We start from the raw sequence: 60853 nt of genomic DNA, 5'->3' as shown, positions 1-60853 counted from the left end.
CAAATTCTACTGGCATCACATTTGTTCTAAAAAGGAAACTGTTTTGAAAGAAATTCTCTGCCCTGACAAATGCGGGACTCTTCCATATCCAGAGGAATAACTTACTGTCTCCCAGATACTAATTTTGTCTTGTCTGGGTTTTTCTAGCTTCTGCAGAAATTCAGATCATTGTAAGCTCATGTTCTTTTTCAGCTATCACATTTTTCCACCCACCTTTGCCAGCTGCAGGCAAAGGCCTCTCCAGGCTCCTGTGGGTCACTGCCCTGTGACAGATGGACAGACAGACAGACACACACACACGTGTGACCTAGATGTGATACACCTGTCATGCCACTTTCTTATGAGAAGAAGTCAACACTTGTGCTATGCCATTAGGATTCAGAAATCCCAGCACCCTCTAACATGGGCTCCTCTCCTGGTCCTGGTCACTTCTCAGAGCATTTCCTTCTCTGCCTCTGATTTTGGGGCAGCCAATCTGAACTACTCCTTTTGAAACTGCAGATTTAAGAACTTAGTGACAGAATTTGTGAAGAACTACAGCCAGTTGCTATTTTTATTGATAATATTCAGTATTCAGGCGTGAGAAGAGTAAGGTGATAGTGAGGCACATCAAGAGAAAGATGTGTTGGTACCTTGGTGTTATTCACATTAAATACAGTGCTCAGGACATTGGGATTCATTTCTGCTGCAGTGGTTATCTTTCCAGGTGGGAGACAATCAGTTCCCTGGACCTGCTGGCCACTCCTCTTTGGTACAGCCCAGGACACCATTTGTTTTCTGGGCTACAAGTGCCCATGGCTGGCTCAGGGCCAGCCTCTGGTCCAGCAGCTCTCCCAAGTCCTTTCCTGCAGCTCTTCCCCCAGCCTGTGCTGCTGCCTGGGATTGCCCAGCCCTTGGTCCTGTTAAACTGCGTGAGATTCCCATGGTCCCACTTCTCAAGCTTGTCCAGGTCCCTCTGGATGCTCTCCTGTCCCTCAGGTTTGTCACCTGCATCACTCAGCTTGGTGTCATTTACAAACAGGCTGGGAGGAACACTTGATCACCAAGTTTGCCATTATTGTCACTGTGCCCTTGTTGCCCTCTTCTCAAAAGCCATGAAAAAGGGTCAGATAAAATAGAAATGGTACTTTCAATATAATTTTGTAATAAGTAAATGGCAATTAAACAGCCTAATTATCTCTCTGATTTCCTCTTTCCTACTCAAGGGGGTGCACAGCACAATGCAGCTCATTAGCTCAGGGATGATTCTCAGGAGTGCACCAACCTAAACACTCTACCAAGTAGTATATTCAGCTTGCCACCATTTCAAATGTCAGGAATGAGAAGTCTGCAGCAGATAAAGCCCCTTCATGTGCTGTAGGGAGAGATATAATCTAGATCAAGGCCCTAAATGTCACACCTGCACTGAAAACTATTACTTCTTTTCTTTTTCCTTATTTTTTATTTTCTTAAGGTAAGGCTGCCAGATGTGCAGCACTAATTCTGAAAGGTGCTAGTAGATTAAATCTAGTAGATTAAATCTATATGATTTAAACTAGTAGATTAAATCTATATGATTTGGTTTTGCTCATCAGCTTTGACAGGAGAAAATGCTGCCTAATCTAAAACTCCTTCAAGACAAAGTTTTTAGTCTTCAGGTCACATTTATTCCCACACTGCAACAGTTTGGGATTTCTGACAGGTTAATCCCAAAGCCCTTTTCTAAGGTTTCAGACATTCCCTACAAAGAACAACAGTATTACTTGAGCACTGAAACAGTGCCCTGTTCCTCCCAGGAGGAGAAATAGGAAGAGTAGGAGGCAAAATCTCCATCTCTGTGGCCATGGGAGAAGTTAAACCTGCTCTGCATCCATCAGTTTTATCATCCCTAACAGATTTTGAAAGCAAAACCAATATGAATTAGTCTCAATTTACATTGGTGTCATGCATGGGCCCCTCCAAGATAATTTGTTCTTTTGTTTCTCACTTTCCAATATACAGAGTTTTGCAATTGCTGTGGTTCATTCCACTGCTGTTGAATTACTGAATTTTACAAAGAAAAGTTCCTTGCAAAGGGAATATCCATGACATGAACCACAAGATGGGTACTCTTATATGTTTTGGGGTTTTTCTACATCTGATAAAAAGATATTGATAATTTTACCTGATCTTTACCTGCCCTGCTAGCAGGATGTTTGGGAGGGTAGATGTGTGTGTACACAAATATAAAATAATCCAGTTTACTGGAGCTGGTCCCAGAGGGGCTGATCACTGTCATACACTGAATTGACCACCTCAGAGCTGAGCAGGTTAAAGCACATTGTTCTGGGCATTGTCCAAAGCCTGTGGAGCAATGATAGCCCCAGGGCACCCATCACTTCTCCGGGAAGTCTGGTCCAGGTTTTGACCACCTTTTCAGTTAAAAACAAGCTTCCTAATACCCAGTGTAAATCTCTCCTAGTGCAGTTTTGAACCACTTCCACTGACATGTCAGTGTCCACAGTGAGCTGCAGGACCTAAAAACTGTCAGTGAAAGATTTCTTACATTGCAAGAGTCCAGAGATTTACCTGGACAAAGTAATTTAAAGGAATTGAAGCCCTAGAGATGAACTCATACAATCTGCTCTGCAGCATCCCTCGGTTTCTGAAGGTGTCTAAAACCAATCAGCACTTCTACTTGTGCCCAAACACTTGATCCTACATCCAAATAAACCTGAATGGCCTGGAAAAAAGGTAAAGGGTGGTGTGAGTGCCTAGAGAAACCTGATCTTTACAATGTTTGTGTAAGAGCCTAAAAGCCAGGGAAAGGAGGATACAGCAACTGCACTTCTTAACTTCTTGTTCAGTTCTAACTGCAGAGAAACAACTTTTGCCTTCTGGGAATTGATTTCTGGTGCTTATATTGTGTATATTGTTTGTGTTCTCAGCATCTAATGCAGTGGGCATTAATCTGTGAGCCATGCCAGGCCACTGCCAAGGCAGTCACCAATTTTTGCTTGTAACACCAAGGCTGCCACTCAGTTAAAGCTTTCCCTTCCAAATCCTGGCAAAACCACACAATACAAAGGTAAATTTCTGCAATATGACAAAGTGCACCTTGAGCATGTCATGGAATAAATTCAGATTCAGAGACAGGCATTGTATCTGTAGGCATGGGGCTCTCAGGGTGATGTCTTGTCTTTCTAGGGGCTCAGTGGTCAGTTTTACTGACTTTCATGAAGATCCACATGCACAGCCCTGTGCAGAGCAAACCTGCTGATATCATCAGCCCTTTGCTAGAGACAGTAAAATTACCAAGCACAAACCTCCTGAGCACCCTTCTCTGGAGGTCAGCCCTGCTGCTGTGTCACTTGGTAAAGCTGAGATAAGCCATAAGCCAGAGGAATGCCTGGAAAGCTTCTCTTTCCCTCTCTCCCAAGCAGACTCATCAAACAGTTCCATTAATCCTGAGCTGGGATAATGAAGTACTCTCCTGACAAAACAAGGGAAGGAAGCTATTTTTGAGCAGTTCAGCAGCTGACCTTCAAGAGGACAGCACTGGAGCCAGCACATTGCCACAATATCCTCTGCCCCATGAAGGGGTGAGCCACGGGAACAAACACTGCCCTGGCCCAGTGTCACCCACCAGGAGCTGAGCCCAAACCTGTCACACGCCAGTGTGACCCCAGCCCTGGCACTGGGCACCCTGCCAGAAAGCACCAGCTCTGCTGTCCTGATCAGCCCTAGGCACCAAAATTAATTCTGTACAGCGTTCATCTCAGTGCAAGACACTGGGCAGCTGCTGGAGGGAATCATTGGGAACAAGTCATGGTTCATGGTTAAAAACCCCTACATCAGCTTCTAGGTGCTGTCAGAAAAATCTGCTCTAATAAATGCCAATATAATGTGAATTAACTACTTTATAAAATTACAGAATCATAGAATATCCCGAGTTGGAAGGGACATACAAGGGTCATGCAAGTCCAGTTCCTTATGATTTACATATATTAACTGGTTGAAGAAAAGGCCCAGTATACATAATACAAACCTTGAAAATAAAGGAAGTCAGCCTTTCCTACATCCAAACTAGAAACAAACAAATTACCATCATTAATGTACTGAGGTAGAAGAAACCATGACCCCCTCTGTGGACAGATAAAATATGCCTAGCTGGTCATTGCCATTATTCATTAAATTAAAATAGGTAAATGGAAAGTCTTAATAAATACAGAAGAGCAAGGTAAAAGATGTTTGCCTTCAGTCCATTCAGACTGAATTATATCCCACAATGGATATGCATCAACTCAGCCAAAACCAGCTGAGAAATTGCTGGGACTGAGCCTGTGTAGAGAGCTCCAAATGAACTATTACTTCATTAGTGCATGAGTTTATGCTCACAAGGAATCATGTCTTCAGTGTCAAGCCTGCAGTGGCATTTTTCACACTGAAACAGAGCCTCCAGCACAAAACTGATTTCATTAAAATTCTTGGGGTAAGGTACAAGAAGAAGGTTTCAAAACCAAGCTAGAAAGGGAAATTAAAAATCTGCCTCCCTCCAAAACTTCTGCAAGAATCCAGTTTGGCACAGATATGCCCTCAGTATTACTGCCCCAAATTAGAGCCTTGGGGTAAATAAAACAGCAATCTCACATGTTTTAATAGTATTCTATTAAAAATAGATATTAGAAAAAATAAAAATAAAATTCTTTGTTTGTCTCATACTATCTGAAGATATCTGAAATTAGGATATTCATGTAATTCTGCCTGACACAATATAGAACACAAGCAAAACATTTACTGAGAGCTGCCTAGTGCTGATTTGGATGTGTGACAACTCCTGAGATGCTTTACAGGAATATTTATGGGAATGCAAGGAGCAGGGTGGCCAGCAGTCAGGGTTCCATGTGCATTCCTGGAATATCTGAACTGCAGCACTCACAGAGATTACAATACAGAGTAAAAGGGTATTAGCCTAGAACAGGCAGGTCAATTTATTTATAGAAGCCAATTTTATTTAGCAGGAAAATATGGAATAAATCAGCTCTAATATTAATGCAAGTTCTGATTTTCAGCACTAAAGCACCTTTTCAATAATGGAAATTCAGGGAAGAGTATTAATGGAAAAAGTCTCTTTGGCTCATGTGCTCAGTTCTCTTTTCAATAAGAAAAAGAGTTTTTGTCCATGTCTTCTATGCATTTCAGTGCTTCCTTTTCATTCTATTTGTTACTTGTTTTGACAGCTTGCACTGTGAGCATTAAGAAAGGCAGCAAAATTCGGTGCCAAAACACAGAGGTTAGTTTATCTTGTAAACACAATGACAAGACATTTAGAGCAAGGCTGAATGTCATCAATGTAAACAGCAAATACCTACAAGTCCATTTATTCCCCCTTTCATCCTGACAGGAATAATTACTGTTTAAAGCTCTCTACCTGAAGACCTATAATCTTCAGAAAAAAAAAAAAATCAACAGAAATAATCACACCTTTCAAAACGGAGAAGAAATGGAACTGTACAACCTAAATTTCCCCCACTTTGTCTGGCAAAACCTGTCAATAATACAAGAGGAAGCAGTTGTCTGATTAAAAGAGCAAAAGAAGCAATTTTTCCACAAAGAGAAAAAAATCTTCAGAGCAGATTCTATGTAAATTGCAGACATTAGACACTGGAAGAATATAAAATATGCTGGGGTTGAGTTTCAGGTTCACTGTAACTCTCTTGTACTGCAGCTCACAGAATTATTAAAGCAGACTCTCATCAAAAAGCCCTTGTCAAATAATCCCTCTCTGCAGGGAAAGTTTGAAATTATTTTTTTCAAAGAAAACCTGAATACCAACTCTATTAACTGGGGCACCAAAACCTGAAATAAAAACAACTGAATAAATTAGAGACACCATGTTATTTTTAACATCCCCATCATCTTTTACCTGCAAAAAAGAAAACCAAGTTGGCAGGGGTTTGGGGGCATTGGGGTTTTATTTATTTTCCTTTTTTCTGATCTTCACAAACTCCTCAGAGTAACACAGAATGAATTTACCCGGTTCAGTCCTGCTTTACTCACAGGATCCAGCCAAGCAGAGCTGGGGTCTGACCCATCGTGGTGCTGCTCAGCCCTTCACAGCACGTTCTCCTTAACCTCATCCACAGAGTCAGCTTTCCCAGGAAATTTATTATCAACTGTCATGGTGTTCATTTATCACTCCCTAAACAATTCCTGGTTTTTACCCCAACACAATCATTTGGTCTCTGCTGAGAGGAAAGGTTTATCTGGAGCAGTTCGTCATGATCTTGGTAGGCTAAAAGAGGAAAAACTGAAATGAAGTTGAAAAGCATAACGAGATAGAAGGCTTAACTTGTGGATTTCCTTGTTCTTTATGGCCTACTGTATGTTCAATATTCAAAGAAAATGTTTTCTTCCTCATGAAGCAATAGAAGGAAAAAAAAGGGGCTAAGAAAAAGTACTCATAAAGCAGAGAGGGCACAGAAATGAGATACTGAAAAAGGGAGAGAGTTGTTTGGTTTTATCCAAGCACTTAAGTTTAAACTGTAATTAAACAGAAGGCTGGCTGGCAGGCTAATAAAGAGAAGTTGTAAAATAAACATTGCACAAGGGGCATTTTGGCTGCTGCTGCTGCTGCAACAGGGCTGCACATTGTCCTTGGGCAGGAGGATCCATGTGGGAAAACCAGGAGGGAACAGTCCAAGCCCTGAAAACCTCACACAAATGCAGAGCTTGGCAGGTGTCCTCAGGGGAGGGGGGAAATTTTTAGCCATGGGGACAGTATTTGTTTTCTTTTACAGAGCCTCTGGTTAGTGCAGAGTTTATTTATACAAAGTCCAACAAGTAAATGCCATGGGTTGTACATAAAATTGTAATAAAGAGGGTCACAAACCTGCTGTGGTGCAATGCTGGGTAATGATTAACTGAAAAGCCAAAGTAAATTAATAAATTATTTGTTAGGCTGGAAAAATAATCCTCTTTACAAACAGAAAGGATGATGCATGAACCCTCACAGACACAGAAGCATCAGGCTTGTTGTCTGACAGCCAGGACTGCTCTCCCTTGCATACTACGAGGAACTAATGGTTTTCCAAAAATAAATGTTCACTGTGATCTTGAGTGACAAATATGTAGCTTTTGAGGGTGATAAAAGTCCTCAGCTTCTCAGGGCTCTTCTCTTTGATTCAGTAATGACCTCCTTGTGCCTTTCAAAGGATAAATATAGCATTAAAATCAATACCGAGATACAGAAATTTTTGGTACCCTTCCCACTATTGATTAAACTCTTTTCAGAATTTAAGGGAATGAAGCATTTATTACTTTTCCAAACTTCTTTTTCTTTTTTTCCCCTGAAAAATTCTTACTCCAGTTTTGCCATCCTGTCCTTACATTTACTGGTTTCACTTTGCTTCAGGCCCCTCTGTATTTCACAGAGCAGTGATGTGAGATGCACACTGAGATTTTCCCTGCCTCTGTTTGATCTATTTTTCCCAGGTCTCCTGAAAGGACTGGAGAGATGCTGCACTGATCTGAAAATTCACTGTTCTCGTTCATCAAGGAGCTCAGAGCTCCTGCCCCTCCTGGGGAGAAGGACTGAGCATGCAAATCGTTCAAAGCTCATTTTCATTCTGTAAACACACACCCACTTCTTTCTCACTGAAGCTGATGATAATGTTAAAATACAGTTAAAATCCTTCTCTGAATGAAGACATTTCCCTGGATCAGAGCTATTGCATCCAGCACTTTGTCCTGGGTATTATTTTTTTTTCCATTTGCCTGTCCTTAAAGAAAAAAATGCACTGTCAGGGAAAACTGAAATCCTTTAGTGTCCTTCAGCTAAAAGATGGGGAAAGCACATGATGAAATACAACAAAAGTAATGACTAGGAGTCTTTTGATAAATATCTTGCAGATATTTATCTTGAATAATGGTTAAATTATAAATAAAATAAACTATTCATTTATAGGCTTTTAATGAGGTTCTTAAGCTATCAAATGGCATCAATAGTTTTTTTAGCTGCAATATCAAATTTCAGATGGAGATGCAGTAGCAGATAGCAACAAACAGATCCCTTTGATTTAAACTCCAGCTTCATTCCATAGAAAAGATGCATCAATGTTTCAGTGCTGGAGGAAAGAAGTTCATAAATTGTCAGGAAATCTTTGATGCATCTTGTAGAGTTAAAAATCATGGAATCTTCGAGTGGTTTAGGTTGGAAGGGGCCTTAAAGGTCACCCATTTCCAGCTCCCTGCCCTGGGCAGAGATGCCAATCTCCATCCTGGGCTGGGCAGGGCCCCACCAGCCTGGCCTTGGGCACTCCCAGGGATGGGGCACCCACAGCTCCTCTGGGCAGCTGTGCCAGGGCCTCACCACCCTCACAGTGGAGAATTTCTTCCTCACCCCTACTCTAAACCTGCCTTTTTTCACTTTAAAACCATTGCACTTTGTCCTGTTGCTCTGTCCCCATATAAAAAGTTCCTCCCCCTCCTTTTGAAAAGCCCATTTTAGATACTGGAATGCCACTCTGAAATCTCCCTGATCCTTGTCTTCTCCAGGCTGAAAAGCTAATAACTTTCTTCCTCTTAAAATCAAAGTAAAACTCTTCCTGAGTTGCATTTTATGTGACAGTGTTCACAGAGGCCTTAGGATGAGGGAAGAGATGAGGATTTGACTCCATGTTTCAGAAGGCTTGATTTATTATTTTATGATATATATTACATTAAAACTATACTAAAAGAATAGAAGAAAGGATTTCATCAGAAGGCCAGCTAAGAATAGAAAAGGAAAGAATGATAACAAAAGTTTTGTGGCTTGGGCTCTGTGTCCGAGCCAGCTGACTGTGATTGGCCTTTAATTAGAAACAGCCAACATGGGCCAATCCCAGATGCACCTGTTGCATTCCACAGCAGCAGATAACCATTGTTTACATTTTATTCCTGAAGGTTCTCAGCTTCTCAGAAAGAAAAATCCTAAGAAAAAGATTTTTCATATAAGATGTCTGCGACATGTTTACCAAAAACACAACAAGAAAAGATTTTCCCTGAGCAAGTTAATACAAGAGCAGAACTATTGTCCAGCAAATGCAGAATTTGCAGCATTGTTTGAGGCTCGTGCTTGGGCAGGAGCAGGGTGAATCCTGTGTGCATCATAGTCCAGGTCAGGCAGAAAGGGTGACTGGGGTGAGGGACTGACAGCTTCTTCTTCACTTCAGGCACCAGACCATCATCATCGTCCTGCCAGCAGCCCTCACCAGAAGCAAAGGTGCAATGGGGTCACACAGCCTCACCAGGGACACCCCCAGCCTGCTGAAACCTGCAGGATGTTTGGTGATGCCAGGCAGTGGGAAATGCCACCAGGGTCAGCCCTGCAAGCAGCTCCCCAGCCCCACCAGCCAGGAGTCACCCCAGGTTTCACATAACCCACACAGCAATTCTTGTGCCCGTGGCCACTGAACAGGATTTTCTGGAAGCAGAGTTACTGAAACCTCCAGTGGATTAATCTCATCACTTCTACTTCCACTCTCTGCACTTCATGTATTGTTTCTTGTTCTGGGTTACAGCTGGGGTGTAACCAAACTACAGCTCTTAACCCCACTGCATTATCCCTGATGATTCCCAATGGCATTTCCAGGAGCTGCCCAGGGCTGCAAGCACGGTGTCAGGTAAGGGAATGGGCCAAACCCTGTGGCAGGGCAGTGTTTCTCTGCCTGCACAAATTTATCCAGCTGTGACAGCTCCCCCCAGCCTGAGGGGTTCATCTCTGCCAATGGCCCCAGTGGGTGGCTGCAACCACTGAGGGCATCAGGGAGCCCCCAAAATATCCTGTGATCCATAGGATTACATCATCCCACTGTGAAATTCCCTGTCCTGGGGAAGATACTGAACCTTCCTGACTGAGTTTGGCCATCTATAATCTGGGCACTTTGGGGACTTGGAACAGCCACCGCTGGGCAGATCCAGAGCAGGACCAGACCTTCCTCAAGAGCATCTCTGCTTTTGGAAAGGTTTTTGTGTGGGGTCCATTTCTCCCGCTGGTTTACTTTCAAACCAGCACATTTAGTTATGGGAAGGAGGAAAAAAAGTGTTCTTGGGCACTGCCAAACTGCTCTTGCTGGTGAGGAAAATAAGGAGAAAATATCCTGTCTTGATCCCAATTCACAGTGTTGATAACTGCTGGGGCAAACATTTCATTGGATCTGAACCCAGCCAGAACCCAGGCATGGGCCCACAACCCCAAAACTTATTCCCACTTATCCCTCATTCCCCAAAACTTATCCCCATTTTCTCTAATGAAGCTTCAGCATTTGAAAAATGAGCAAAGAAGTTATCCAGGTGTAAATTCGTTTGCTCATGAGCAAAGAAGACCTGAGCAAACCCCAAAGACATTTAGGGACCCAATCAAGAGCCCACAATAAAATATTTATCCCAAAGGAGTTTCACAAACATCACTTGGGTGATTTTTAAATGACTCTTCAGGGCTTGGAATAGAAATGTTCTCAGCAGAAGTTTTTTCTAACCAGCAATTAAATTCTGGGGTTTTACCTGCATTTGGGGTATTTTAGACAAGATTTGCTCATTAGCCCCACCAGGAGCAGCAGGAAGAGAATGAGGATTTTTTTGAAATAAAAGTGATCATGTAAGGAAAATCACACTGGCTCAAAAGTTAATCTGGAGCTGATGGCTCATCACAGTCAGCAGGTAATAGATCTGTGACAGAATATAAATAATACAAGTCCCACCATGCAGTCTACAAAGCACAATAATTGCCAGGAGTTTGTGTATTCATCCACCTACTCACATTTTGATTTTAGAATAATTTGCGAACTTCTTGCATTCTAACAAGGAACTGCTGTATTCACTTTCCTGTGCGCCCACCAGAGAAATAAAAACATCAAACTAAAATTTTCCAATGATTCATCATGTTACAGATAAAATCCTAAAAAGCAGAAGGTACCATTTAATTTTAAAAGGGAGTCAAAAATAAAAATCACCTGTTTGATGTATTACAACTGTATGAAACACTATAACTAAGATTTTCTTTCAACACATCACAAAGAGAGGCAATGGAAAAATAATAAACTTCAATCCTAACATACTCACACTACATCACAGAGAAAAAGAAAAGTTCTGTAAAGAGAAGACAATCCCTTGATAACCAACAGAACTTCTGTCTGAGAGTTGTCTTCCAAAGTCCAATTAGAGGACATAAACATGCTGCCAAGTCCAACAATACAAACACTACATGATCTGAAAAATAGAATTATATTTATCTTCTCCTTGAAGCTTGAAAAGAGGTGAAAAGTAGAAACTATAAAATACATACATATACACATAACTGTACCTGCAACTGATACCTTTAATCCAGGACTCTAAGCACTGAGAAACTAGTATTAAAATAATTAAAGTTAACAAGGGTAATCCCCTTAAGTGGAAAGTGATCCCCAGGGAAGGAGAAAGTAGAACAGCAAAGGCTCAGTGGGTGAGAAACCAGTTGTAGTCCCCTGGAGGAAGGGAATGAACCCTTTTTATCCTGCCTGTGTTCCTTGGGATGTGCACCTGCCTCATTTGGTAAATGCTCCATCCCTGGGGCAGTGGTGAGACCTCCTGGCTTTCCTCGCCAATCCAAGGCTGGCAGTAACAGAGGAGCTGGTGCCAGTGAGGAACATCCACCCCCATCCCTCTGGGATGAGCCATTTATTAATTGAGAGCTTTACCTTCCACCACAGCCATTTATTAATTGAGAGCTTTACCTTCCACCACAGCCATTTATTAACTGAGAGCTTTACCTTCCACCACAGCCATTTATTAATTGAGAGCTTTACCTTCCACCACAGCCATTTATTAACTGAGAGCTTTACCTTCCACCACAGCTGCACCCCTGAAACCTGTTGGGGCACAGCTGGAAATGATTGAGTGCCTCGGGCTGTGACTCATTTATTGACCATCCAGGAGTGCCCCCAGGGCTTTTCCTAATGCACAAAACAAAGGGCAGCAGGGGCTCCTATTGCCAAAGGAATCAGGAGAAAAGCACATACCAGGTGGAGGAATATGGAAGGGAACAGGGAAGTTCATCTTTAATATAAGACTGAACAGTAATATCCAGGTAACTTTGGATCATGGCCATGGGAGGGCACAAATAGACACAGGCTGGCAATTCTTCTGTTTTGTGACCTTTTCCAGACTTATCCTTAATGATGGCATTTTGTCTCTGACTGGAGCTAACCCTGCACAATCTGGTGTTCAGCTATTGGACTGCCCCAAAGAAATTCCTCTTTGCTTGACAACAACTCCTGCTGCAGAAGGCAGAACCTTTCCCTTTCTCATTTCTCAGAAAACATCAAAATTTCTTTATCTGCAACGACAAGCACAAAAAATTAGTAGAGAGAAAGACTAGGCCACATAAAAAAAAATCTATTTGTCCTTCCTCCTGCCAATGGATCACAGAAAGGAAGATTAACAGATTTTGGATAAGAGGAGGAGAATGTCCCCTTGGATGTGCAGCTCACAGCTCCAGCTGTGGCTTTGGGGCAGGGCAGGGGAGAGCCAGGGCTCTGCAGAGCAGAATTCACAGGGGATGCAGCCACCATTGTGGGGGCAGAGTCACTGATGGAACAAGAGGGAACATAACAAATGTCCTTCCTTTTGACATCAAAGTTACAGCTCCACTTGTGGAGGAGTCAGGAGTGAGGGGGTTTGAGCATAGGTGATGTAGAAATCTTCTCTCATGTTTTTTGTGCGATGCTTCAGACAACAAAAGAAACAGAACCCAGAGGAAAAGCAAATCTGTTGAACATTATGCACCAGTGCCTTGCTTGACAAGATATAGAAGGAAACCTCCAAAAATCCAGCTTCATTTTGCCAGAAAGCTGTAATGGGGAGTCAGTTAAGCGAGAGCAGGGAAAATAAAGCTATGGCTTTGAAAAGGAGGCAGAAGGGAGGTGGAAGTGAAATGGAAGTGCTGAAAGCACCACCCCCACTTTCAAGCCATTAATGATACCCAGCTGTTTTTCACCACTGAGAACATTACTTTCCTCCCTCTGAAAGTTAAGCTAATGCCTTCTATTAAACAGGAAAGAATTTGAAGTGACTAATATCCACTCCTGTGCAGAGAGGCTTTGGCATGATGTTTTCATCCTTCTTCCTACTCTATCAGCAAAGCAGCAGAGAAAGCCATATTGAGTAGCTTTACACAATTAATGCAATTTGTGCACTGGCATTTTCATTAAAATCCTTTTGCCAAGATTTAATTATACAAGTTGGTGGTTTCCTTTTACGCACTGAAATAAATTTTAATTAAAACCTTTGTAGTGCTTTCAGTCCACTTCCTTCACACAATTTATTTGATAAATTTGATCAACCTGAGCAATTGCAGTACTCTGGATTTTTAAACGGGCTTTATTTTTGTCAAAGACCCTGGCAGGTTCCTGAATGACACCTGGGCAAAGCTGACATGGTATGAATGGCTGAGTGGAATCTGCCTGTGGCTGCTGGACTGAGGACTTGCTCTGATCAGACTACACCCATCTGCTTAGATCCTTCTCTTTGAGAGTGACAGCCCTGAGCAAAAGAACCCTGGTGAATTATTCAGTCCGACTGCAAACCCAGGGCCTTGCTGTCTCTGAAGGCCCAAAATCATTTCTCAAAGATCCTGAAGTCCTCCCAAAGCAGCAGCTTGTGGTGCACATGGGGCACAAGTTTAGGGCCCGCTGCTGATCCCACTGCTGTCAGTGTCACTTTGAGTCATTCAAAAAGGGTGTGCCCCATACAAAAACAGGGAGAGGGAAGGGAAGGGAAGGGAAGGGAAGGGAAGGGAAGAGAAGAGAAGAGAAGAGAAGAGAAGAGAAGAGAAGAGAAGAGAAGAGAAGAGAAGAGAAGAGAAGAGAAGAGAAGAGAAGAGAAGAGAAGAGAAGAGAAGAGAAGAGAAGAGAAGAGAAGAGAAGAGAAGAGAAGAGAAGAGAAGAGAAGAGAAGGAAGATGAGTGGATGGTATCCAGGATGATGCCAGGCTGCTGCCTGACAGATCCAGCCACAGGTACTGACACAGAGCCAGAGGTATTTGCCCACTCACTGATGGTGGTGTTAAACACTCCTCCATATCCATCCAAAAGGATTTACACAGGGACAAGCTGTAATCTCACCACACATCCTCTGCCCAAAAAGATGGCCCAGATTTAATTGGCAGCAAGAATCTGCTTGGGTAAGTGATGCACGAGGGTAAGAGAGCAAGACTTAATGTGCTGCCTGCACATGGCTGGCTTTGTGAATAAACAAAGGACTTCTGTTCACCAAACTGCCAAGTGAGCACCCTTAATTATAAGTGAATGGAGCTTTCTTGAGAAATTAACACAATCAACAAGTGTCTTTTCTTAAATCATAAACAGATGGTACTTTTCAGCAAAGGCAAAATGTGATTAAGAAAGCTCCTATGTTCAGAGAATACAATTTGTGCTTTAAACTTTTAATCAATCAAAAGCTTCAGATTCAAAGCAGAACTTACCATAACCATGTCAACATATTTTGTTTTGTTTTGTTTATATTGCAGTTTGTAAATTGCACAACTATTTACTGTTTCAAGTCAGTTGTGTCATTAACTAAATGTTAACCCAGGTGGCACCAGCAAATGACGAAAATGTCAAAGAAGCTACACGAATATTGGCTTGTTGAAAATGAACATAGTAACATAATAAATATCTATGCTAATGACTTCTGTGTAAGAAATATGCATTGCTAAATGATAAGCCCTACACATGGGGCCAGGAACGCAGTTATCTGAGTGATCAAACAGTATTTTCATATTTCAGTCAGGACCACATTTCCTTACATCTGCTCTGGTAAGAAAATGACAGTGGCGACAAATCTATTTTTTGTTCTTTGGTGTTGTTAGCACCATGTGAGATGCTACTCAAGCTGAATGTTAGGACAAAGGGAAATGAGGAGTTGATTGATCTTACCTGTGCACACACCCCAAAATGAAGGGATTCTGTCACTGAGGGCTTTTGTAAACTCTCACCATTAATTATTTTCTCGCACGATTTGTAAGTTTGTCTTCACTGAACAAACATTGGTTTTGAATAGACTTTGTTTGTTCTTATTTGTTTAAATTAGAAGCATTATGTGACTTGCCCTGAAAAGTCAGCTGTTGAAATTGCTCTGAGAAGAGCCTGGTTTAGTTCAGGCCCAAGATGCCAAGGGCAGCTCTGCAAGAGCCTTTCTAAGTGCAGAGAAACAGCAGCAGAGCAATTTTGTGGCGCTGATATAGAGGTTTATCAGTGCCCACCCCAAAGCCAGTGAGAGCACAGCTGGGCCATCCTGTGTGGGGTGTGCAGGCACCAGGACAGCAACCCAGCAGAGCATCCTCCTGGCCATGGGCAGCACAGCTCTGCTGTGTGGGCCTGGCTTCAGCATGAGCCTGGCAAAGAGAGGGAGCGTTTGAATTTATGCAAATGCAGTGCAGCAAACACTTATATTTTCAGTCCCCAATGCTGTTTTCCAGAAGCAGTACTCTGTTCTTGGCATGATGTAAGCCAGACCGCCAGACCTGTCAAAAAATCCTTAAGAAACCACCCTGAACCCCAGTGAACACTCAGTGTGTGGACTTTGGCAGAATTCTTGTTTAGCTCATCCCTCTTTCTATTGGGCTGGAGCTACAGGGATGTCCAGCAAGAGAAGGGATACATGATAGAGGTGTGTGACTGTGTTCACAGGGATCTGAGGATGAGGGAAGAGGCAAGGATCTGACTCCATGTTTCAGAAGGGCTTGATTTATTATTTTATTATATATATTATATTAAAACTATACTAAAAGAATAGAGGAAAGGATTTCATCAGAAGGCTAGCTAAGAATAGAAAAAGAAGGAATGATAACAAAGGCTTGTGTCTTGGACAGAGAGTCTGAGCCAGCTGACTGGGAATGGCCATTAATCAAAAACAACCAACATGGGCCAATCAAAGATCCACCTGTTGTATTCCACAGCAGCAGATAACCATTGTTTATATTTTGTTCCTGAGGCCCCTCAGTTTCTCAGGAGGAAAAATCCTAAGGAAAGGATTTTTCTTAAAAGATGTCTGTGACAAAGGTGGAAATAGGAGTAAATGGTCTAAAAATGTACTTTGGAAGTAGGATGTTACCTGGCATCTGTGTGTGATTCCATGTGCCCTAAGATTGCCACACATTATATCAGTATAGCACCAGGGTGAGGGGACAGATGGAGAAACCCCAGCTCCTTGTTCCTGCTCTGAAACAGGAATGTTTTTAGTGACACCAAGTCCAGACAGAGTGATGGAGCAGACAAGCAAACCCAAAATAACCAACCACAGCTGCCAGCAGCCCTCTGAACATGTCAGTGTTGGTTACAGTGCCAGAGCAGAGGGAGAGGTCCCTTGCAGGTGTGTCTGCAAAGGTCGTGGCTCAGCGTCATTTCAGTCCCGTGTCTTATGCTCTATACAACCTCTGACTTCAAAATAAAACAGAAGCAAGAGATCCATGCATCTCACATCCATTTCCTTCATTATGGAACGCCAGCCATTTCAAAGTCTAGGCAGTGTCCAAAATGAAATATCCATTGAGAGAAAGAAATTACTAATTATACTTCAATGGATATGGACAGCTAGGTCTGTGTGTAACCTTGGTGCTGGAACTTCCTGACCTTTAGGTGGAAATCCATAACATGAACAATCTTAAGGGAATATCTGTAAACAAGAATTACCACACCACTTATTTTTTTAAATTTTATTATGAAAGACCTCACTGTCTTTCCTCATAAGTGTTTAGTGCCACATGTTTAGTGCAAACATGTCTGACAGTGCTGATCTGCAGTGTGTAAGTGAGCTGCCTGCATGCTGATGTTATCTCTGTTTCTATTGTAAGGTACTGCAGCTGTGACTCATGTTTCTGCATAAATATTTAAATCATGATTTCAACATTTTCATTTTGACAATAATGTGCCAAATGCTGCTGTGATAGTTTCAACAGATTTTGAAAAGCAAGTGGGAATAACTGATTGGCTTTCTTTAATGAAGCTTTAATGAACTCTTCCAACAATTTCAGATATATCAAGGATATTCTGTAAACCAGTGTCATCCTACTGCAATGACCTTTAACCATCCTGTTGATTGTTATATTGATCTACTATTGTGTTACACTGTGTTCTGAACTGCTAAAATCCAGGTGTTTTTTTCCTACCTTTCCCAAGTGCTTACCTCACACACTGAATAATAAAACCCTACCTGCATATTCCGATGTACAGCATAGCTCATCTGCACATCAGCTGTGACTCAGTATTTCACATCCTCATGAATAAGCAAATGACCTATTTCAAGATTAGCAAATAAAATCTTTCAGCACAATTATGTTTCATTTAATTTAATCATTAATTATATTAACATGAATTGTGCTTAGCATTGCTGAATGTTGCTTAACATTTCCAAGTTTGACAAACCCTGCCTTGTGTGCAGTTCTTTGATGATGTGATATCAGAAGTCAAACAAAAAAGTCTGGTAAGAGTCAAAGTAATGATGGCATGGTCCAAAATGTGTCACTGGGTATGGCAGCTCCTGACTTGAGCTGAAATCCAAAGAAAGACAAGGTGTAATTTGTTTTCTTTAAGGTTTATGCATTAGAGTCACAGGATAGAGGCACCATGCTGCACTTGAAGTGGTCTGGACCTTTTAGAGGACTAGAGTCCGCATAAAAACAGCTTGTGTTGGTGATATATACCTATTTCCTCGTGGGGGGACTTAAAAATACATGTCTTGAAGTTTAGCTGAGAACAAAATTATAGTTACCATCTTGTATTTTCACAGTGACATGATTCTTGATTCTCCCCTTTTCTTCTTTTTCCTTAAAAACCTCCCAAAAATGGAAAATACCTGATGCCTCCAGTATCTCTACTGTGAGATCTCTAAAAGCATTTCATTTTGCTAAAGCACTTTCTTCTGCTGAAGAGTCAGTTCTTCAGAATTGTACAACAGAAGAATCAATTGCCCTTGAGAAATCAAGGTTGACAAGCTGCAGTGGTACATTCATTTCCCAAAAATGCTGTCCACAGAAGACTTGGAGTTAGAGTCTAGTTATAAGCTGATAGAGTTTGAAGCAGTTTACACAGTTTTTCAAGTAACCTTCCTTCATATTGAAGCAGCACCCGACTTTAGTGTTTGTGGAAGAAAGTATTTTAATACTGAAACATCATGCAGGGAAGGATATTAATATTTGTGTTATGTACCCTCTCAACTGACTCCTGGTGTTCCAGAGTGAGAAGTAATAACAAAGGGATTTCTGTGCTCATAAAAGCTAATGAGTTCATGAATCTGTATCAAACAATAAGCTCTGTGGCAACATTTTTAGCAGTGGCTCCACCTGCAAGACAACCTATGCAAGAAGGAGGGATAGCACTGAAAGCTTAGCAAAAATAAATAGCTGAAGCGACATAGCCCCCACTCCTGAAGGTGTTTATGAGTATCAAAGGAACTGTGGGGGCTGCTGAGCACATTAACTCATCCTCTTGCCAAAACAAACAGAATACAACTGCAACTGGCTGTACTGGTGGGAGGGAAAATGCTTGTTCTAGATAGTGACAACTGATGGCCAGAGCCATCCTGTCTGTTTTCTAGTTGCACAAGACCTAGGGAGTGTGTCAGGAGATCAGGAAGCTGGAGCTGCTGCAGCCTCAGTTCTCAGCATGCTCCTGAAGAACTGAAAAGGAACAGTGTGGGAGATCCCTCCAGCTGAAGTGGATGTACTTTGAAGGATATTCAGAGAAGGAACTCCTGGAGCAGCAGCCCATAGATCTGAAGGAAAAAAACACTACAGAAAAAAAATTATTACTCCCATACTGATGTCTTCCTGTTACAAAAAATTAAAGAACCCATCCTTTTAGGTTTTGCTAACACCAATTTAACTGTGATGTCTTTGGAAACACATTATCCCATGCTTGCCTTCTAGGCTCCTTTGAACCACCTAGTGGTGTAATTCCCTATGAAAAATAGGGTGTTAGATTAAAGCAAGCAGAAATCTGAAAAAGAATAATTTTAATTAAACTCCCACTGCAACTGCTGAAGAGAATGTCTCTCAGGAGTAAACCAAGCAAGATAAGCAGCCCACACAGTCGGGCTGACTCTTCCAAAGCAAATACATACACAGGGTAACACAGTGACACTGCCAGCTGAAGAATGTTGAAATACAACAGTGGGTGACAGCTGGTTCATGCAAACTGAACTGGTTTTGTCCAAATAAACCAGCATGGACTTTCCCCTAGCCTTTGTTCTGAACTGGCTCAAGGCTCCAGCCTGTGCTGGGTTCAGCTGTGGCTGATCTAACCAGTCCCACAGAGGGACCAAGGCAGGAGGGCACCTCTGTCTGGGCCAACCCTCTGCTCAGAGCACGGTCAGAGAGATCAGGGCTGTGTCCCATCAGGTTCTGCATATCTTGGATGAGATCCTACCTTTCTGAGCAACCTGCTCCCTTGTGTGATCATCCTCAGAGTAAAACATTGTTTCCTTTTGTTTGAATGAGATTTCCTGTGCTCACTTGTGTCCTTTATCTCTTGTTCCATCACTGGGCATCACTGAGAAGGGCCTGGCTTTCAGTCCCTGTGCCAGGAATTTATATCTGGGCTCTCTCCAAGTTGAATATGCCCAGGCATCTCACTTCTCACCCATGACAAATGCTCTAACACCTCATCCATCTCTGTGGCCTGGCACAGGTCTCCCTCTGTTATGTCTGTGTCTCTCTCATCCTGGCAGTCCCAGAGCAGGATGCAGCATTCCAGGTACCACAGAATCATGGAATGCTTTGGGCTGGAAGGGATCCTAAAGACGACATAGTTCTGGCTGCTCTGCCATGGCCAGGGACATTTTCCACTAGACCAGGTTGCTCAAAGCCCCATCCAACATGGCACTGAACATTTCTGGGGTGGGGCACCCACGGGTTCTGTGGGCAGCAGCTGTGTCTGAGCAGGGCTGAGTGAAGGATCCCTCCCCTGCCTGCTGCTGGTGCTCTGCCTGACCCAGCCCGAGGTGCTCTTTGCCTTCTTTGTCTGCTTGCTGGAAACAAGGGTTCAACTTAGTGTCCACCAGGAGCCCCCAGGCCCTGTCCTGCAGAGCTGCTTGCCAGGGTTTGCCCCTCCTGGGGTAGGGCCTGGCACTTCCCCTTGCAGAGCTCCCTGAGGTCCCTTCCAGCCCACTTCTCCACCCTGCAGAGATCCCCCAGGACAAATAATTCCAGCAGTGCTCCTGTGCCACTTCCCTGCTTTAAAGGGCTGCCATTCATTTGCCCATCTTTATCTCCATGATTGATGAGTACTGCTTCCATAAATTCCAGTAATTTATATAAAAAAATATATATATAGCAATTAAAAAACCATACATGTACATGCAGCAATCACAGTGGGCCCAGCTACAGCTGATAAAGGCACAGCATTCCAAGAGCTGATAGAGATCTAGGGCTCTTTAGATGGAAAGATTAGAGCTTGGATGCTGACATGGATATTAAGAAGCTTGCTTATACTGCACAGAGTCCCAGTAACAGACATTGTATTAGCTTTTGTTGAAAAAAACTATTTATAAGCTTCTGAAACTAATTAAATTAATAAAATTGCAATTCTCACAGTAGTCCAGCTTGATGAGTCATGAAATATGAGTACACTCCTGTGAAAGGCAGCTAAGGGCAAGGCTGCAATTCTGCTGTGTGAAAGGAAGACACTGGAGTCTCAGGGGCAGAGGGAGAAGCCTGATATTGAGTGATAAGTGTTTGTGTGCTGATGTGAAACTTAAATTTTTGTTTCCAGGCTGTGTGTTGGTGTGTGTTTTGTTTCTGACACACACAACTGATTTCCATAGAGGAGACTAAAGATTTGTAAAGACTAAGGATTTGTAAAGGCAACGGATGAAGGCCATAGCCTTGGATAATCATGGAGCACTGGATGTGTAGAAGGCAGCTGGAAGCCACAAAGAGACAGAGTAAGAAGAGTAAGAATCAAGAATCCAGCAGGTGCACTCTTTAAATGCAGTTAAAGAACACTTTAAAACCCCATCAGATATCCCCCATGTTCCTTTTGTAAAATAACAGAAGCATCTTCTGCTCCCAGCTACCACCCAGCAAGGTTTGCTATTTCATGAACATTTCTCCCCACAGCTCACAAAGGCTTTTGAATCTGTAGCAATTGCCAGACCATGGCATAAGACCAAAACCTGTTTGGTGCATTGGCCCCACCCCACCTCTGCATCAAACCTGTACTACAACCATGTTCCTTTCTGTTGTTTTACTTGTGTTTTCCTGCTTTTTCCTGAACGGGGAGGGACTTGAGGAAATGTGATTTCTAATCCAGTCCTTGAGTCCTTGCATCACTGGAGCAGAATGCACAATTGCATGTATTTCACCTGCATATTTGAGCAACTTAAAGCATGCCTCAGAGTGGCTGCTTTACATAAAATCAGTGTATACTCGTGCCTCTTGTTTTATATTATTTTTATAATCATTGTCACTAATATAAATATTTTAATATTAGTGACAATGTGTCTGAAAGATGATGTGCAAGAATAAACTGACACCTTCCATCAATTAATTTAAGGTACTTTAATACCAAGTTAATGCATTTCTCAATTAAGAATTTATAAACTGGTAATTCATAAAAAAAAAAAAATAAATCACAGCTTCAGAAAAAGCTAACTTTAACAGTTTGTCCCCTCCCTGCCAACAAGCAGTTTACAATAAATTTCAACTATGTTGGTAGAAAGTTAACAGTGGTGAAACTCTTAAAAAACATTTGCAACAGCAATTGAAAATAAAATAACGATTTTTACTCAGTGAAAAATTAATAGGAATTGTGTTTCCCAGTAAAAGGTAAGTCAGAAAAGCAGCAAAAATTCCCTCTCCTACTTGTTAGGTACAAGCTTTGCCCTGCCACATTTGTCAAAGGCAAAGGCCACACTTCAGCATTATTCGTTCCCAGGTCCAGCACTTCAGTGGTTTTGGCAAGACTCAGAGGTCATATTCCAAAGTCCAGAGGTTGAGGTGTGTGCTGCCCCTGCTCCCTGTGCTCCACAGCTGCTCCATTCCTCTTCCTCAGGGTACAGTGGGATCAGAAACAGCTCAGAGTAAAGGTAAGGAATATGAGATTTTTTCCTATGGGATCACATTCTTTTTTTACTCTTCACCTCTCCAATACAAACTGGAAACGCCAGAAATTTTGGCTGTCACGCTTCACATGTGAGTATTTACAGGAGAGACAGGATTTGAAGGATGCTGTTATATTTTCACTTGTATACAAAATCCCTTCTCTCTGCTGAAGTTATACATGCAACCACAGGACAAAAAAGTGTTCCATCTCTATCTTCTAAGTTAAAAGTCACATTTTCAAAAGTCATTGCACTTGACAATAAAAAGGCAATTAATATGCATTTGATATTAACTATATTGTACAGACCTGAACTTCTGTGCAATTCATTGCTTCAGACATATAACATCCTTTTAAAAACTAAGCCTCTAATCAAAGAAAAACTTCGTTAAAGACAAAAATCTTTAAGAACAAATGCACACAAAAAACCTCTCCCTTTAACTCCTAGTGCATTTAAACACATCTTTGAAATTCTCTGTGTTGTTCCCACATTTAACCTTGCTGCCATTCCATACTGGTCTAACATCACCACACAAGAACACCTTGTCCTTGACCTAACCAATAAGGCTGGCATTTAGGATGCTGTTGGTACAAACAGGAAAGCTGAAGATAAGATTATTACCTCACTCCTTTCATGTGGAAAACAAAGGATTTCAAAGTGGATGGGATTCAGCTGTCACCATTGTCTGTAAATTCCAGTAGCCCATTTCAGGTGCCAGTAGTCTACTGAGTCAGAGTTTTGGATTGTCCCAGCATATTTTGCAACAACTTGCAGTTAAAACTATGGACAAGGAAACTGAAAGGGAGATTTTGGTCCCTGAGATATACTAAATGAAATCAAGAACTAAAGCACTGATATTTAGTTTGGAGTGGACCCTCTTTAATGAAAACTAAGTTAGCTTCAACTTTCTAAAGTTTAACAAATAGTCACTTAAGCAGGATGACAGGATATATGCAGTATTGGTCAAGGAAAGTGCACTGTCCAGAGTAGTTTGAAAAGTTATCAGTTGCTGAGTTATCAAGCAGCTGTCCTGTCAATAGCATGCTGTACCAAACTTGTCTTTCCAAGCTAACCCAAAACCACAGGATGAAACATGGCCTTAACCAAAACACTATTTTCTCTTATCTCTTTAAAGGTACAGATACAGAATTTAGTGTCATATAAATACTTACGATGGGCCAAGTGACTTCATGTGCCAGAACCAAACCCAACTTTTTAACCTTGCAACTGTGTGTTTCAGCAATACTCTGTGGACCATAGCAGCAAACTTCTCATGGCCAAAACAGAGGCAATGTGTGCTATGGTGATCCGTCTTGAGCTAGTGTTCAAAAGGTTTGTACCATGGAAGATGTTTCACACCAGTGGCAACTACAATAAAACATCTTTGGCAACCATTGGCATATGAAAAGTAATTCACAGCAGCTGGAAGAATTGTAGGATGTTTATAAAGTTCCATAGTGCATCATTAACTTTCTGAAGTATGTTGCATGAAGTACCAAACTCCTGAAAAGGACAGCTAAACATCTGCCATCGTTACCTCAGAGACTGCAGGGTTTTGTCATACCACTTTCTCAGCCAAAGCTAGGGCTTGTGAGATTTTAGAGGATGATGTGAGATCATCCACACAAAGGCTTCCAGTGCAGTTGGAGCTGATTTGGGTAAGGGAACAGAGTAATGAAGGGCTGAAGACTGAATTTTCAGTGCAACACAGGGAAGTTATGCAGAGACTGGTGACAGATGGATTCGTGAATATATTTAACCACAAAAGCAGCATAATCACGTTGGCGGTGGAATCTCTTCAGACAACAAAACAAACCGAAACAAAAAATCAGCTGCCTCCGGTGAGTCCACGAAGTAGCCTCATTTACCTTAAATAAAAAATGTGTGTATTAGGAATACAGAATTTATTTTAAAACATTAGTAACACTCTATAAAACAACTGAGCTATAAGAGGAATTCAGTAAAACCAACTTTTGTTTTCAACTACTGCAATTATAAATTAGATTTGTCTTGTGACACCAGATAAGCCAGCTCTTGTGTGTGGGATGTGTACAGTAGGGGGAGCAGAGACCACACTACTAAGATGGGTAAATTTTTAACAAGTAGAAGGAATGAAGGAAGGTAATTTAAGCTTATTTTCTTCTAAATATGAGTTCAACTTTCAGAAATTTGGAAAATATTATTGCAACTATCTTGCAGAATTGCACAGTGATCCCTATATATAAATTAGTATGCAATTTGGCAGTAACAATCACAACAAAAGAAACTAAAAAGGAAAACCAGAATCTTACAAAAAAAAAAAACAAAAAAAAAAAAACCAAAAAACCACAGGGTATTTAAGCAGGGACAACATAGTTTTGCTGATCAGCACTGATGTCTCATTTTGTGAGAATAAAGTCAACTTTATACCCCAGATGCCTCTTAAGACCCCATATACAGCCAATCCCAACTATGCCTCACTTGAGAGATGCCAATTTAAGCAATAAATGCCAGAAAAGCACTTATTTAAATTTGAATCTAATAAAATATAGGATCATTTTCAGTTAACTCCTACCCAACCCCTGCAAAAACAAAACAAAAAAAAACCAAAAAAAACCCCCCAAAAATCACAAAACCAAAAATCTACAGCTATGGAATACATTGAAATCTCTCTGATGTCCACTTCCAAAACAAGTGTGAAAAACTTAAAAAAAAATCTTAGCATAAGGACTCCAATTGTTATATGCACCTTGCTTCAATAGTGAAAAATACCATCCATTTCTCTCCAGCAGAAAAGAATTAAGTTTATAAAATAAGGTACAAGATTATGATTTTGATGACATTATGATATTATACCATTAATAGAGTATTGTTCAGTCATCAGGTGCCACATGAAAAGGCAGCTTAGCAGTTCTGTAAATGGGGTTTTGCTATGCTAGTGTTCTCTATTCTGGCACAGCAGATTTTTCCTTCACATTTCAGTAGCTGTAAAATCATGGCCCTGCCCTAGAGAGACATGTTCAACATCAGCACTGCTGCCATGTGAGACTTACTGCTGTTTCAGCACATGAAGGATGAATTCAATCCTCCCTAAATTCAATCCTCAAACCTACTACTCTGACGACTGCATTGGAGTTACAGTGTTTCACTAAAATATAAAATGTAACAAACTAATTAAATGGAATTTCTGCACTGAATTAGAAGGAACGCCTGGTCAATAAGCCTTTTAAAAGCAAAAGGATATTTACCAGAGCAGTGTCTAAGTTGCTTATTTGTTCATTTATCATTGATTTTCCATATTATTTTAAGTACTATCTATGTGGTGAAGCACCTGACCTGGAATTTATATTCATTTATATTCATATTACTTTGTTCAGCTTGTTAAAAATTTACCCACTTATTCACAGCTGGCTTTATTTTATTCTTCATAATATAGATATTTCTCACTCACAGATACATTCCAGAGTTAGTAAATAACTGAAAATCCATTTGTTCATTTTGATTTTTGCCTAGCACTTGTTTAGCTTGATTTTAGTTCTCCTACAAGCTGCAACCATCTCTTCCATGCAAGGAAAATTGAATAGTTAATTCAGGCTGAATGAGTAGAAACAAAATACAAACACATCACCACAGGAACATGCTAGAGTCCTCAACTGTCTGTTTAATTAACACCTCCTTGCTTATCCCTCCAAAACCAAAATAAAAAAAGAAAACTAAACAATCCCCAAGTTTACTGAGCAGCAGCAATGCCTATACTGTAAAACAGTATCTCTGCAATGAAATTCTGAGATAAGGAATAAATGACATCATCAAACAAACTTCCTTTTCTTCCTGTAAGAATATCTTTATGAAATGTCTTACTTCTGGCATAAGTAACTGTCATCTACATTAAGAGATTTCTTTTAGAATAACTTGCACATTAACAGGTTGAAGATGCATCTTCATTGCATATGCACACAGTCCCTTCCTGGTTTTGCAGTTAAGCCTTTAAGGGTCTCTTCTTTTTAGACTAAACTAATTAACTTATCCATCAAGAGCAAAATACAAGAAGAACATTTTATAGATTCAGTAGATGAAGATTTCTATCAATACAATAGTTTCAAGGGGTCCAGAAAAATCAAATGGGTGCATGAAGCCTTTCAGGGACAGAAGAAATAGTTTTCACTTAATTTAAACAAGGTCCTCAAAATAATTAAGAACAGTGCAAGAAGAAACGCAGGATAAAGGATGGAACCTTATTCTATCTGCCATGAACACTGTAAAGCAGGCAATGCATAACTCTGCTAGGCTGCTCCAACCTGTATCCCTTTTATAAACTGTGCAATCTGTACAGACAGACAGAGTCCAAGGTTTCATGTGCATCCAACAAGTACAAATTAAATGGCACATGAGGATGGATTTGAGATGGCATTCCCTTGGCTCCCTTAGGCACACTATGTCTGATTCACACCCTCAAACGTTTGTGTGCATGAACAACAAAAAGCATCAGTCATTTTTGCTAGAAACAGACAGATGGAATACAAAAAACCCCAAAACTTAAAATAGTGTAGACAGATTTTAAAGTGATCTAATTCAAATAATAACTAACCTGAGAGGTACTTTGCTCCGATTAACATTAGCATGCTACTCATAACAAAAACACTGAAAGGCAGACTAGAGAAGATACTACTGTCACCTGATGGCATCCAGGGATGGTGTTTCCAGTCAAGGAAATCAAAAGAGAAATATATATATATAAATTGCAGCATATGTGTTAAATATATATGAAAAGCAAAAAGTAACAAATGTAGTGACATTGGCAGAAGAACTAAAAAAATATTTTGCATAAATCCCATAATAATTAAAAATAGGTTCTCTCTGTAAGAGTTCAAGTCCAAATTTCACTATCAGCACAATCCAGGTTCAGCCCATCTCTAGTATTCTCCAATCCCAACCTAGCCCTAAAGTATCAAAGAACTAAGGAAAATAACATTTGCCCCCCAGGTGTTAGACCAGAAAAATCACTAAATTAAGTTTTGATAAACATATCTCTTCACATAAACCAAAGAAAAACCATCTAGATTTATTTAGTGAAAGGCAGAATTTTTTATCCTAGTAAGATAAGCATCAGGTTAGATGTAAGGGTACTAAATCATAAAGGTCAATACTGAAGGAAATCATATTGTTCATGTTAATTCACCTGTTTCCCTTCCCAATAGCCTTGGCAGAATTGTTTGTAAACCACAGTGTTAAGTAAAATATTTAAACCAACATATAGGATGGCAAAAGGAAAATTTTAGCTTTCAAGAAGAAAGTGGCCACATGCTTGAGGAGCTTGAGGGCTCCAACTGTGGATTATGGATTGTGAAGGGAGTTTAAATTTTGAGGATTCTTTACTTAATACTTCTCATTTTAATAGTTTTTCCAATAAAAGGGAAATTAAATATAATTGATAAAGCCCATAAATTATGTGTTATATTATTACTCAGGACTAAAAACTTATCCCAAAATAGTACTAAAATAAACATTCAAATTATAGATTACAGAAGACTGCAGGTTTAATTAATTCAAACATGACAGATGAGAAAGCCCTGTACTACAGAAGAAAATTCTTGTTCAGTCCCTCAGAAGTGTTTTCATACTTTCTGTATGTAAACAATGGGTCTGTGTAATTCTTTACTTTATGATAACTCCTTGCTCTTACCCTCTATGGGTCAAATAGATTTTAATATGGATAGGAATCCCTCCTTCCTACACAGCAAATAATGAAGGCAGATACAGCAAGCAGAACCACAGGATGGAACTTTTCTCCTTTGCAGCATGAGGTTATGGTATACGAAGGTTTACAAAGTCCCTGTGCTCTAAGCATTGTGCTGTATCTCGTCTTGCAGGTGAGATTTTTTTCCTTTGCAAACCAGTGCCATCCTGCAAAACCTGCAGCTATTCGGGAGGAAGACCCAGATTTTCCTGCTTTGTTTCCACTGTGGATTTAAGTAATGACCTTTAAATCACTATAATAGTCCAGAGATGGCATGAACAGAAAAGGTCAACAAAAGCAAGATGAGCTCCCTAGGTTAAGTGGCTAATTAATAACACTTGACCCGCATTAATTTTTGGTTTACCATCTGTACTGTCAGATGACTCCCATCCCATAGACTTCATCACAGCTTTTTTCCACCTGGCATAGCGATATTCACTTTCTGAAATTAAGAAATCAGAAAACAGAAAAGCTTCTCAATGCATAGGAATACAACCACAAATATTTAAGAACCAGATCTGGCAATATGAGTTTTGCACAGTATCATTTGTTTGCACAGAGAAAGTAATATAAAATCCTTTTCTGAATACAAAAACACTCCACCCCAAACCCCACAGTTATGCATAGTAAGAAGAAATAAATAATTTTATTTAAAGAAATTTTCTTTATTATTATTTATTTATTATAAGTTATTTATTTAAAGAAATTTTCTTCATGTTCACCAATAAGAAGATTTACAAGCAGGACAAAATTAAACAATTGATATTTATGTAGAAACACTTCAAATGCTGTCTTGAAGTAAGGGATTTTAGAATTAATTATAATCAAAATGGTAAGACAAAAATATATACCAAAAATAAAGAAATAATTGAAAAGATGAAAAAAATTTATCTTGCACAGGGATTAATTATGTCAAGTGCACACTTTCCACTTCTACAAGCACTTAAGAACTGATGAGAAAGATAGCTAGATAAAAAGCAATAATTAATATAGGCTTTTTAAAGCCAAAATTAGAGTACCCAAAACCAGTCCTATCAACATCTGTAAAAATAATAAGTTTGCAACTCAGATAACACAAAAAGGTTTTACCCTCTGGGTTTATCTGTGGTTCAAATCGTTCCCATGTCACTGCTGTCAAATCTTCAGGATTCAGACTCCAAACTTCAACACCTTCTGCAGCTCCTGCTGCCATAGCAGCTCCTAAAGCTGTTGTTTCAGCCATTGATGGCTTTACTGGAGCAAAACACAGGGAAGACCATAATGATTTGTAATGGAAGTCCCCTTGATGACATCAGAACTAAAGACTGACATATCTATCAAGATACAACAACAAAGCAAGCTACCCAATTTGCTCTCAACAGCCATTACAAACTAATGTTTTCAGCATTAAAAAGAAAGCAGGAGCTGTAAATTCATCTTACCTACTGGAATACAGAGAATGTCTGATTGAAGTTGCATGAGGATTTTGTTACTGGTCATTCCTCCATCTACTTGTAACTGATTTAGTGGAATCCCACAGTCCTTGTTCATAGCATCTAGAATCTTAAATAAGAGTAATATATGTTACAATTTAATTGCACAGAAATGCTCTGATACCCTCTGAGGGTAAAACACTGATACTACAGCATTTGCTGAAGAGGGTTAAGTAGATCAATCCTCTCTCCTATATATTAAAAGGCAAAACAGATATAATGACAACACAGTTTTGTTTAACACACAGCACGTGCATTCTCTTCATTACAGAAATCCTAGTGTAGGACACCTCTCTCCTCAGGTGCTCTGGATGTATGTTATGTGCTGCTTGTGTGGCCTGAGAGGAATTTTAAGGAAAGTTGATGAGAACATTTATCAGAGCTAACAAAGGAAGCAGCAATAATAAATGGAGTCCTTCAGTTGATCATCCTTTGTCTAGATATTTTCTCTAATTTTATGGATTAAAGAAGTGAAGAATTAAAACATTTGAACTGGCAATCTGGAAGACTCTTCAATAAGAACTGAGGAATGTTGAAATGTTTTGAAAGAGCAGCCTCTTCAAATGTTTTCAATTAGTTGTTGAAAACTGAGAATTTTATATCAAACAAGACAGAGCAAAAATAAACTGTTAGTGCAATTTTTAATAAAATTATGTTTCCTTCGTTTGGGCACAGTCTCTAGCTAAAAAATGTTGAAGTGTTTGCACAGGATAATTATCTAAGCTGGAGTATTTAATTCACTGATACCTTTCAATATGGTTTTTAGAAGCTTTCCTAAAAACTTAAGACTTGCCTCAAACCATAGTTACTGGTAACACCATGGCACTGCCTCATAATCACCAATAAATCAGAACAGTGGTTTCTGTGGGGTTTTGTAAAAGCAGTCGGTTAAATGTCTCATTTACATTTTTTTATAAGGCTAGTGCACAAGTTAGGCTTTAACAAGTACAGTATGATTTTCTCTCTGTAATTTTTCAGTGTCTTTAAATAAAAAAGAGGTGTGTTTTTCTCAGCTTTAAATGACAAAGCAACACAGATCACAAAAAAAAGACTAAAAGTACAGTGCACTCTGCCCTGTTCTGTAGCTCACAAAGTACCCAGTAATACAATATTTACCAGGAATAGTCAACATGCTACTTAGAAAATAACAGAAAAATTGTAGGCTCGCAAGATATTGAAAACTACATGGAGATGAACTATCCAGGAGATCTTCCCAGTTTCCAGAAAGTAAGCCAGCAAGGTCCCTTACCAGAAAAATCTTTAAAGGAACATAAGGAACAGCCCAGGATAAATAAACGTTAAAAATTACAAGGTAGAAAGAGTAAGGACAGTTTTCATGGTGGCAGCATTTGCCTATGGGCCCACACTATTCAATACACTAGAAATAAACTGGAAAACAGGATTCTTGCATGAAGTTTGCTGGCAGTACTAAACTAGTATTTACATCTTTCACATACATCACTTCACATTTGTCTAAGGTGATATTATCTGCCTTTTTTACCATTCAGAACTTCAGCACCATTGGAGGCTCTGGGCTTGTTTACCACTGTGCAAGAGCATGTTGGATCAGCATGCACTCAGCAGAGATTAAAATAATAAAAAGAATGCTAGAAGCCAGGAAGGGATGAAGGAACAAAACAAATCATGGTCATGCTGCTGCTATCCCTATTGTACAGAGGTGGGATGAAGAGCAAGGATACAAATATGCAGATTTTGCCTCGTGACAGTATTGTACAGCTCTTAGAACTGAAAATTTGCTTATTTTTCCAAAATTCCTTCTGGAAGAAAAAAATGTAACAAGTGTCATCTGTCTGCATAAGGAAGAAGCTTTTTGGATAACAAGGTACTCAGAAGGAGTGAATGTCACAAACAGGCAAGAACTCCAGTGAAGGTGACCTCCAATGAAGGGTTTTCCTGAAGACTTCCATTTTCATTGGAATTAAAGGCAGAACTAATGATGTATCTTTAGAAAAACATAAATATATTTTACCTGTGTCGCTAGGACTTAATCTGTTCATTTGAGAGTGTCCAGTGCCTGATTAGGCACTCCTGTCATTGTGATAAAATCAGAGTGACTGAAGTATGGGGAAGTGTTAGGTCTGTTCAAACAGTGAACTTCACCCTCACTCAGTCTGACAGCTTTTTCCCCCTCCATCCTACTTCCAGCCACATGCCCTGCCTTGCATTTTGACATTTGCTGAATGTCTCTGTGAGGTAGCTGAGGTCATTAATCCAGCAGAAAAATAGCCTAGCAAAAAAAGGGATAATTTTCTGCTGGAAAGTTCACTGAGTTGTCACATGAGAGGGAATGGATGGGAGGATGGACAAGGAAAGAGGAGCAGACAACAAATCAGTTCAGTTGCCTGTAACTTTACCCTGACTTCTAGTACAAGAATTAGAAAATTAGAATGCTACTTCCAATTTCCTTCACAACCATCTGAGGACTCAGAGGCTGTCAGCACAGCTTCAAAAGCAGAAGCCTGAGTGAAATCTCTGTCAGTCTTTTCCAATAAGCAATTTATTCTACATCACTACAGAAACAGCACACTGCTTCCCTCATCTTACATGGTTAGAGCAGGATGCTATTTTAAAAATCATTATGTTTAAATACCACCAGTTTAATTCAGGTAATCAAATTAAGGCTTGACTGTTATCCTGCAAGGTCTAGGGATTTCATTTCCTCCTGTATTTGCACAGAACCCAGGGACTGCAAACACTGGTGATATAAGGATTCAATGCTCATACTGATATCAACCTCTTTAATCTGGCTGGAGGATTAATTTCCTCTGTGAGAATTTTGGTTGGCTGTTACTGAATGCCAGCTGAGGCAGTGAAGGATGGAACAGGCAGGAAGTGAAGCCAGCTTTCCCTTGGTATGTTTGCTGCTCTCTTGCCTTAACTCCTTTTTGTTCTTGTGTACCAAAAGTGACATAAACCATCTCTGTCACAGCAGACCATAAAGTGTAGTTTCCTACACCAATGAAGCTTTGTAGCTATGTCACTGGCCCTGCCATTCTAAACATTCTGTGTTTTGCCCCTCAAAATATTCAAAAATATGTTCACCTTATTTTACATGCCGGTAAAAAGCAGCATTACCACTCCAAAAAGATGTGGCACACAATTTTAGCTAAGTCCACAGGAGCAATTTTTCAACATTAGCAACAAGTAAAGACAACAATAGCATCCAAGTACAATATAAAGCATATGACTAATCTTCATTAAATTTTTTTAATCTCCTCTTTTCCTGAAGAGCTACAGTTCCTGTTATCACACTAATTTACAATGAATTTAGGACCCAATTTGTCTTTACCTCTCGTGTTTGAAAGCAGACTGCTTCTAGTGCAGCGAAGGCAATGTGGTTTTTATTTGTAAACTGAGTAAGGCCACAGATGATACTGTTGAAGAGAGAAAAAACCCAATTAGGACACTCTTCTTTATCAGACATAAACCTATACTTCACACCTAGGTCCTCTTCAAATCTCATTCAGTTCTATTGTATGAAGACTACTTTTTTAATATTAAAAAGCTTGGATTTTAAAATCTAAACTAATTTTCCTGACAAAGTGTTTTCAATAGTCCAATCAATACAGTTGTCATAAATCATCCATACACACACACAAACAGCCCCACAAATTCTAGTCCCTCTTTAAGAAAAAAAAAGGCTTGATTGAGGTTGATTTTTCTTTAAAAAATAATAGAATTTATCAATAAAATCTTAAAGAATTCTCTAATGTTTTCAGTTCTTAAGGAAAAGCCTATATGGCTCACTGCTGTTCTCTAAATGTTTGAAATTGTTTTCAGATACAGTCTGATAATTCGTTGCTTCTGAACTTCCAAAGAGATTTTTGGGTATGGGAATTATGCTACACCTAACCATGATTAACTAAGCTGAATTCTGCCAATATACTCTGAAGAGCAGAGCAAATAATCATCTTTTACTCTATTTCAACAGCTGAGGAACAGCACAGTACTACACAGAAATACTGCTGGATACATGCAAGTTCATAGATATTAAAGGACATTTTTTATTGTTACCATTCCAAAGATCAGTTTTTAACCATTAAAAGTTAAGTATTCTGATATGAAAAAGTGTAAAAACATCTAATTCAGAGATTTTTCTTTTTCCTTAAAGAAAAAGATACATACAAGAAGCATCTGAATTCTAAAGATGGAACTACCTAAAACCTTGGGAATAAGCTAGCCTTTAAGACTTCTTTTCCCAGTCTAGGAAAGTTACTTTTTAATTATATTTGTTATGCTTCCATGACTGCTATGGCATGTTGTGATTCCAGCAACAGTAGGCAAGCTCACAACAGCAGAAAAGACAAGTGAAAACCTATTGTTTGAAATATCACAGGTGGTTGAGGCTGAACTACCAGGAAAGGGGCTGTAGAAAAAGGAGTAGAAAGGAATTTTCAATAGACTGGAAAGAACACAGTATACAAGGGGAAGGAGGCCAAGTGGGAAGGAATTACATGGCCTGAAACTGAACTCAAAATACTAATCAGCACAAAGTCCTTTCTTTACTACTTTTGTTGCCTGACAGTTCACAGGAATGCAGACCTCTTCTTTTACTGCAGTGAGATAAAAACCCTTTCAAAACCTGAATTTTTTTCCCTGCCCCACACTGCTTTTGGTTCTTTTGTTGGGTTTTTTTTTTTTTGTTTTTGGTTTTTTTTTTTTTTTGAGGAGGGGGACAAGGAGAGGAGAGGAGGATCAATAGCTGGGCTAGCTAATCCTTCCTTTCCTCCCAGTAGCAATTGCTGTTTTGATCAGGTTAAATACAGAACAGAAACACATTAGCTCACAAAAATACCACAGAGAATGATGTATCCCGACACATCAAGGCAACAAAAAGGAAAATTTCACATAACTGGAAGGAATATTTGTAAAATTATTAAATCCCCCTGCAAGTGCAGTGTTCAGTCAGATCCTTACCCCCTTGCACTGGGTTCCCAGTATGGTGCATACAGTCCTGAAAATGCTGGCACAAAGTAGCAGCCATAGGAAGTTCCCACCTCTGCAGCCAGTTGTTCTAAAGCACACACAAAACATTAACTTAGCTTTTCACAACTATACCAACACTTAAATACATCACTGAAAGTGTAATCATTTAATCAAGAAAAATATTCAGGATATCTTGGGTAGCTACAAATTTAATCCAGCCATGTATACAACTAGAAAACTAATGCTGGCACTCTGTGCCTTGCTAGCCAGTTTTCCTTTTGCAGCAATATAAACAGAAGATGGAGCATGAGGAGTTGTGGGAAATGCAAAATGAAAAATCAAAACTGAAACCCACAACTGTGTACTCAATATTCTGACCTAGATTTTGTGAGGTTTTCAAATGTTATCTATCATGTGGATAAAGAATGCAACCTTCAAAGCAGTCCAAAAGGTCACACTTTAGGCAAGCAAGTGAAAGTGGATCAAGACCAAAGGGAGTTAAGAACTAAATTCCCATTAATTTCAAATGGATTTAGAGCTCCAAATTGTCAGCTTATGTATTTAATCACAAAGCCAGCTAGAAGGAAATCTGAAATTTCTTGATATGAGAAAAATAACTGTGGATATATGAACTCCTCAATACCAAAATATTTGTAGTTAAAAAAATAAATTAAGACATTTATAATGACAAAAGAGATATTGCTAATGAACAGCTCTTTCCTATAACAAGAAAGGAGCATTTTCCTTCTGCTTTTGCAAATTTCTTTTGTTTGCATTGATCAGAGAAACACAGCAGTATAGGAAAGGAGTAGTAAAACATCTCCAAGAAGTCCTTCTAAATTGATTCTTTCATACAGACTCCACTTAAAAAAATGGAGTGAAGGCAGAAGGAAAGACAAGTTCAGTGAAACAGGAAGAGATGATGGAATCCCTACTGACTTTAACAACACTGATAAAGTTAAAGGTCCTGAAACTTAAACCTCCCAAAGGTCTTGACAAACTTGTGAAGAGGTACTGTAGTCTCAACAAATGGCTAATTATGTGATTTAGTTTATGGCTAATTTAGTTTATATTCTTCTGTATGATCTTCACAGCTTTCTTTCAGAAAAACAGACTGATGCTCTAAGTTTTTGCTGACTCTTTGAAGTTTTAATTCTAAATTTTCCTACCTTTGACTAAGATATCAATTTATTAAAAATATGTAGTTAATTTATTTCAATCCTAAATCTCATTTAATCAGTCACTTTCAAATTTTTGCCTTTGCATGCCTCTGACATTTTTTATTTTCCAAATTTTGATATGTTCCTAGTTTTTATCTTACAATCTCATTTGTTTCAGTTCATCTGAATTAGAAAATATCAACTACACAAAAGCTAAAGGATTACTGCATCCTCAGCTGAAACAGATTACCCTCCTCCACATCTCTTTAAAAGGCAACTTTGCAAACTGAGATCCCTAACTCAATGGATATGAAACCTACTACATGAATATTACATACACTTGCAGGGCCTCAGGTTCTCATGTTTATGACAAGAATATGTAAGTTTAGGATCAAATATATGCTGGTTTCTGTAATATAGACTTAAATACTCTTGGCTCTGGAAACTTCAACACTGCATAAAACCAGGAGATGCTCCGTAAGTATAGTATCTTCCTGAATATCTGATTACCAGTGAAACTACTAAAAAGTACAGATTGCAACAGAAAAAAGATGACAAAGCCTTTCCAAGACTGTGTTGATAGGCTCTATGAAATACATGTATCAACAACAATGAGCTCATGGATGCAGAGTAAATTTTTGCTGTGTTTAAACACAGCAAAATATATGCACCTTCCAGCTTTTTACTTAAATATTTTGAGCTTTCATTCACCGATAGAGACATCATGACATTGGAAAACTTAAAAAAACTGTACAGCTCCATACTCACCAACTTCCAGGGAAGAGTTAGCAATACCCAGATTGTCCCTCAGCCAGCGAACGACAGCCCCAGCTATTGCAACAGATCCCTGAAGGAAACAAAGCCACTCCTTTAGGAGACAGCACCTGGCAGCTCTGTGCTGCTTTTAAAAAGCCTGGGGAGGAGAGGTGGCCCTGGCCTCCACCTGCAGGCTCTCATTCACAGCTCACAACCAAAGCACAGTTTCTTGGCATCTGGAAACTGCCATGTAAAAAGGGCAGCCTGTTACACAGACCCACGTAGAAAAGGTGCATACTGTATGCTTTTTTCCATGAGGGGAAGTTACAGTGACATTTCCTAAGGAGTCTTCTTGTCTTTCTAATTTATGTCTTCTGAATATATAGTTATGAGGTTCAGTAGCCTCAGACTTCTTTTCCTGACACATCAGTATTTTTATGTTTTGATTTAAAAAAACAAGACTAATTATGTCTAGTCTAAATACAAACATCCAGAAAGACAGAAAATTTAGGCACTTGTGCATTTGCCAGCAAAATTGTTCTGTTGCCTCAGCAAATGGCCCTGAATGGCTTCACCAAATCACAGATGGATGGCATGGCTCCCATCTAACCCCAAAGCCAAGTCCAGTAGACTAATTTCAAGTAAAACAGTAGCAGCTTTATATTTTCATTCCAAGCCACTGCTAGAAGGGGCAGGGGTATTTTCTAAGCAGCTGGCTATTACAAGATACCAGTTTGATTAAAGCAAAAGGCTGAATCCACATTTTCTGTCTCTCTGCAGTGTCTCAACCAGCAGACTGTAGATGATTCTAGAATGGATATAGGACAAAGCACACTTAATGGCTTCTGTTGAAGCCATGTTTTCAGATAATATCATTAAAGACTTGGAGGTGAAGAAGAAGCAAAGTGCAGGTGTTTCAGCATGCAGGAATTCAAATCACTCTCAAGACAGTTTCAGTTCTTGCTTTAAGAACAAGGGTTAAAAATAAAACAAGCCTCTCACACACCCACACAAAACAAAAATCTCAGAGTTTGCCAGGTCATGGCAAATGCAAGATTCACTTTCCTCAGGGAAGAAAAAGGAAATAAACTCAGCCTCCCACATCCTAATAAAGCCACAAACTATTCTCAGAGTGAAGAAAATCCTGTGATGTCTTTCACATGGAAAACACAGTCTGTCTACAAAAGCTCAGTATCAGCATTCAGTGCATGTGATTTGAGAATAATTATTATATTTCAATACTTAGCACATTAAGCAGCACAGATGGAAGAATAATAATTTTGTTGGTGCCAAATAGGTGCTCAGTTGATCTGTGTTTCAGAAGTAGAGCTTTAGAACAATGAACTCCAACGTTTAAGCTAAATACAATTTTCTATATAATTTGGATACCCTTAGGCTTGTTTGGAGAATTGAGAAACTAAATTCTGTAAGTAGGCATCTGAATGAAAGAGGTAAAAAAGCTAAATGATTAGAGGATTTTTTCCCAGAAATTTGATTCACATTTTTAGAAGTTAGAAGTAAAATCCATTAGAACAAAATAAAAAAATTAGCTATGACTTTATTACGAGGTAATAACTGAAACATTAGTACTTTCTCCTTCTTTTTTTAAACCTTACTTAGTATTACAAAATGTATGGCTTTTTATTTATAGTACTTATTAAAGATTTGAGAGACTGAGTAACAGAAAAAATGTTGTAGCCATCTAGCTCTGAAAGTATAAATGATGCAATGAAGAAATATTTTTTATTAGATTTCATGATAAAGATTTGAGACAGGAATAACCAAAACCACACAGAAGCCTTCAGGCACACAAGCATAACACAGAGCTAGTTTCATTTCTGCACAGCTGAAGACACCATAAAAGTACCAGATAACAGAAGTAAATAAGAACATACATCATTACAAAAAGGAAGAAAGTACTGAACTTACCTCGAGTGCATAAAAAGCAGGTTTGTCTTTGCCCATTTTGTAAGCTAATGTGGTTAAAAGACCATGCTCAGAAAACACACACTAAATGGGGAAAGGGAAAAGAAAAGGTAAAGCATGAACAGAGGCAGAAAATACTTAAATAAAAACATTCAAATTATAGTAAACAAGGGACCAAACTTTCAAATGAAATATGCAAAGTTTAAACAAAGTAAATTATCGGTGACTCTAAATAAACACCTAAGATAGAGTACTCAGATTGCTGGTGCTAATTCTTGTTTCCACAAGCTGCTGCAGATCTTTCCATCTTCCTTATAGAAAAGAATTGGGGGTCTTTAGGGGGAGATGTAAATGAGAAGGAAGCCACAGAAGTTTTGTGCTATTTAGTCAACTCCAACTACAAAGAAATGATGACAGAAAATGAAGAGAAGAAATAAAACAGCCAAGACAAGGAAAAAGGCATATGGTAAAATAATATAACACTTAATCCTGTCTGGGTGACAAGAAACATACAAGGGAAGAGCATGAAACTTGTTAAGAAAAGTTCTGTTTGGAAACTTAAGGAGATAGGAAATGGAATCTTACAGAAACACCTTAAAAAGTATTACTACTTTTATTCTTTCAGATTTCAGTACGTGCTTTTCCCCTTGGCTGGCAATATAATTGTTGTTAATAAGTCCAAGAATGGCTAACATAGAGTTGTGTTTCAGAAGTTAAATAGATTGTGAAAAACAAAAAAGCAAACAACTCAAAAATGCAACTGACCTTCTGACCTGTGTTGCACAGCAAGAAACAACCTGTTCCGTACCTAGCATGAAAACAAAGCAAAGTTAAAACCACAATGTTTGAAGAATAACCTGTTACTGCAATCCATGAGTCCCCCGTGAAGAGTCAGGACACCACTTTTTGACCCTTGAAGGTTTTGCCACCATTAACTGATGATACAACTATCCTCAAAAAGTTGATCTGAATGCAGCCTGAAAAATCTAGTCACATGTCTTTCTCTCTCTCTCTTTTTTGTCTAACACTTAATCAAGGAGAGATATGGCTGAAAACTAAGTGTAAATTCCTCTTTGGTGGCAGTGTTTACCTACTTCAATTTAAGCTGATTATGAGGTCAACTTTTAAAATAAATATTTCACAATATCAAATGGGAAATTTTAAGAAACTTTGTTCCTTTCACAAAGAGGGTTTTCTTTAGACATATCCCATTCAAAAATTTATAAAAATGGCATGTTTCTCATTTGAAGACCAAATCATCTATGTGCGTGCATACACACTTCTACAGGAACACAGTTTAATATAAGGAGTACAAAAATATTATAAACCACTCCAACTTACTCTAAGAAGTCATTTTTGAGAAAAATATTCCTTACCTTTTTAAATCCCTCAAAACTAATACCTTAAACCAGTCCTGAGATAGCCTTCAGTTATATTTGGAAACAGAAATAGTAAAGCAATAACAGAAATGAATTAAAACAAGATAAACTAATATGTAACCATACCTGTGAATCTCCCATACTTGAGTGTGTATGTCCCTACATGCTTAGTTAAGCACCTGGCTGTACATGGAACAGTAAATCATTTCAGCAGACAGCTTCTCCTCCCATGATTTTTTATTATACCAGTTGCCTGATTTAACTGATCAGCTATTTTAAACAAAGGACACTAAGAGGCTGAGAAACAGGAAAAAGCAAACATAAAATTCTCCACTCTGAGTGAGACATAAAAGCAAAACTAAGCACTGCAATTGAAATGGACCTTTCCCATCTAGCAAAGTGTCAATCAAGTCTATGCAATCTAACTCACCATACTGTATTTGCTTAACCTTAGGTCACCATTTAAATGACACTGCAAATGTTTTAATCTGTGTTTTGAAGAATGTTAAAATGAAAACCCCACTGTCACATAGAGATTTTCCTCACAGTGGCTGTGTTACAAAATATACCTCACAAGCCATGTAACTTTAATATCTTTACTATGTAAGAGGACATGGTTTACTTTGTGGGTCAACACACTCAAAAGGTAGATCTGTAATTAAACGTTAATTACAAAAGAGTTTGGCAGTTGCTTGAAAGAGAACATAATGCTAAATTCAAAACAGAGCAGGGTGTTTATCTTATTACTTTCCTAATAACTTACGTGTTTTTTGCTTGTCCATCTTGAAAGCACATTTGCCCAACAAGAGCAGCATGCTGGTCACCCAAGCACTGAAAGTGAAAAATTTTTTTCCTTTAGCAAATGTCCTCACATGAATTTCATATTTGTCTATAACTCTAATCTATTAGTAGCACGTGGATAATTGAAAGCAAGGAAAAACCTACAGAGGAAAGCTATGCTTTTTATTACTCTTCCCTGTAAGAGCTGCAAATGAGATGTGTTGTGCTACTTATGGTGAGCAATTTATAGAAATAAAAACTAAAATTTAGTATCTTTACATGTTATTGGAAAAAACTGAGAATTTGCTCAGCATTTCTGGATTATGTATATACTTTTTTTATATATATGAAGCAGAGCTTGCTTCCATTTTGTAATGTTAGTCATTTACTTAGAGATACCAAGTTTCCAGCTAAAGCTCTCACTTGTATTTCCACAGCCAGACCTTAATAATAATGGATCAAGCCAAACAGTGATTCATCTACAAAAGTTTACTTCCTGTTTAACCTGAAGAAAAAAACTAAAAACTTAATTCACAGCAGGATTCACTCATCCTTAAAGCTTTTTCCTGTGAAGCTATGTTCATGCAGTTCTAGGCTGTCATGCCAAAAGCTATGTTGAAGTAGGACTTACCCCAGAAATTGGTACACCTGTCAAAGTTCCAGATTCCTGTTTTGCAAAAAGTGAAAGAAAAACTCAGAGTTAGCTTTCCATGACTAGAATTGAAGGCAATGAAAAATAAGCTAAACTTCTAATGCTCAAAGGAAAACAAAGAAAGGTCATGAAAGCAACACGGCTTAGCTCAGGCGTACACTTTGTTTCAGCTTAATGCAGCTCATGTCTAAACCACTAAGAAATGAAGAGCAGGAAGTTTTACAAATATAGTTCATGTGGCCTCAAAAGTTCTTAGTATAAGTTTTCTTGAAATAACACTATACAGAAAATCCAGTTCAGTGTAATCTGTGCAGTAAATGCCAAGTGTAAAATGCAAAAGTGCGAAATGGTAAAGTGATCACGAAAAAAACATGGCTGTGGTGACATCCTAAGCAAAGGCAGATGCCTGATGTTAAGATTTAGCATTTTAAGTCTCAAGTAGGATTTCTTACAAACACTACCAGAGTTTTTCATTTACATTCCTGTTACAGAATCATAAAATCATTTAAATTGGAAAAGACCTCTTAGATTATCAGGTCCAACTGTTAACCCATCACTGCCAAGTCCATCACTAATCCAGGTCCATAAGTGCCACATCTATACATCTTTTAAGTACCTCCAGGGATGGTGACTCCACTACTTCTCTTGGCAGCCTGTTCCAATATTTGACAAGCTGTGAAGGCTCTTGTTTTATCACTTGTTACCTAGGAGAAGAGATTGACCCCCACCTGGCTACAGTCTCATGTCAGGCAGTTATGGAGGGGTAAGGTCCCCTTCTGAGCCTCCTTTTCTCCAGGCCAAACACCCCCAGCTCCCTCAGCTGCTCCTCATCAGTCCTGTGCTCCAGACCCTTCCCCAGCTCTGCTGCCCTGCTCTGCACTCACTCCAGCCCCTCAGTGCCTTTCCTGCAGTGAGAGGCCCTAAACTGGACACAGGATTTGAGGTGTGGCCTCACCAGTGCCGAGCACAGGGGGACAATCCCTGCCCTGCTCCTGCTGCCACACTATTGCTGATCCAGGCCAGGTGCCATTGGCCTCCCTGGGCACACCTGGATCATGTCCAGCTGCTGCTGACCAGCACCCCCAGCTCCTTTTCCTCCTGGCCTTTCCAGACACACTTCCCCCAGCCTGTAGCTCTGCCTGGGGTTGTTGTGACCCAAGGGCAGGACCTGGCACTTGTTGAACCTCTCAGAACTGGTCTCAGCCCATCACTCCAGCCTGTCCAGATCCCTCCACAGACCCTTCCTGCCCTCCCAGCAGATCAACATTCTGCCCTACTCAGTGTCACGTGCTAACTTAGTGAGGGTATCCTGAAAATTTTAATTATTTAACTATTTCCTGACAATTTCTACTTGTTTCCTTAAACTAGTTTTTTGTGCAGTTGTGAAAATGAATTTTCAGTAAAGCCATGCAAGTGTATTTCCAATCTGAATTAATTCACATTTTAATTAACTGTATTTAAGGTAACTGCATTTATAAATGCACTAAAAAGCTCTACATGAATCTGATGTTTAGCTACCATAGGATTAATATTTTTAGAGAGAATGGACACTTTTTCTCATTTATAAAATGCTATAGCTAACATTTATTAGCTAGGAGCTGTATTTTTTATCTCACTATAAAATAAATATTCAACAGTGTGGAAATTAGGACAAACACATACACTGAGATCACGTTTTACAAATAATTTTGGCATGAACTTATTTCTTTTATCTAATTTTTTTTATCTCAGATTTGGAAACACACAGCAAATTTATTGGCCTAGGAGTGCACTTTTTCTAATCCTTAAACCAATGAAAATGCACAGCATCTGAGCAGAATGAGTAAGGTGGTCAGCCTAATGGAAGCCTCTACTCACCCGGCTAGGACAGATTTTCTACAGCCAGCAAAAGGAAGAAAAAGAAGAAAAAAAATGGAAAGGGGAAGAGAAACAGAAGTTCACATTTAAAGTGAAGAGCAATTCTGTTCTGGTGGTCAGGCAGTATCTTTTTCCATTTACCTTGCTCATTCATCTTAATACAACTCACTCTTATCCAACCTTCACATAAATAAACACCAACAATGAATTCTAGTGGCATTTCCATTAACACATTAGCAAAAATATTTAAGGGAAGTTAGAATTCTATTTTAAAAAAATCCATCTTGTAACTTGTGTTCACTCAAAATACATGTATTCTTATTTAGAATAGCTCAAATTACCAGAAAAAAGAATGCAAAATCCCAACATCCAGTTTATCCAATCTTGAAGTTTATTAATTAGATGCCACTGTGTCAGAAGAACTGGTGCTGCATTAAAGTAATCAAATACTCAACTTCCTATAACATTATATAATAGTAGGTAATAGCTTACTAATCATAAACCAAAAAATACTGGTCAAGAAAAAACCATTAATCCTAATCTATAGAATCTGTCAAATCCAAATGGATACAGCTATATTTTTACAAGATGAATTTCACACAAATATTGGAAAACATACCATCACACCATAAATCTCAGAGGAGCTTCGTATGTTTGGAAGTATTTCCATAGGAATTTCAAAGAACCTGAATACAACAAAAAATAATGCATATTATGTAGTCAGTGCTAAATCAGAAAGCATAAAGGAACTTTTGTTTCTAGTTTTTAATCTACATGTTTTTCCACTTGCTACAGTGGACCCTGAATTTTGGAGGAAAACAGCATATATTTCCATCTTTGAGGACCTATCCAACTCTTTTATATAGAAATTCATGCCTCTTCCAACAGTATCTTAATAACACACTTATTAGTAAATTGAAGTCTCAAATAGAGATGCTATCATTCCAGCTGCTGTACAAATTTGATTAAGTAACAAAAACACTATTAAATCACAGTATTCTGAGTTGGAAGGGACCCACAAGGATCTGAAGTGATTGGCCCATACAGGGATGGAACCCACAACCTGGGCATTATTAGCATCATGCTTTAATCAACTGAGCTAAACTGTGTCCATGAACCAGGCCTCCACCTACAGAAAGATTCTGCTACTTTTATTTAATCCAGACCATTATAAACTGGACATCTGGAGAACAATGAATCTTAGTTATTAATGTCAACAGCAAATAGAACAGTACCTGCTGATCTTAGTTTAGATAAGAGATTCTTACCTTTAAACTAGTTAGAAACTATTTAAATTATAGTATTACTGAAAAACTGAGCTTACTTGCAGAGCTCAGGATCCCATTCCAAGGAATGAATGTTGAACAACATTGTTCTACTGGCATTGGTGACATCTGTACAGTGAATGCCTCCATTTATTCCACCTGTCAAACTCTAAACAAAAAAATCACAGCATTTGTCAAGGAGAAATACAGGCTTACTCCAACAAATTACAAAAACATTTCAAAATCAAAAAGTTTTCACCTTGGGATTAGGAACTCTGGTATTTCATCTTGCAAGGAACCTCATTGGAATTTCTTTAGTAGTTTTTATTGACTGATTTTTATCACTGTGTCATCAGTGGGCATCAAGTATCACATGCATGGAGATTTACATGATATGGGAATTCACTGTAGGAAGAGTGATACCACACTCACAAATACACACCCATATAAGCCATGAATCAATAGTCCCAAACACAGCTCTTCCATCCTCAACTGCTTTCTTAATCTCCTCCACATTATCCAAAAGCCACCGAAGTTTCACTGCACTAAAGTAAGTGCTAAGTGGAAGACCGGTCTTAGACTGTAAAATTTAAAAAAAAAAAATTTAAACATCATGCAAGTATCTTTTCCATAAATACTGTAGTTATATGTAAAAATGGTGATAGTAAGGGAAAAAGAAAATACACAAAACTCAGAAAAATTCCACGAACTTCTGCAATTATTTAAATAAGTACTCAGCATACAACACACAAGTCTGAAAACATCAAAATCAAATGACTGGTGCAAAAACAGATAAAGATCAAAGCTGATCTAAATGCAGTTCAAAGATCATCTACGTGGAAAAAGTTGTTTGCAGAAGGCCTGTCTTATCTAGGACATCTCCATATGACTAGACAATAAGTAACAACAACAAAAATGGGCAGGACAACACAGGAAAGATGAAAATTGCATTCTACTAGAACCTGAAAATCAAGTAAGTTTATGCCCTTTTTGACATCTGTTTCCTGCCTGTAGGAAACATATAATATAAAAAGTACATAATATTTATTCTATTAGTAAAGGACAACATTAATCAAAGAATTGTGACGCTTCTTTACAAGCATTTAGTTTTCAATTTGTTATACATATGCTCACAAAAAAAGAATGATCTTGCTCTTTATGAATGATCTTCCTTGTTCTCAGATTGGATGCAATTAATTTCAATATTAAGGCATGAGAATGGATAATACATTTCATACCAGTAAATTATTTCCCTTTTTTTTCCTACTTGACTTTAATTTTTGTGTGTAATGTTTATTTTATATTGGCTAGATAGCATAGGATTATGTCTCACTTCCATAGTGAGATATTAAATAAGTGTTAAACATTTATTTTAAGGAAATGAAAACTTTTCTAGTCTCAGATTGGTGTCTTGTGCTCATTTTTTATTATTTGACAAGCTAAGAAGGGACTAAAAACTACAAATAACTTGGTTTAGGAGAATTTTAAACATATAGATCCAAAACATTATAGATTGCAGCAGGTACCATTCAAATGTTCTGGAATGTCTCCTACCTTTAAAAAATTTTTGTTTTGTCCAGGAATTCTTTTAAGAAGACGTTCAACTGTTGACTGGGTTCTCAGGTCAAGCCACACTAAAACCATGAATAAAATTAATTGATCATGTGATTTAATACACAAAAAGTGACATGTTCAGCCTGCTTCTATGAAACCACAGCTCTTGCCAATGAATTCCTGTCTATTTTTATCTTTTCATGTCGTTGAAAGAATATTGTATTGCCATTATATTTTAAAGGCACTGTTGTAAAAATTAAAATGGTTGGATAAATCAATTTGATTTAAAAGAACAAATTATTTGAGAAAGAAGAAGGATTTTCCAGAAGTAGGGTATTTACTTTATCAGAATATAAGCAAGTGACTAATGCAGCAGATGACTGTGATTAAACTAAGAGATTAAAACAAATAGCAGGTTGATTATTTACTATTTCTATGTAAACTTTCTACTAAAAGACTGTGTTGTAGTTATCAAGGTGTAGCTGGGTTTAAGATAAAGTTGTTAACTACAATTTATTTGACTATAGACAAGTCCTGGCTTTACAGTCATACTATGTCAAACTATATCTGGCACTTGACCTAAAAAAACAACTCTAGACAATTATCATTTTTCAGCTGACAATATCTGAAAAGCTAAGCAAGTTAAAAACAAAACTCTGAGTATTAATAAGTATTCATTAAGTCATCAATAATTAAACCTACTTAACAGGATTTTCCTTTAAAGTGTAATCACCAGCATCCTGAAAATTTCAAAGAAAGTGACTGGGTGCAAGTCAGAGCATTTTGTGCCAGGAACCCCTCAGGAACATAGTGGGGTTTTTTGAAAACCAATAAAGTGATTTATTAAGTAACACTTTTTATGGAATGAGTTTTTTTAAACTGCACTGGTATGTATGCTAACACACATCTTACAACACAGATATCAAAAAATCCAAGAAATTACTAGGCTAGGCCACAACCAGATTTGCACAGGAAACTACAAAAGCATTTTTTCCACAACATGATCATTTTATGATATTACATATTCAGAAAGCATAGTTACCAATAGCATTATAAAGAGGTTCTCCAGTTGTCTTGTCCCAAACCACTGTTGTTTCTCTCTGATTGGTGACTCCAATGGCTTCAGGACAAAACAGAAAGTATCCTTTTCAGAAGGTTTGTTTTCCCCTTTTGGGGGGGTGAGGGAGGGAACGGAGAGGTGGAGAGGAGGGAGGAACAGGTAAGCAGAAGAGCAAAGTAAATGGGAAATAAAAAGCTTCCAATTTTTTCAAGGCATAATCCAGAAATATTACTTCTACGAGTTCATCTTTGCTGATTAACCTATATGCTCTAAACCTCTTTCTTTTTCAGCCACAAACTGAGACAGCAACAACACTGACAGGGGAAAACAGCTTTCCTAAATTAAAGTCCTAAACATAATTTCAGAATTTCTTCATCACTCGTCTCAGTGATTTTACAAGATTAGGTTAAGTCTATTTGTAGATTCTGCATTGCTAATACACACACTTATTTTCTCATTATTCCTCCCCAAAAAACTACTTTCAAATACAATTTAACATTTTGTTTGAGGCTGGCATATGCTGCCACCTTTGTATTTACTCATTTAAAAACTATGGTATCTGAATTGCTCAACCATAGCATGTTAAAGCCCTCTACCCATAAGTACCTCTTATGTTAGTGATGTCTATGTTCAGTTCTTTCATTTTCTCACAGGTCCTTTCCACACATTCATGGACAGAGTCTAATATTTCCTTTGGATCTTGTTCCACCCATCTTTAACAAACAGTAAACACCAGTTAATAAAAATGTACATAAAAAGAAAAAATAATACTAGTCTGAAAAACAAGCTGACTATTTTAATACAAATATAGCTACAAAACATGTTTTACATATCTACAAAGAGTTTTGTTTTGTTCTATACAGAGGGCATTGGCAGCAACTGGTAGGTCATTTAGGAACAGACAAACAAACAAACAAAACCTCAGAAAACAAAGGAAGGTATTTCTACACCAAGGTGAAGACCGTGATTCAAATGTAAAAATTACCAATTTTATTACCTTAAATGAGATGTTAAAGTCTCATTTAAACTTTAGTTTTAAACTTCAACATTTAGACGTTAAAGTTTAGATGTGAAATATGTAAATGAGTGACCAGAGCCAAACAGCAAGTACTTTTAGTTCTGTAACTCAGGCACGTTCTGCACACCCAGTGGGAGCTGCTCACACCATTTTTTCTGCCCAGGCTTTTATAGCAGCTGCTGTGCTTCTAAGAATTATTAATCAGCTTCAGTTTTGATGACTCATAGATAAAAATTCATAAGCTCTACCAAACTCTACACAAATGAAAATAAAAAAATATCATACCCTTCTTTAGGGAATTCTTGCTTTAGTTCCACTTGATGGTGACTCAAGAGCTCTGCTGTTCCTGCATTAAACACCTGCAAATAAATTACACAGTTGAATTTTCTACGAACACAGAAGTTTATACAACAATAATTAACATTTATTATTTTGAACAAATGCAGTGCTGTGACAACAGATAGTAATTTGCTATCATCAACCCCAATATCTACATAACAAGGATTCAGAGATACACACTTTTAAAATTAAGGTAGGCAAAGATTATTTTGGCAAACTTTGCTGTCACTCTGTAAATTTTAACAGCTTTTTTTTCCTTAATGGGTTGGAAAAGAACCAGATTTTTTTCTTGTGGTGGTTATAGAAGTTAAACTCCTCATTCATACTAGAATATTACTCAGTAAAATACCCACTGTTGTTGAGTATAGCATTTCTTTACCTCTTGCTGTGCCACTCTACTGCCAGAGTTATCTGCGTGTTTTCTTGGGTTAGCACATTTTAGGAAGAGTGAAAATTTATGACAAAATCTACGGGACATCTATGTGAATCTATGAGAAAATCTATGACAAAATCTATCAAACTAAAGAACAAGAAAGTACCTAAGCAAAACCCATTTTGTTTCAAAACAAACTACAAGTACAGAGCTCATGAACAATCTGACAAGAAAAGAATGCCACTGCAGCAAAACAACCCGTCAAAAAAGAGAACATGCAGAAAAGTAACTTAAATTTGGATACTCTACAATAAGAACCAGCAGAGTAGAGAATCACGAGGAATCCCAAGTTAGAGGTTGTGCCTTGCAGTAGAAGCTCATGGAGAAAGCACAGCAAGCCTCATTAAGCAGCAGTGACTGTTCCCAAAAGGAATCTCTGCCGAGGCCAAGCTGAGGGAAACTTTCACCGGTGAAACGTTCACCTGAAGTGAACAGAGGGTGAGCCAGAGGCCTGGCTGGGGGCAATGCTGGGGGAAGGGCTCTTTGTCCACAGCACCACGCAGAATCTTTTGTGTGAAGAACCTTCTGGGACCTAGAAAGGAGAATCTAGCAGCAGGTTCAGGTGCACTGCAGAACGTGTCAGTAGGACACCATCCTCCTTTTCATGGCAAGCAGAGCTGAGCCAGATTTGGAAACCACTGGCATGCTGAAGAAACAAAATTCAGTTATATCTGTCCACCCTCTAGGGTACAACTGAATGTATTCTATACTTGTTAATGCTCTCTTCTCATACCACAAATTTTAGGGGTTTCTCTTAAAGTTTTTTAATCCATAAACTCTTGGTATCATCTACACAGTACACTTTACCCTGAAACTATTAGAACAACTCTGACAAAAAGGAGATGAAGTTTTGATTCTCCAGTTTCTTCAGAACCTTAAAGAGCATCTTTAGAGTGAAACTTTGATGTTTAGAAACATTTGACTTATATATTAGAACTGCAGAATAATTCAGGCTAAAAGGGACCTTGAGAGATCTCCAGTACAACCTCCTGCTCAAAGCAGGATCAGCAATGAGATTAGATCATGTTGCTCAAGAACTTTTCTAAGCAAGTCTTGAAAACCTCCAAGGATGAAAACAGCACAAACTCTGGAAAACACTGAAAGCTTCATTGCCCAGAAAAGAAGTCTTTAAAAGGTACATGATCATTCTTTTCTGCTATCAGCTCAAAAGATTATATAGAAAGAGCACCACTGAATTATTGGTACTTTATTTACTTATCTGTGTTTCATCTATCAGCTCAGGCTTGACAGGAGTCTATCCTATTAAAGAGAAAGCTCTGTCAGTACTACACATTAGGAAGCAACTTGCATAATGGGATATGGATCTCAAAATGCTACACAAGACACTTAATGGAGGTTGTTTTGCATGTAGGCAGTAAGATTTCTTTACTTGAAATGCCTTCCTGCTAAAAGCATATTCAAATTTACTAGGTTTTTAGAATAAAGACAGAGAGATAGAAGACTTTATTTAACCTGTATGTTAATAAGTTATGTATCTGACATACTAGTAATGTTAAATATCATGTGGTAATCATTCACCACTAATCATTCAGTATTTCTTGAAACAGAACATAATGCACAGGATTCCTACTGGTAGCAGGAAGCACAGATTCCATTAGATAAAGTCATCAAGTGAATGTGGAGTGTGTGGCTTGCAGACACAGCAATAAGCTGTGACAGGAACACATTTTCAATGGAAGCAGTAACACTATGAATGCACACATTTTTTCATATCCATAGAGAAGAACTAGACAAACACTTTGCTAATCCATCACAAACAAGCTGCCAGCTTCTGACATTCTCAACAAAAGCAACAGACACTCCCCATTATTCAGGGCAAGGGACTAAAAAGTTTCACTGGGAGCAATCCCTGTTTGAGGCACCCTGGTCTAATGGAAGCTGTTCTGCCCATGGTGGGGGGTGGAACCAGGTAATCTTTAAGGTCCCTTCTGACCCAAATCATTCCATGATTCTATGACTTCTACACCGATAAACAGAATTCTGATATGTGGAAAAATGAATGAGTCACTAAATTTAAACCTACAAAATTATATATAACATAGGCAATAAATAGAACATATGGGACCTCAAAGCCTTTCTTTCCCACTCCCTCCAAAAAAACACTACTGTTGTCAAAAAAATTCCCTATGTCGTCCCTGTTTGACAGTGGAGAGATAGAAACTAAGTGAGAATAAGTACAAATAAATCAGATAAGGTCAATACATCCCTTTTGAAAAAGGTTTGAAGTGTATTTCTGTAATTTGTTGGGACTAGAGGTTTTCAAACCTTTCATATTCATTTACAACTGATTCAAGTTTATGCTCCTGACCTCTCAGTTGTGTGTGGGGAAAGCCAAAGTCATATTTGCCCTAATTTCATCAGCATAAATGAAGAATTGTCTAGGCCATTTGGACTTGTACAGCTGTCTTGAACAGAGATGAAAGTGAAAGGCACCAGATGTGTACCAAATTCTCTAGTGAGAGATTAAAAAAAAGGAATAAATAACATCCTCCCTCTACTCCCAATGCAGAATCAGAGCAGGAGCCTTGAGTCTCAGGAGTCCTGGATAGGTGTCCTGGATGTGAACAAGCAGAGAGGCACAGGGGCTGGTCACTTAATTGAAGATTTTTATAGGGTCTTTAATATAATAATAATACATCACATCACATAAAGGGGTATAGTTACACATTATTACATATTATTGTGTATTACATTTATGTTTTGTTGTCTTAGTGGAAAAGAATTAATATCAATGAGTTGTAACAATTTTCAAGGAATGAACAGAAATAGGAGGCTCATGGAAGTGATGAAAGAAGCTGCACAGCTGAAAAGACAATAATGAAAATAGATTTTAGAAGTGGCATTTCACATCTCTCAAGCTTTGTCATGTAACTCTGCCTGCAGAAAAGCTATTTCTGTTATGCTGTGCTGTTTCTTCATGAGTTTCTGGCAAGCAGGAACAGTCATGGCTTTGCAGGCAAACAAGTTCAGAGCTGGAGTTCTGAAATCGCATCGAAATCAACACAGCTGGGGCAAGAAAAAGAGACAAACAATCATTTCCCTCTCCAGTATTTAACTAGGAGTAGCACAGTCAGAATTTATGAAAAAGTCCAAGTTTAACAAGCCTCCTAGAAATTACCTTCCTTGGAAGGCTCGTGATGAACGGATTTCTCTTGCCATCTAGGAGGTGCTTACAATTATGGGATTTAAAAGTAAAACTACACTGTACTTTAAGTGATAAGACCTAGGGGGGAAACTGTATTTACAGTATTTTTAACCCTTCTTGCTAGTTATACAATCAAGTTTTTCCCAAAAGGTCATGTTACTTCAGAAGAGAGGTAAAATGAATGCCCCTCTGAAGAGAAAGCTCAATGGGTATGAATGTCTTCCTTACCTAAAATCAGGTTTTGTTAATTGAAAGAATGCTTGCAGTGTAATATAGCTTTATTTGATTGTTTCTTCTGGAGACAAAGTATAGGAAAAAAATAAATATTTTGCAAAGGTAGGAAAAAAACTGTCCTGTGTCTGACTGACCAACTTATAACTTGAAGTACTGTGTAGGGACTTCACTTCTTTCAATTCTTGCTGTTCCTGGATAAAATGACAGAAACACTATCCAGCAAATACCTTTCAAGAGATCAAACAAGGGTTCAGCTGGCCATTAGCTCCTGATCCCAAGACTTTTCACAAAAGAAGTTATAGTGTATTTTTATGATTCTTGAATAATACAAGATGGAACACAAGAGATTAAAGTATTTGATGAAAATATTCCATGAAACATCTTGGCCAGAATTCAGTCTTCTGGGTACACTTATTTAGCCTATCCAATTTAAGTTCCTGCTTGATATTTTCAAGAAAATGAGCCTTAAGCAATTGTCTTATGAGCACTGTGCTCTCCCTGGTAACTCTGAATCTGTTACTCATGTTCAACCCAACTTAACAGAAAAGTTACAATCTCAAAAATAATTGTAGTTCATTTTGCAAAATTAGCTAATAAAGGTAAAGATCCAAAATAGGGTTGTGGAGGATAAAGCTACAGCACAAAAGTACTACTGTATGTGTGCTGTGTGAGAGGCAAGGCTAAAGGAGGAGTGACAGTAACAGAAATGCACCTGATTTTGGTGTTCCTTCAGCCTCTGTGCTCATACAGCCTCCTCATTCACAAGCAGGAGAGACAAAATTTGTGTCTGCACACAGGATAATTCACTCTGAATCTCAGGAGGTCACCTAGCCTGACTCACTGCTCAGGTAAGCCTGAATTTACAACCAGGCTGTTCAGGGCCTTTTTCAGTCAGGCACTGAGCATCTGCAAAGATGGAAATTCCACACACCTTTCTCAGTACCTGACCTGGAGCCCTCATAGTGAAACATTGCTTCTTTACATCTATTGGAGATCCCACTTGCAGCAGCTTGTATTCACTGCCCACTGTCTTTTCCTGTGCATGTCTGAGAAACGGCTGGCTCTGTGTTCTCCACAAACTGTGGGTACATAGCTGAGGACACCCCTTAAGCCTCTCTTGTGAGGAAAGAACCCCTGATCTCCCAACCCTCCTTCCATGGCCCTGTGCTGCAGCACAGGGACTCCTCTGGCTGGATGAAATGCAGTTCTTCCAGCTCTCATCCTCTGTAGGGTCCATCAGCCCCAGTGTTCCAGATGCTGCTTCCTAAGTGCTGCACAGATGGCAACAATTGCTGTCTGAACTTTCCTTAATGTGCACCACCACCAAGATGCATTGCTCACATATGTCCAACTTGATGTCCAGCAGGAGTGTGAATTTTTTCACTAAGCAGCTTCTTAGCATTCTGTCTCGAGTGCTAAACTTTGTTTAACTGTATGAATATTCTGGCAGGCCCCTTGTCCAACTGGAATTTCAGTCAGCTGGCCACCCCCATCAGAGAGAACATCCCAACCCATCCCCATGGCTGTGCAGGAAAATCCTGTGGGTATCAGCCCTCACTACTGACTGCTATGGACACCACTGGTAAATCTGCCACCTGTAATTGTAAATTTACACTCTGGACTGCTGACACTGCTCTTTGGCCCCATTGGACCAGACAGCTTTTCACCCAGGAGAACTCTTTAACCTGCTCAAAATCATATCTTTTCCACTTAAAAAGTTAGATAACAGTTGCACTGAACTACTGAATACACAAGTGCAAAAAGTAAGCAGCAGGTTGATTTTGACTTGTGACTTGGTGAAGACAAAAACTGTTGGAAACACTACAGTTTAAAGAAAACGTAGAGACATCACAGCGAAATGTAACAAAACCAATTAAAAGCAAAAGATCAACAGAGCCAAGGAAATAATTTAGGCACAGACAACATACATTACATTCTGGCTTAAAATATTTCAAGGCAAAATCTCTATTCCAACTGCAGCAATCCCTTTCCAGCACAGAATTCTCCATTTACAGGTGTGGTTATCTGAATGACTGAGATGAGCTGTAACAGATCTCTGCACATTTTGCCCACTTCTCTCCCTCTCCCCTGCGCTCTGATTTAACTCAGTGATCATGCATCTTATTTGCTCAAGCCCATGTAACTTTATTATCATAATGTAAGTTTATCATCATAATGACATGATCACATTGCCAAGTTTAAGACAGTGCTGTATGTTGACATGAATGGAGAGACACCGAGATGGATACAAGAATTTAAAAGTGGCTGACACAATATATTTCTTGAAAAAATTAGGAAGCAATTGAATCCTCTTGTAGGCAGGCAAAATCTCCCCAACTGCATAAAAACCATTGATGAATGTGTGAAGTGTAAGAAATTCCTCCTAAGAGGAACTTGTAAAAACACTTGTAAAAAGAGCTTAAGTTTTACTTCTACTACTGTTATCCTTTGAGGATGAGAAAAAAGTTAACTTTTTATATACATAAAAGCAGACAGAATTGATCTTATTGCATTACAGGGACCTTCTTCAAGTTTGTTCCCAAAAAGGACTCCTGACTGGCATCCAAGACAGCCCACTGGTGTCATTTGTCAGTCTGGAGGTTCTCTCCGCCCCTAGAGCTGTGTTTTCTCATTTGACAATCGCATGAAGGTCGTGATATTGAGTAATAATGGTAACACAGGTCAGGAAGATATTCTAGTCTCCTGCTTCATGAAGGAACATTTCACACAGGGGAAGCATTAAAAAAAAAAAAAAAAAAAAAAAAAAAAAAAAAAAAAAAAAGCAGCAAGAGCAGACTAAAACATTCATCTTCCCAATTCATACTTTGCACATTTGACAACATTTTATACCTTGTAAATATCTCTGTTCCATGGAGGAAATTGTCATAGGGCTTTAATTAATTCAAAGTACCATGACTTAACTGACTAGGGGACAGTACATTTGTAGAGATTTGCAAACCAGAAGCATCTACAGTAAGTTTCATATATAACAACATTAGTTACAGCCTATTGCATAATACAGAAATAACCAGAGCCTTCAACTAAAGGGTCAAATATATGATTACTATATTAATTCTCCTATCCTTAAACTTATCTTTCTCTAGTGTTTAAACAAATCGGTGTTTCACAAGGTGCACAGGTTCAGCCACCTGAATAGCTACAGTGCCCAAGATGCACTGACACGAGGGCTGGAGCTGCAGCAGTCCCTCCAGCAGGCCCCGGGCAGGTTTTAGCGGGGAACACAGCGGAGTCATCGCATTGTCTGAACACCAGCTAATCACATCACCGATCTCGCACGGATCTATTTCCCCGTGCCTCAGGACCTCGTCCATTTGATTCCATTCGGGGCGAGGTACCCTACAGATTGCAAGCCTGACAGATCGCAAGTGCAGCTGCCCTGGAGCAGCGGCAGAGCCGCCGGGGTCGGGCTCGCCCCGGGACCGCTCCCCTCGGGACGGGCGCTGCCCCCCGCGCCGCGGCGGGAACGCGACTGAGGGACAGCGGCGGATCCGGCAGCCCCGGGCAGAGCGGCGCCGCTTCTCCGGGAGACAGGAGGCTGCAGCCGGGCAGCGCAGCGCAGCCCAGCCCCGCGGGCCCGTTCCCCTGCCCTTCCCCAAGGGCACGGCAGAGGCCCCCGCCGGGATGGAGGGGAGCGAAGGCGCGGAAGCCTTGGCTCCCCTCAGGCCGCGGGGGCGCCGCCCGCCCCCGGTGCCGCCGCGATGGCCGCGCTGTGCTCACCAGGAAGCGGGTGGAGCTGGTGCCCTGATCGATGGCTCCCACCAGCGGCCCCAGCGACGCGGCCATGGAGCCCCCTCAGCGCCGCTGCGCTCCCGTAACGGCCGCGCCGGCACCGCACGGGCAGCTCGCGGCCGGCGGCGCGTGGCTGCCGGGGTGAAGCCGGCGGGGGGGGGCGGGGCGGGGGGCGCTGCCTCGCGCATTGTCAGCCCGCAGCCAATCAGAGCCCGGGGCGCGGCGGGGGCGGAGCGTCGGGGGCGGGGCCCAGCTCGCGGAGGGGCGCGAGAGGGGCGTGTCACGTGACGAGCGGCGCGCGGCGCGCCCCCTTCCTCGCCCCGCCCCAGAGCCCCTGAGGCGGCGGCGCGCGGGCGGCGGGTGGGGAGGAGGGAGAGCCCCGGGGGCGCTGAGGGCAGCGCTGCGGGCTCTGGGGTCAGCCCGGGTCGCTGCGGGAGAGCAGCAGGAACCCTTTTCGAGTCCCTTTTTTGGGTCCCTTTTTCGGATCACTTGTGACTTGAGGCGGCGTTCCACGGAGCGAAACGTGCTTCGCTCCTTTTCGGGGAGAGGGGGAAAGAAACCCCCGCTCTCTGAGGCGGGACCCCGCTGGGGAGGTGCCAAGCCTGGGTATTCCCAGAGCGAATGCTGCCGAGGAACTGTGCAAGGCTGAGTGATCGTGGATGACCGAGATGCGTGCAATGTATTTATGATACATCCCCAAAGCGGCTTCTTTTATCTTTTGAATATTTACCCTGCGTCATGCAGAGATACTCATTGGCTTAAAAGAAATGGAATCTCAGTCTTCCTTCCTTACTCCTTGTGGTACTCCTGGAACTTGTGGTTCCAGAAAAACCGCTGGTGTTGTAAGAGCCGGACCGGAATTGCAAAAGCCACCAATGCTGACTGAAGGGCCTGAAAAGTTACTAGTGACACACGGTGCCAGTAAACCAGCCCCCACAGAGACCATTAAAAAGATTTGCCTTTGCCATTAATTCACGTTACTAGTAGTTGTCCAAACTTGGGGTGTTTTGCTGCAATTGCTCCGTGATGAGCACAATCTGATTGCTGCCACTTAAGAAAGCTTTGCAAGATACCTTACCCAGCTCTTTCATTTTTTTGTTTGTTAGTGCTTCAGCTGGCATGGAGGAGCCTTGGATGGGGCGTGAACAGCACTTACTTCTCATGTGTAATAGCAAGGGATTTCATTGCAGCCCTTAACTACAGCATCTGAAATGAGACAAATACAGCCTTGTGGTAAGATCCACATCCCACATCCGCATTTTCAAAACTGACAGTGAAGTACCTTGTGGGCCACTTGCCAAATATTATCAAAGATTTTCCATTATTCTTAAATCTTATTACCAAGGCTGGTATTTTTTTTTCTTGGAACCTAGCTATAGTTTAGTGATCATCTTGCTCAAGAGCTTGCTGCAGCCCTTAGAAAAAGATCCACAGAGTTTATCCTAGAAGGTCATAATGATCCCTCTCTTTGTCAGAGATTCCCCCTCTGCTTCCTCACTTGTCACAGGGAGCTTCTACTCTAAAGCCAAGAACTGCAGTTCATCAGGAAAACTTGTCCAAGGCTACATCTTCTCCATGTAGATTAGGAATTAATCCCATGGGATTTTAGTTAAATCTGAATTAATTAGTATAATTCCTAGGAAAAGTGTGAGGTTTGGTGTTATTTCTCTTTTAAAAGCTGCAGTATTGTGTTCTGAGCGTATTTTAGCTCAAGATAGGGTGTGACAATTTCAGCAAAGGTTGAGGTCTCTAGAGATCCAGGAAGGGAGGAAGCAATATCATGACAGGCATTTATGCAAAACATGAAATGCCACTGTACTGTTAAGGATTACTGAGTTACAGAAATTCTCTAGAAGGTGACATTTCCTCAGGTGTTCTTCAGCAATTCCTGTGAATGTTTATAGACTTGGAACAGGAGAGGTGACAGCAATAACCTGTGATATTTTCTTAACCCTCAACAGACAGGCAAGACAGGCAGAAGGGGGAAATAATTTAGTCCAAAACCAGAAAATATTGACTCAGGGAGACTAGTTTATTCTTCCTAGCTCATTCAACAGTGTGCTCTCGCTTCCTTCACATTCCTGTTTGAATGGGACATTTTTTTCTTGTAGTATTTATGATGCAATACTGTTTGTAGAGCAGGGATAGAGGGTGCGATCCCAGGGAAGCCTGCAGGGGAAGGAAGGGAGGAGCTCTGGCCGTACCTTTACAGTAAGATGGTGTGAGGCCACGCTGGGCTGAGACACTTCTAAAGGAATCAGCTTCCTTTAAAGGAGGGACTGTGGATATCCGTTTGGACTAATTTCTTCTGCTTCTGGTTCAGATCTCACTGAGGCAAGTCTACACAGTGCAAATCAAGTTGTTTGCTGTTTTATTCTCCTGCTGAAGAACTTGCAAAATGGGAAAAAACCCCAAAATAAAGCTCAAGTGCTAGTTGAGAGCCTTGTATATATTATTCTTGACAGAAGAAGAGATTTTGGAATTTAGATAGACTTGCTGTAACAATTTCTAGCCTGGTAGAAACAATGGAGGCTCTCATTGATTTTAGACGACTTAATTATAAGAAAGTTGAATTCAGTTCCTCAAAATGTAACATTTATAAAGTTGCTGGTTATTGTCAACTGCCCACACAATGCAGATTCCTGTAAATGCTTCTCTTGTTCCACATGGAGCTTTTTGACCTCTTGTTCTGTAAACTGTACTCAAATGGAAGGTTTTTCCATCTTTGAATACAGCCTCACTGCTTTTTTAAAAAAAATATTTTTAAGGTAGTGGACACATTGGAAGACTTTAATTAAGCACATAAATATTTGTGGTGCATTTTTCAGAGCCAACATAATTTAGTTCCTACAGAACTAGTTTCAATAGCACATAAACCCAGTTGTTTGCTTTTGGTTCAGGTTTTTTTAGTTTCAGTTTGATTTTTTTGTCTTTAATCTCAGCAGAGTTAAGTTGGCAATTCCGTTCTGCTCTTCTTGGCTGATTCTTCTTTAGTGACCTCAGGCTAAGGACAAAATGTGACCGTGTCAGGCTATTCCAAGCATGTGATACAGTGTGAATTAAAGAGTGGGTGCCAGAGGTCCCTGTCTTTCCCTTCTGCTCCTCAGTGCCAGAGAGGGCTCGGCCGTCAAACCCTGCACTTGCTTAAAGATGAGGGATCCTTGGGCTCCCCCAGCAGGGACAGAGGGCACGGATTTGGAGCTGGGCTGGAACAGGTGGAGTTGTGACGTGTCCAGGGCACCGGGGTAACGAGTCACGCTGCCCCTTGCACCCTTTTGCCTACTGGGAAGATGAGTGGTATGTGTGAGGGTGCCTGGCCTGCACAAGTGGATGAACTCTGTTGCTCTGGAGCAGGGAGCCAGCACAAACAGATTGTGACCTTGGCTGCCAGTGCCCTCACATTTCTGTAGGTCATCTGCAGCACCCTTTGTGTGCTGGAAACTTTTCTATAGATCCCAAGGAGGGCAGGATTGCGATGACCCATTCTGTGTTCTGTCTCCTACGTTTGTTTTGGCACACACAGTACATGACAATACCCTGTCACCATTTGGCAGGAACCATTTTATTGTGAAGCCATGACTGCAGTGATGCAATGAATGTTTCACAGGGTATGTTTTACTTCTGACCTGGTATTAGACAATAGTTTTCCCTGAATGACATTTTATATTTAGAATCACTCTCACAGTGCTCAAACCCTGAGTAATCATTGTTGCAGTTGCTGCCTTTCTGGTGGACAATAAAATAAATAAATAATAAAAATAAATTCACATTTCGAAGACAGCTAATACTAAATCCTTTGAAAAGCAGTTATTAAGCCAGTAAGTCTACAAGAGTCAGAGAATCACACAATGGCTTAGGTTGGAAGATGATCTTATCAAAGATCATCTGGTGATAATTCACTGCCCATTACCAGGGACACCTTTCACTAGAGCAGGTTGCTCAAAGCCCTATTATTCAAATCAAAATGGGGAAATCAGAAAAAACACCCTACAAGAATTTTATATAGATAAAAGTAAATATTCTTGGGAATTATTGAGTGAATAATTCAGAGAATATAAATATTCATTAGTGGTATAGTTACTACTCCATGCTTCAAAATCCTTAACTGAGATACTTGGTCTTTTAGCTTCCATAAAAAAATCATGGCAACTTACTGCAAAATTTTCTCCTGAAACTATACACTGCATTGAAGACACATATTAAAAATGAGTTAGCTTTCTACTGTTTTCATAACAACTGTACTTTGCTAGTTTTTTTTTTTTTTTTTAAATCAAAAGAGCTAATCTAATTAGTGCTCCATAAGATGATGATAAGGCCAATTCTCATAGGCTCATTCTGTACTTTAGCCTTAAGTTAGCAGAGGCAAGGCAACTGCTGGTCATAAAGGGCATCTTTTCACATCCTTTTTTTTTTTTTTGCACTGCACAGTGGATATTTCCAAAAATAGGCTTTTGTGAAATTGCTGCATATGATAATAGGATTGTATATTGCTCCAAATACTGATATTTGATCAGATCTACATCCTAGTTGGAAGTTTAAAATTTAGTGATGTACACTCCAGACTCTGGTTTTTGTATGTGGTGAAGATAGGGTTAAAACCAAGAAGCAGCAGTGGAACTCCATGAAGACTCTGAGACTGTTGCTACAATGGGTTTAAATTCTGTTAATCTTGCACAAACCTGAGCTCAATTCTACACAAACCTGGGCTCTTGCATCATGCAGAAGAACTAAAGCAAAGGAATAGAATATAAAGTTTCAAGTGGGAGGTGCCATATGTCTATAGGGAGTACAGAAGGACAGTTTTTATTAGAGCATGCTATCAAATATATGTTCTGCTAAGGAAAATACATGCTTAGTAAAGAAAATATATCCAGTCTTTTTGGTTTTCTGTTTCAGTTTGGTGATGGCATACTGAATTACTGTGCAACACCCTCAGATAAGAATTGAGAATTCAGCACCAATTATTATAAAGTGATCTAGTCATTTACTCTAGCTAATTAGATGCCCTCAGGAACTGTACATTTATCTATGAACATCAAAGGGTTTTTATGTATCATCTCTATGAAACCTCTTGTGAAAATGTAATGCCTATGGCATTTTTTAACAGATATGGAGGTGGGCCCAGCTAAATTACAGGCCAATGGTCACTTAGGAAGTGCTTAGCAGAGCAGAGGTAAAGCACAGCTTTCTCTGAGGTCCAAAGGCATTGCTTTCCTTGGCCACTGCCTTTCTCAGGAATCATTAAGTGCATTCCTGTTGCCCACAGAGAGGACAGGACAGAATAAACTGTTAATAAGTGGCAGAGGCAGGATTCCACAG

General features: G+C 39.6%; 1 protein-coding gene across 6 annotated transcripts; it reads right to left on the bottom strand.

The window, feature by feature from the left end:
• Nucleotides 1-21509: 21509 nt before the first annotated feature.
• Nucleotides 21510-55644, bottom strand: GK (glycerol kinase). 6 transcript variants are annotated; one of them, XM_058045389.1, is made up of 21 exons: nt 55523-55644; nt 47898-47971; nt 47201-47307; nt 46577-46654; nt 45535-45614; nt 44423-44560; nt 44040-44149; nt 43335-43401; nt 42716-42733; nt 40838-40873; nt 40190-40257; nt 38813-38855; nt 38051-38131; nt 36134-36212; nt 34197-34293; nt 32569-32653; nt 29208-29328; nt 28876-29019; nt 28151-28228; nt 26638-26724; nt 21510-23938 (listed from the first exon to the last, which is right to left on the bottom strand). In XM_058045389.1, exons 1-21 carry the CDS (start codon nt 55586-55588, stop codon nt 23931-23933), a joined length of 1665 nt encoding a protein of 554 aa, XP_057901372.1. In that variant the 5' UTR covers nt 55589-55644; the 3' UTR covers nt 21510-23930. The 6 variants fall into 6 exon arrangements, 4 of the variants coding, with proteins under 4 accessions (XP_057901372.1, XP_057901374.1, XP_057901375.1 ...); XR_009116008.1 differs by lacking the exon at nt 26638-26724 and having other exon boundaries at nt 26725-28228; XM_058045391.1 differs by lacking the exon at nt 45535-45614 and having other exon boundaries at nt 46577-46701.
• Between the last annotated feature and the right edge of the window lie 5209 nt (nt 55645-60853).

The sequence above is a fragment of the Melospiza georgiana genome, chromosome 2, assembly GCF_028018845.1.
Source record: "Melospiza georgiana isolate bMelGeo1 chromosome 2, bMelGeo1.pri, whole genome shotgun sequence".
NCBI classification, from domain to species: domain Eukaryota; kingdom Metazoa; phylum Chordata; class Aves; order Passeriformes; family Passerellidae; genus Melospiza; species Melospiza georgiana.
Note: the sequence above shows the minus strand (reverse complement) of the source record. Positions and strands in the feature narration are given on the sequence as shown.

What these genes read in the sequence shown, in the direction of transcription:
- GK (XM_058045389.1), bottom strand. Translation starts at nt 55,588, where the DNA reads ATGGCCGCGTCGCTGGGGCCGCTGGTGGGAGCCATCGATCAGGGCACC. An exon ending in TAACTCTTCCCTGGAAGTTG is followed by an intron (nt 34,294 to 36,133) that starts GTGAGTATGGAG and finishes TGTGTGCTTTAG; the next exon opens with AACAACTGGCTGCAGAGGTG. An exon ending in TGGGAACCCAGTGCAAGGGG is followed by an intron (nt 32,654 to 34,196) that starts GTAAGGATCTGA and finishes TCTCTTCAACAG; the next exon opens with TATCATCTGTGGCCTTACTC.